General features: G+C 32.9%; 3 protein-coding genes across 3 annotated transcripts; 1 reads left to right on the forward strand and 2 right to left on the reverse strand.

Moving 5' to 3' along the window:
* Nucleotides 1-2197: 2197 nt before the first annotated feature.
* On the forward strand, nt 2198-9116 carry LOC140444782 (C-type lectin mosGCTL-7-like). The gene is made up of 4 exons (XM_072536542.1): nt 2198-2366; nt 2426-2487; nt 5104-5212; nt 8802-9116. The coding sequence occupies exons 1-4, from the start codon at nt 2294-2296 to the stop codon at nt 9035-9037; spliced, it is 480 nt and encodes a 159-aa protein (XP_072392643.1). The 5' UTR covers nt 2198-2293; the 3' UTR covers nt 9038-9116.
* A 5160-nt stretch (nt 9117-14276) lies between these two features.
* On the reverse strand, nt 14277-29217 carry LOC140444784 (lectin subunit alpha-like). The gene is made up of 4 exons (XM_072536545.1): nt 29092-29217; nt 28975-29036; nt 20925-21033; nt 14277-14610 (listed from the first exon to the last, which is right to left on the reverse strand). Exons 1-4 carry the CDS (start codon nt 29159-29161, stop codon nt 14378-14380), a joined length of 474 nt encoding a protein of 157 aa, XP_072392646.1. The 5' UTR covers nt 29162-29217; the 3' UTR covers nt 14277-14377.
* Nucleotides 29218-35196: 5979 nt separating this feature from the next.
* Nucleotides 35197-44077, reverse strand: LOC140444783 (lectin subunit alpha-like). The gene is made up of 4 exons (XM_072536543.1): nt 43939-44077; nt 43814-43875; nt 37980-38088; nt 35197-35498 (listed from the first exon to the last, which is right to left on the reverse strand). The coding sequence occupies exons 1-4, from the start codon at nt 44006-44008 to the stop codon at nt 35266-35268; spliced, it is 474 nt and encodes a 157-aa protein (XP_072392644.1). The 5' UTR covers nt 44009-44077; the 3' UTR covers nt 35197-35265.
* Between the last annotated feature and the right edge of the window lie 28012 nt (nt 44078-72089).

Consider the following 72089-nt stretch of genomic DNA (forward strand, 5'->3'; position numbering starts at 1 on the left):
TCTACCTCTATTTCTCTTGTTTATTGTCCAGTTTTCGGACCCATATGTCAGGATACTTCTTGTCAGGGTATTATATATTCTCTTTTTTGTCTTTATCGTAATGTTCTTATCCCACAACACTGAGTTTAGTTGTCTTATACAGTTTCTTGTTTGTCTCAGTCTGTTGTTTATATCTTCTTCTGTTGTTCCCTGGTTCGATATTATGGTTCCTAAATACTTGAATTTATCTGTTCCATTTATTTGTCTTCCCTCGTCTATCTCTAGGTTTCTCATATTCTTGTTTTCTGTTGTTAGGTATTCGGTTTTCTCTAAGTTTATTTCCATTCCGTTGTTTTTATATTCTTCTTCTAGTTTTCTGAGCATAAAGCTGAGATCTTCTTCATCTTGTGCGATGACTACTTGATCGTCGGCAAAACTTAAGGTGTATAGGTATTCGTCTCTTACTGGTATGCCCATTCCTTCGCACTTTCCCCTCCATGGTTTGAGTGTCTTTTCCAAGAATATTTTAAACAGAGTAGGGGACGTAGCACAGCCTTGTAGAAGTCCTTTTGTCGTCTTAAATGGATTGTAGGCTTTATTTCCACATTTAATAGCTACTTTGTTTTCTTTGTATAGTGCTTTAACTGCTTTTATTAGTGTTTGTCGGATTCCGAGATCATTCATTGCTTCCCATAATTTGACTCTAGGTATTGAGTCATATGCTTTCTTTAGATCAACAAAGGCCAGATGGACCGGTCTACCTTTTGCCATTTTTATGCACGATAGCTGCCTTTGGTAAAAGACATCTCCATGAGTCAGAGTTGGGCAATATAGAACCTGTTGAAAATCAACACAAAGTATAACGGTATCTTTGTTAACTTCACCTGTCTTTTATTAGACATTTGCTAGAGTCTCGCAAATGATCTCGCATCCTATCATGATCCCTTCTTTCCAAAAAAGGTTATTTATTGGTGAAAATTGAAAATGTGTGGAACTTAAAATAAATTCACAATATGGCACTTATAACGTTACTGCACTCACTTCATGTAAAGCAAGTTTTCCTGGCTTAGGCTTCTTCTTCTCAGTTATATAAGGTTTCCCTGCATTTCTAGAAATCTTTCGCACATTTCTAGACCAGTTAGCGATGTTAAGTTTCCTGCTTTTACTTTGATTTGACCGATTTATATGTAGACATCTTCAGGACGCTAGTCAAAGGCCTGCCAACCTCCATCACAATAACATAAAAATACCTTTCCCATGTCTGAGATGTCGTATAGAACGTTTCTGCACTTTGAAAAAAACCGATTTCAAACAATATATCGCTTAGAGCGGTACTGGCGGGAGCCATTCATATGTTATTCAATGTCTGTTGCACATTAAACAAAATTTTAGGCAGTACAATGCGCGTATGTCTATTTTCACACTTATCCCACTACAAACAACAGTAATAATATTCATCATCATCATCATTCTGGCTTTACAAGCCTGCGTAGATCTTAGCCTCCTCAAGAATTTCTCTCCAGTCGTCCCTATCCATCGCCTTCCTTCGCCAAGCATGTATTCCCATATTTTTCATGTCTTTATCGATGTTATCAAGGAACCTTGATCTAGGTCTTTTTCTTCTTCTCTTACGAATGAGTCTATTAAGGAACGTTTTTATATCTGATTAATTTTGTTCCATCCGCATTACATGCCCTATCCACCTCAGACGTCCTATCTTAATATGTTTTAAGAGACAACAGTAATCTTGAGAGGTCGTCGGTCGGTCAACAAGTTGTCCGTCTTCAGAGATTCAGAAATGGTTGAAGGTATTTAGCCATTAAGTTTTGTAACATAGTAATAGACGAAATGAAAATTCCTAATTTTTATCGATTCAAAGAAAAAATTAAGAGATAACTTATATTGAAAGCCTTTTTTTATTTAAGAAGTATTTCTCTTTCAATACATCAATTCAGAAGTATTGTTAATACACTTAGTTTTATGTTTTATATTCATATTTCAATGTATGTATTTGTTTATTACCAATAAACTCTATCATTCTATCATTATTTAACAAAAAATTTAAAACTTATCATCAAATAAACGTAAATAATATCAAATCAAATTCCAACACTTCAAGAACTTTGTTTTTAATAAATTTGTTCGCCTGCAAGCCTGATAAGATATCAAATAATATCAAGCTAAGTAACATTTGAATATTGTAATTAAAATTTTATATCTAAAGAGCAGATATTTATCTTTTGACACATTGAAAAAATATTGTCCAAAAACAGATATTAATCACATATATTATTGTTTTTACAAGGAATTAAAAATGTTCACATTTTATATACTACTTGGTTTTTTAGTATGCAATATACATGCTTTTAACTATGTTTCAAGAAATAGTGAGTAAATTGTTAAATATCATTTGTATACAAAAAAATTAGAATTTTATTTTTTTAAGGTTCCTCCCAACATTGGTTTAAAATCGAAGGAAAGGAGTATTTTGTCGAAGAAAGCTTTAAGGTAACATATTGATTATTTTAACTGTATTTTCTTTATAATTTGTGTACTAAAAAAACTATTGTCAAAATTGAATTTTCCGTGGGCATCTATAGTCACTTATTAAATTTTTAAAATAATAAACTTCTTGCATGTAAACTAAGTAAATATAAAGTATTTATGCTTTACAGTTATTAATACGTTTGTCCCCATATCAATACGTCTTTGCGATTATACAAGTAGACCCGCTGAGCTCTCTAGTTTAAAACAAGCCCACATCCAAAACGGTTACCGTAAAAATCACATCAATAGGAGCATCTACAGACATCAATCTCCTACCCAATCTTAACCTAAAGACTCAGACCCTCATCATTCGAAAGATTTTCATCCTTACATCAAAAGTTGTCACTGACAAAATCGACAAAATTTTAAAATCAAGGGGAATAAATAAAATATTTACCCCCAACAAAAACTTTTATCCCTTGTCCGATCAATCAAAGACAACATTCCAAATGAACAAAACGGAGTTTATGAAATTCCATGTGCGGACTGCCCCCGATCCTATATAGGCCAATCAAATCACAGAATCCAAAATAGGATTTATGAACATTTCATTTATGTTCGCAATTCCGACACAATTTCAGCTCTGGGTCAACACCATCTTCCATATCATACAGGTCACAAAATTGATCTTAAAAACTCCAGAACCATAGCCCCATTTGCTTCTATAAACCAAGAATTATCCGAGAAGCCATAGAAATTGAAAATAGGCTAAACTGTCTCAATCATAGAGATGATGGCATACAGTTACCTTCGACATGGAGACCTCTCATAAAGAAAATATTGTCGACTTCACCCGTCAATCAAAATCCTACTGTCAGAAATATTCGCACCAACACCTGTGTCAAACCCCGTGCCAATCCCCACGCTGGCCCCTATGCCAATCTCCACCCAAGCCACGTCACCATCGACGGTATAAATTATCCGTCCTCTATTTCCAGCACCAGTAATGCTTTGATTAGTGATCAATGTAGTAGTGTTTGGGGGCTCGGGAGACTAAGACCTTGGAAGTCCTGAAGAAAACATCGAAGAGGATTTTGAAAACTCGGAGCAATGATAATCACGCGGTTCAACCCAAGGGACTGTTAAATTTAATATTAATTCTAAATTAAAAATTTTAATTATAAATTTAAAGTTATGTATATTATGTATAAAACATTTTGATAAGGCTGTAATATTTACCGATTTAAAAGCGCTTTAGACAAAATTAATAACAATGTGATAACTGAAACCAAGGACTACAGAATCTTGGAAGTTAAAAAGAACTGTACTATACTACTATTTAAATAAATACGGGAAAGATATTAGAGTAAGTTAGATTCCTTGACAAAAGGATATCGAGAAAAATGAAACAGCTGACAAAGTATCAAAGGTAGGGGCTGAATTAAATACTCCTAAAATTAGATTAGGTAACTTGGATATCATGCCATTATTAAAAAATAAATTATGTTCTATGTATCATAATAATTAGTTTAATTCTTTTAACCTACCTATATTACTACCATTATTAGAATGAGGATTGTTCATTGCCTGACAGGAGTACATTTATATGTAAAATCAACATTCGCAATAACTCATACTGCGAATGTGGACAAATGGAAACATTAGAACACATATTTTGGGAATGCCCGATGAACAAAATAAAAGATTATGCTGTCTATCAGGAGCTGATCAAAATTAATATTCAAACCCCAATTAAGATACCAATGCTTCTATGCGATTTTAAAACTAAAATTATCAAAATTCTTCTCAGATTCCTACAAATCAACCATATAAAATTATAAAATTTATAATAACCTATGCAATATTAACATTTAAACCACTTATAAGAAAACAGAAAACGTAAATAAAATGTAGACTCATTAACAGCTCAAACCAAAGGACTGAACATAACAGGGCATGAGATATATTCTCAGACTCACGACAATGGACAGAAATTAACAAAACAAACGTACTGGTTGATTATTCAGTTGAATAAAAGCGAAAAAAAGAAGAAGAAAAGACATGACCTTGTCAAAAATTTTGGAGGTTAGATATCATTTTTAACAAAATATTAAATAAACCTTTTTTTGAGAACGATTTCCAGAGTGTAAATCGAAACGTCACATTTTTAGGTCAAATGTAATAGTTATTACCATTAATTGTGGCCTAATCCCATATAAATATGGTATTTAACTTAAAAATGCCACAAGAAAATAGTTTCACAACCTACAAGTACTGTTGCTGAAGTGCTACCAGCAAAAGGATGTTGTCCTGTGCCTTGTCGATTTCGAAAAGGCATTCGATCGCGTAAATCATAATAGATTTTTATGTTCTTGGAAAATACAAAAAATTCATAAATTAAACAAATTTTGTTTCTATTACTTGGTAAAAAACTCCTCTAATAATTTATTTTTAAGTTTCTCAGTCTTATTCATATTGACAATTTAGATATATATTATATCTAAATGTATTCTTTAAAATTATATTGCCAATATTTTTTTAAATAATTGGAGAGAAAAAATATTGCGATTTTACTTTCTAATTTCTGACATCCTATTTTGTTTAAATTTTTTATATTCATTAATTTATGTATTTTAGGGAAATTATCTGACAGCTCTACACTATTGTAATTATCATAAGATGCAATTGGTAGCTCTTGAAAGTAAAGAAGAAAATGATGCATTATTACAACAATTAAAGAGCACTTGTAAGTAATTTTTTAACCATTTTCAATGTTTACAGCTCTGTAAATATATATATAAGAAAAAAGAAGTACTTGTGACTCGTTTGGAACAAATATATAACTGTTTTGGATGGGTTGGAGTCAATAAAAGGGCTATTGGTTAACTATTTTTTTATTCTCGAGCTTTCAATTGTGTTTACAATTATTATCAAGAGCTAAAAAAGACAAAATACTTACAAGGTTGAACTAAAAAGAAAAAACAATTTTTGTTAAGTTACCAAATAAAAATTAGTTTAGTAAGTAAAAATTACCATAAAACCGTGGAGCAATAGAATTATAAATTTTTATAATTAAATAATTTAATTTTATCCACGGTTTTATGCTCTGCCAAAAATACATAAACCAACTTTATCTATGAGACCAATTGTTTCATCTTTATGCCCTCCTAATGGACCAATAGCACAGCTCCTCACTGACATCTTAACTAATGCTTATAATTTAAACAACAATTTTTACATTAAAGATTCATTTGATTTTAGTTCTTTCATTAATAATTTCCAATTACCACAAAATTATGTTTTAGTTTGTTTTGATGTAACATCTCTTTTTACTAATTTGCCTTTAGATTTAATCATAAGTAGTGTTGAAAAACATTGGAATGAGATTTCACAACACACTAATATTGACTTATTACATTTCAAAACACTTATCAACTTTGTTTTTGATTCTAATATTTTTATATTTAATGGTGTATTTTATAAACAAATTTTTGGTAGTCCTATGGGATCTAGTCTTTCACCCATTCTAAGTAGCTATGTCATGGATGATGTTATCAGTGATTGTATCAGTAATTGCACTTTTTTCATTGATTTTATTAAGAGATATGTAGATGATTTAGTTTTGGCACTTCCTAAACACAAAATTCATGAAACAGTCAACATTTTCAACAGTCATAATCAACATATACAATTTACAGTTGAGGAAGAGGTAGATAATTCTCTACCATTCCTTGACATGAGAATTGTAAGAAATACAGACAATATGTTGAAAACCAGATGGTTCAGAAAACCCATATGTAGTAATAGATTTATAAGCTATTACTCTCACCATCCAAATAAGATGAAAATGAACCTTATAACAGGATTAAAAGAACGTGTTTTAAAACTTTCTCATCCAGATTATCTACAAGAAGATCTTCAATTATTAAAAAATATTCTAATTGAAAACTCTTATCCTCCAGATATGCTACATAGGATGCTTTTTTCTAATATTGGTAATATAAATAATTTAACACCATTTTTTGCTCAATCTCAAAACATTGTATCTAACAATCAGAACATCTATTATCATTCACTACCTTTTATACCATCATTAACACCTAAATTAATACAAACACTAAAGGTTATTGACAATATAAAAATAGCAACAAAGAACATCAAAACTATTTCATCTTTATATTCTAAAACTAAATATCCTATAGACAAATTTTAAAAAACGAATTTAGTATACAGCATTAGTTGTACTCAGTGTGAGGCTGAATATGTTGGTGAGACTGGAAGAAATATTTCAAATCGCATTATTTCTCACAAAAGTGATTGCAGAATTAAAAAACCATCTTGTGCTTTGGCAGAGCATGTAATCGATAAAGACCATATTATGGATTTTGATAACATTAAAATTTTATATAGTGAAAGTAATAAATTTAAAAGGACTTTTTTGGAAATGGTTTGTATGTATTAGCAAAAGTGATAATAGTTTAAACAAAAGATCAGAAATTCAAAATTTAAGCAAAATATATAATTATATTCTTTCTTTATGATTTATATATAAAACTTGTAAAATGTCTTATTTAATTCTCCATATATCTGTTACATTCTTTCAGACATCTGTCAACGGTGAATAAATCTTCTTCTTTTTGTTACTAAACAAAAAAGAATGTTTAAACGAAATTTTACTTTTGGCAATATAATTGTCAAAAATAAAAATTTTATGTTGGCATTTATGACATTGAGGCTATTTGTAATTGGTTGCTATTTGAACTTATTTATAAATTCAATTATTTTTGTATTAAAAAAATGTTTTCAAAATTATAAAAATTTTCGGAGAAACATTTATTGGATTAAAACATTTTTGTATTAAATATTTTGAAGATGTATTAGCAGTAATTTTTACTTACTAAACTAATTTTTACTTGGTAAGTTAACAAAAATTGTTTTTTCTTTTTAGTTCAACCTTGTAAGTATTTTGTCTTTTTTAGCTCTTGATAATAATTGTAAACACAATCGAAAGCTCGAAACGAAAAAAATAGTTAACCAATAGCCCTTTTATTGACTCCAACCCATCCAAAACAGTTATATATATATATATATATATATATATATATATATATATATATATATATATATATATATAACGACATTGTTTTTTTGACCATAGGAATTAAGATTTATTGCAATCCCATCTCTAGAGTATATTTATTATAATGCTTTAAAACTAATTTTTTGGTTATTTTTTAGCCTTAATAGCAATACAAATAAATAAGTAAGTAAATAAGTAATATGCTTTATAGTCACTGAAAATTGTACAAATTTTATGGACAAAGCTTATAACAATAAAACAAGAAAGAAGAAAAAAAAACCGAAGAGTTGTGAGCCGAACACCCATCCTGTTGGAAATAAACCTCCTGAAAATTAACGGGAAGTCGTCGAACTGCCGGAAAGATCTCATTCTGTAAAAGTTGTAAATATTTGGGTCCGTTTAGGTTTCCATCAATAAAAAATGGACCGACAATACGGTCACCTAACATCCCAGTCCAAACATTTAACTTTTACGGATACTACGTTCGCACTGCAACACTGAGGTGCTTATTTTTCCGGGAATAACACCTTGCAACGGATGGATTGTGTTTTTCATGTAATAAAAATAAAAATTCGTCAGAAAATAAAATATTTTTTAAAAAAGTGTACATTTTCATTCTATTTATCTAACATAAATTTGCAAACTCCATCCGCCTAAGGTTATCTGCCGGAAACAGTTCTTGTGTTGGTTGTATCTTAAAACAATGATACCCATTCCTTTTGAGAACTCGCTGGACTGTTAACGAGCATTCACGTTAACTTCCCTAGCAATTTGTACACTATTGCAGGGTTCACTAGCTTCCACAAAAGCAAAAATATCAATATCCCTGTTTTGACGCTCCTCATCGATAGGTCTAGCATGTGGTTCATTACCTTCATGACACTTTTTACAACTGTTTACACATCCAGAAGTTTGAAAATGTTTAATGGTATTTTTAACTGTTGTAACACTTTGTGGGGGTCTATTTTCGAAGGCAACAATAAATAAATCAATTACTTCGCGTATCGAATGACCCTAAAAGTACCATGTTCAAACTTCGTTTGAAATTTTTAATGTCAATGTGACAAGTACGACAATTCGTACCTTTTGTGAAATGAATATAGAGGTGGAAACGTGTAACATGTCACAGCGATTGCCATTGTGTTGTATGGTCAATAAAACAATGTCGTGCTCTGTATAAGCAATATTTCTTGTTGTACACTTGCTCTTTATTATCGTTTTTCTAGCAATGTGTCACTATAATCTTTTCTTGTAGTATCCAGTTATGCTGAATTTTGGTCAGCCGGTAGCAGACAGGCAAACGAACGTGACTGGGTCTGGATGTCAACAGGAAGACCAATTAATGTATTTGACTGGGGAACTGGAGAACCCAATAACGAAGGTGACGAAAAATGTATCTCTTTATACTATAAAAATTATTCACATGGCTGGTGGAATGATGAAAATTGTAATAATGAAATAGCAGTTATTTGTGAAACAAGAGATTGTTAATAAGTTATTATTATTCACATTACATGTATCCAAAGTTTTTGTAATAAACTATTATGATAAAATAAATTGTAGAAATATTTTGAGTTATTATAATATTAATATTATACTTTAAGCAAAAATAAGCTCACGAAAATGTAAATGTATATATAAATAATAAACGTATAATAAATATATTGTACAAAAAGTGTTGTCTTAAGGCCGTTTATATTAAATAAGTTTTAAACTATTTACAAATTTTAAGAACACAGTACAGAAACTGCTGACCTAATATATTTATGATTAATATATGTACAATTTTTCTTAGGAACCGCTAACCAAATTGATCATGTCTTGGTAGACAAACATGCCGCAACAAGCATACAAGATGTGAAAAGCCGAAGAGGAGCATGCTGTGGATCTGACCATCTCCTAGTACAGATAAAATACAGATGCAGAATTCAGAGAAACAGGAGGGAAAGACAGGAACAAAGAACAGAACAGCTAGATATACAAAAATTGAAACAATAAGATGTCAAACAGAACTATGAAAGAGAAATAACACAAACACTGACAGACCCCTCAGTCTAGGCACCGAAGAACATTGGGAAGAAATCAAAACAAAAGTTATTGACGCAGCAAGAAAAATCATAGGCAAGAAAAAGAAAAATACAAAAGGGAATGGTTCAATGACGAGTGTAATAAGGTCATACAGAAAAGAAATGAAGAACACAAGAAATATATGGAAAGAAGAACCAGAGAAAGAAGGGCAAGTTACCAAGATGCAAGACGGAGGGCAGATAAAATATGCCGAACAGAGAAAAGAAAATACATAGAAAATGGAAGAAAATCTTCAAAGCAACAATATAAGACAGGCGTATAGATATCTACGCAATAGAGAAGGATACAAACCCCGAACAAATCTATGCAGAAATCAAGAAGGGCAAATAACCAGTAATCCAAAAGAAATAAAATCAGTCTGGAAAACCTATTTCCAAACTCTTTTAGGGACACAAGAAAATGAAGAGCATATGGACATGCATCACAATGAGGGAGACACCGAAAATATAGAACCCCCAAAGATGGAAGAGGTAAAACAGCCAATACAAGCACAAAAGAACAATAAGGCTCCAGGTATTGACAACGTCCCCACTGAGCTATATAAATTAGGTGGCGATCACCTATTAGGACAAATGCATGTGCTCATGAACAAGATTTGGAATGATGAAAAGATCCCTAATGATTGAAAAACCGGGATTATATGTCCAATCTATAAAAAAGGGGATAAACTGAAATGCGAAAATTATCGCGGCATAACCCTTGTGCACGGCGTACAAAATTTTTACTTACGTACTAAACAAACGACTCCAACAACTAACTGAAAATATTGTCGGGGAATATCAAACCGGTTTCCGACAAGGAAGATCTACAACTGACCAACTATTCACAGTGAAACAAATCTTAAACAAATCGTGGGAATTCGACATTGACGTCCACAACATATTCATAGATTTCAAACAAGCCTACGACTCAATTAATAGGAACAAGTTATATCAAATGTCGCAGAGCTTTAATATCCCCCAAAAATACATCCGACTGGTAAAAACAACAATGCATTCGTCAATAGCAACTGTCAGAGTCCAAAATGAGCTCACTGAAAATTTTACGATAGCCCAAGGATTAAAGCAAGGAGACGGGCTGGCACCGACACTATTCAACCCTGACCTTGGAATATGTGATAAGACAGCTGAATATAGGAAGAGGTAATCTCCTAACAAATAAATCAATACAGATTGCCGCCTATGCCGATGATATCAGCATCATGTCTCGCAGAACAGAAGAGGCGGCAGAAATATATTCACAATTAAAATCAAAGGCAAACGAGACCGGACTAGAAATAAATATGCAAAAGACAAAAAAGTTAACACAGGCAAGAGCTAGGGGAAACAGACGCACAGTTAAATTAGAGGACGATATTGAAACGGTAGAAAGTTTCACATATTTAGGAGTTACATTAAACACGGATGGAACAGAAGAACCAGAAATCCAAAGAAGAATAGTAAAAGGAAACAAAGCTTATTTTTCACTCATTGTGTGTTTCGCTCCAAAAACACACACTGGAGATCGAAAATCAGGGTCTACAAAACTATTATCAGACCAATAGTATGTTATGGATGCGAGACATGGGTGATGACAGAAGAGACAAAATAAAAACTGGAAGTCTTCGAAAGAAAAGTCCTAAAAAAAATATTTCACCTATTAACGAAAACGGAATATGGAGATCCAGGTATAACCATGAACTCTACCAACTGTTCAAAGAGACACCGATCTCAGAATTCGTTAAACTTCAGAGACTTCGCTGGGCTAATCATGTAGTAAGAATGGAGACAGAAATATTGCCGAAAAGAGCCCCAGATAGCAAAATGCAGGGCGCAAAACCAAAAGGAAGGCCACGGAAAAGATGGGGGGATGAAGTGGCAGCGGACGCGCAAAATTTGCTAGACGTGAGAACCTGGAGAAGATCGGCGCGGGACCGACAAGGTTGGAGGCATAGTTTGGAGGAGGCCAAGGCCCGATTTGGGCTGTAGCCCCATTGGAGAGGGAGAGATATGTACAATTATAAAAACGCAAATTACTGAAATATGAGCATCATAATCCTATTAAATTGATCTTGACAAAGGTGAAAGTAAGTGTAATACTTAAACATTAAAAATTGTGAATATAATTCTGCAAAATGTTGTCTAACACATAATTTACAATAATGTTCCTGTCTTTTTTTGTTTCCTTTTTAGGGTCTTAATTAAATTATGATTTACAGGAAACAAGACTCCATTTTCTATGGTGATGTTATGAAATACTGCTGTTGCGATCATTACATTCATAGTCACTTTAAAATTTAATCTCATTTGATTTTTAAAAGTTGGGAATCATCGTTCCCATACCCTGTATTGCCTTTTCACAACATTCCTAGTTCTTATGGGAGATTCATTATAAAGATTATTCGCTTTTGTTCTAGCATCTTGTCTAGCCGTATCATCAAATATGATTTCAAACTGTAAACACACTGACCAACTATAAAAATAGTACAAACCTAACAAATTTTCCAGCTTCTAAATCTTTGTATGTCACTAATATTAAATGTTGTTTGATCATGTACAGAACTCAGCCATTTTGCAATAATAATTTTTACACTAGTCACTGAGTTCTTGGACATTTAATGCAAAACTTTTTTTTCTAAACGATATGTTACTGCATTTGTACCTTCATAAGAATCTATTCGTATTAAAGTACAAATAATTGCAGCTATGTATCTCGAAATCATTAAATGGTATAAAACTCTTCTTCAACTTGGACCATCTTATCATTTGTTTGATATATTTTTAATTCTTGAAGCTGTTGCTTTCGATATACCCATATGGTCAGCTACTGATATTTGCATTTTTCCAAAAGCAAAAAATATTAATTTTAACAATAACTGTTGAAATGGTGTAGCAGCTTCTCCCCTAAAAATATGTACTGATTAGTATTTTCTCTATATACATTAGAACGTTAGTGTTGATTGGTTTGACTTTTTAATGATTTTTTATCCACCAATGTTAATCTGTGTAATCAATATATCAGTGATGTCGTCGAACGTCAGCCAAGCTGAAATGGAATTGAGCAGGTCACACAGCCAGACTGAAAGACACAAGATGGACCAGAAAACTAATTGACTGGCGCCTACGAGAAGACAAACGCAGCAGAGGACGACCACCAACACGCTGGATGGACGACATTAGACGAATATCCAAGAAATGGCAACAAGAAGCACAGAACCGTGAAAGACAGAAGAGGTTGCATGATGATGATGAAGATAAATGTTAATCTGGTGACAAATTTTATTATACCTTAATGATATTACTTACCTCTATTTTACGAAGTTTTATTATTAAAGGTTCGATCTGTTCAAATAAGGACATACCTATATCTTTTGACACAGGAAACAATATGTGTGAAACAATGGCAGCTATGTACGCCGTTGCTCCCGCGTGGCGGCGCTAGTGTAGTTGGGGGTCAACGTCATATAATATTATTTATCTATGGTTAACGTTATGACAGTTCGTGAAGTTTGTTTATGGTGTTTTTGATTACGATTTAATAAATAATAAATTATGGCAGAAAAATACGGATCTTGGACTGTTTGTGCGTTAAAAAACGAATTAAGGAGAAGGAATGCCAAAGTTCCTGGAAAAAAGGAAGCAATTATCGAAAGGTAAACTATATTAATAATCTTCTTAATGTTTTATTTCTATAGCTCAGACCAAAATAAAAATATTTATATTCATCTGAGTTTTATAGTGAAGTATTTGTATTTGGGTTTGAGCTAATACAGTCATGTAACGTAACAGTGATGACTACTTTTGTATGTTAGTATATTAAATTAATTTATTATAAAAACATATAACAGAAGTCTTTACTTCATTTTAATATGTTATACCTATGGCATACGGCCAACTACAGGGTTTTCCCTGTTAAATTCTTATTAAATATGGCTGCAACTAAATATTACAGAAAAACATAAATATTTTAACAAGTACGTGCATTTATTGTCGGCACATATTTATCCCTTCTTATTGCTAGAATCAACTTTTTTGTCATCAGAATATCTTTGGGAAACCTGTGTCCTGATGTTCTCGATGAGCACATTGAGGCACAACACAACATTGAGGTATTTTAATTTCTCAAATTAAATTCACACAGCCAAATAAACGCAATATTTACTTACAAGTAAATTGATTTGAAGAGTTGACGTGACCTCCAACTACACAAGCGCCACCTACGTTGAGCTTTTCAGATTAGCTGCCATTGTGTGGCGTACATATATAAATTCATTTTTGGAATAATTTGAACTTGAAGAAGTTATCAGCATTATTTTAAATTAAAAAATAACATTTTAAACATAGGTACTTAAAATAAAGAAGATTGTCAGAATTTTGAGGTTATAACTCAGTTGATAGATTTCTACCATTTGGGTTAAAGTTGGGTCGTAGTAGCTAATATGAAACTGAAATTTAAATTTAAAATGGAATTTTATTCCTTTTGTTGGTTATAAACTGAAACTGAACTGAATTTTTTTCTGGTATTAAGAATTTGGACCAGATTGTAATAAAGATACGACAATCCTAAAAATAGGCCCTACATATAAGATATGAAAATTGTTCTCCGTGATTGACCACGATGGGCGATGATAGATTAATATGGCCACATAATATTTTGACAGGAGATGAAAAATTAAAGTATATTCTAATAACAGTAATAACAATTCTAATAACTATATTATTTTAATATAAATAAATATTTAACATGTGTAACAGATGCTTGGTATTATTCAGATTCACAAATAACTCCCATCTGGACGGAACAATTTATGTCATTCCATGACCCGCTAACATATGTTTTCGAAGTTATAGAAATACATTGCTCGGTTCCATTTACATCATCGGGTTCTCCAGTTCCCCAATCAAAGAAAACAATTTCAGTCCCTGTTGTCATCCATGTCCAGGTATTATTGTCTCCTAGTTTATTCCCAGAGGTCCAAAATACCTGACGACCTGTTGCTGCAACAATCAAAGAATATACAAATTTAAAAATGTTTGTACGTAAAGGCAACAAGCTTTTGTACAAGATACAATCAGGAGATAAAAACCACGATCAAAGAAAAGGTAAAGTTCCATTCTAAAAAAACGACGAAGGTTATACATTTTTACTTCTTCTCATTATTTTATCATATGCAGTGCTAGTCAAAAGTCTGATCCACCCCTCGTATCTTTTAAACGGTTATTGTTATAATAGTAAAATTTGAAGTGAGGTAATAAACAGATGTAGGCTTCTCAACTAGTCATAACATGTGACGTTATAGTGACAGATGAAGTTACAGCGCCACTGTGACAGACAATTTTAAATGGGACCTTATGGCAAATGATACCTCGTTTGAAAGGTAATATTATATTAGTAAATTTACTAATATTTGTATTTTGAGAACGATTTCCGAAGTGGAAATTGAAACGTTAATAAACGTACTTTAACCTTTAATTGTGGCTTGTTCCCATTTAAATAGTAAATAATCTAACTTGCCACAAGAAAATAGCTTCAAAACAGTTAACGGTAAGCTTTGAAAATGATAGTTTTCATATTATTACCTTTTTATTCGGTCTGTGTGCTTTGTCTATATTGTTAAAAATAAATTTTCCTGTAGAAGAGTTAACATATATGATCTGTCTATTAGAAGAAAGTTCGAGAAATTGCCTACTTTCATCCAGAACATATCACGAGCGATATTCTGAATGGAGGAAGCCAAACGCAAGAGCTTTTGAAAAATTAATGAATTGTTCTTCGCACTGGGTCAGTTGTGTATGAAAAAAAAAATGAGAGAACCAACACTGTTCTAAGTGAAGAAAAGGGATATGATGTACTGATAGCTACTACTGAAGATCCCCACATTAGACCTAGTGAAATTTCACGTCAACGTGACATTAGTCAAACTTCGGCGGCAAAAATCCTTCGTAAACATAAACTGCATCCTTACCGCCTATAGTTATGGGGTCAAATGTGTCCATATTTTTTTATGCTTTCTCAATATGACCATGGACCGAGTCACATTCTTTCATCGAATGGTCAGGTTCAAAAAAGCAGTGGTCAATTTTTGGAATCTCTAATGTCTGAACAGCGTAAAGCAACATAGCAGATACATTTAGGTTCACTGGTAGAAACATGGGAGGCACTATCTGAATATCTCACTTGTTGTGATGAGATCGGTAAATTATGACTATGTATTTTATCATCTCGTACCGATTTGTTAAGAGCTAACAAAACTAATTTCTTCCCTCTTGAATCCATTATTGTGTAATAATACAATTATAAAACAGTATTATAACGATTATTATAACAATCTCTACAACAATTAACTTAAAACTGGTTCACGTATTTACGTCTTCATAGTTGTAACACAACTGGAAATGCAACGGACCACCCTGCTAAATATAATAAACAAATTATACAACGGACCACCCTGCTAAACATAATAAATAAATTATCAAAGCCACAGTTGCTACCTGCAATTACCACAGTGATATCACTGCAATAGTGCAATAAAATTAATGCCACAAAAATGTAACTCAATATCAGCTTATTTATAGTACGAAAACATAGTATCACAGAAATGTAACAGCACTTACATTTCTGTGACACTAAAAGATTGCTAAGAAATGTAGTTACGAAAACTCCTTACTGGGGTTTTAGGTGTTCGAAGAGATACAGTTTTGTGTCACCCAATAGAACTCACTAAAGTAAGTTCAATGGTGTAGATATCTCAAAACGAGAAAAAATATAGTTACATTTTTGTGTCACTAAGCCGACGAAATGTTAACAAATGTGGCTCGACGTCGAATATCGGTTACAAACTTGTATAGACGTCGAAGGTGGACATTTTGAACATTTACTTTAGACTTATTTCCCTAATATCACATTAATTGTTACATTCATTACATATTATTAAGGTGTATATTTTTATTAGTTACTTATTGAATAAAAATAATGAAGAAAATTAAAAATATCTCGGAAATAAATGAGTTTAGGTAGTAGGAACGCTATATAAAAATGAAAGAGTATTATAAATACTATATTTTTTAAAATATAAAATACAGGGTGATCCATTAAAAAAATCCATCAAAAAAAAATTTTTAATTTCATAGGCATTTCGAAATAAAAATGGTCATAACTTATTAAATACTCTGCATAGTAATGCAAACCCCAATATTATAAAAGCAAGATTTATGAGAACAATATAACTATAGAAAAACATATAGGGTGTCCCATTTAAAAAATTGTATGTTTGCTATACCACGTAGTTATAAATTACCCTGTAAAAGTCCATATATTTTCCAAGTATGGAGAATATCATTGCCTACATTATTTCTAAATAAGTTTTTTGGATATTTTGTACCACAATGTAATTCGGCTGTCCCATGGCAAAACACAGTAATTGCATTTTTACAACAATGGAGAAAATTCGATTTTTATAAAATGTACAAACCGTAAGAAATTATGAAATAAATTCAAACACAAACTTGAGAGTGTCTTAGACAACTTTTATTCACGTTTTTTTAAATATTGTTGAAGGGAATAATCTGACTTACAAGTAGAGATCGCAAGTGAAAACTAATTTTGCATAGATTCTTAAAAAAATTAAAATCCATTTTGCCATAACAAAACACAGTAATTGCCTTTGCTAGGTTTTGTAATTAGTACATACTTAAAAAATACTCCATTTTGCAGAACAGTAAGTGCTGTTAGTGTATTTTGCAAAAATAAATTAAAACTATGATAAATCAATATTTATTTTAATAAAATACAGAATATAAAATACAAACGTACCAATGTAAAAACTGTGATTAAAAATTAGGAACTAACAAAAAAAAACAATCTGTACTTAAAACAAAAACAAATAATATTACTAAAATGACAAAAGAAACGAACTAGACAAATACATCGGTTTGGTAACAGCAGAAAACTAAACAATAGAAACGAAATAAGCAAACGAACGATAAAATTTATTTAAATATTGGAGTCTATGACATCCATTTGTTCATGCTCCACCAAGTCTAAAGATCTTTCTGAGTCTGGTAGGCTTTGCCAAAAAACTTTTGGTTTTCAGGTTTTCCAAAATGAGTGCCTTTTCATCGCTTGAGATTCCACGAATTTAAAGTTTAGGGCGTAAACGTGCTTGGACAGTGTTTTTTTTTTGTAAAAAATCTAATTCCTGATAATCGTGTCCTCAAAATTTGTTTTATATTTTATACAATTACTTTCTCGTGTAAAAAGAACTTCTACCAGATTTTGTAATAGAAAACCCTCTGGTTTCTTAGTTGTTGTTCTTTTTTATTTTGCCACAGGTGAAACTCTTTTAACTCAAGTACCTCTACATTTTTTCTGGAGTTATTCACAAGTTTAGTCTGTTCCTGAAAATCATAGATATTTCTGTTTCTTAGTATTTTTTGCTCGATGTTGCCATGATTTCCATCAGCAGACATGTGCGTATGGCCCTTTGTAAGATATCTCATAAAGATTTCCTGTGGTCCCCAAGAACGATTGACTTCAGTTATCAAGGAAGTATATGGAACCCAATTTTTATTCTGGGATGTACAGTTATCTGCCCAAAATTAAAATGAGAGACATATCTTTCTTTTCTTATTACTTCTAATAAATCGTCAACAATCGACTCACGTCCACCTAAAGCTTCGCGTCAGAGTACACAGAAGCTGTTATTTTTAGATTGTTTACTTAAAGTAGCACACCTAAGGTTAAATACAACACGTCAGCTAGTAAAAATTGCACTTTTACTTTGAGGCATAATAGGCAAAATAATCACTTTTTGTAAATCCATAGAGTATATATATATATAATGTATAAGTTTCGTTGAACTTGCTATTTGGGTAGTCTTTTTTATATTCTAGATTTGCCTTTTCTTAGTACGGTGGGAATTTAGTTGATCTTGAGTTTTATCGTCTTCTTTATTTTCCAACGTATTCTTTTGCACTCTTCACAGACATCCCATTTGGGTTGGCAAGGTAAAATATTAATTTCCTTTAAAACTTGACGGTATACTTCGATTTTACAAACAGAGGGATGTTTTGTTACAAAATCATCAAACATTTTCTTATATGTCAACTCTCTCGGTAAATACCTAACATTAGGGGCATTGTTCTCTTCCTAAAAATTATTTAATTTAATTTAATTGTACCTATACATCATTTTAATGTCCAAAACCACAATACTCAAAACCCTTACTTACCTGACATGACTCCTGAACTGGCTTTTCTTGGTATTCAATTTTCTTTGCTTTGCCTTAATTTTAATTTCGTCCTCATTTTCGCTATCGCTAGAAGATGATTGTGGTGTGGGACAGTAATAATTCTTATCTTTTTCACTGTCATCGGCTGGGCTTTCTATGCGATTATATTTTAAATATTTTATTTCCCGTGCCAAATCGTCTGAAGAGTAAAAGGTTTGTAACCTTTTTAAATATGTTTCCTTTTGATTTTCACTTTCATATTTGGACAAAAAAAAATGAAAATGTTTCAAAATTTACTTTTGGAAAAAGCGGAAGCTCATCGATATTCTAAAAACATAAAGATTGATTGCCGATTCAATAATAATTATAATATGTGTTGCGTTCTGCACATACGATGACCTCAATATAACAATTTTGGTCATCCTGAAGGGGGAGAGAAGATATTCTGTTCAATCTAGAACTCGCTGGTTTCCCCCTTTCGGATTGGGTATGTATATTCAAATAAAGAAAAGAAATGAAAACCAGTGGACTGTATAAAACTCTATTTTAAACAAGAAGGTGAAATTAAACATAAATACACATAACCCAATATACAACTATAAATAAGGAAGAATATATTACTTAAAAGAAGAAGAATATATGTAGTACAAACTTAAATATTAATCAATACGTAACGACACACAAAAAGAGAACCATAAACAAACCATAGATAGAAATAATATTATACAAAAAAGAAATAAAAATATGAATATATATGTCATATAAAAAAATTGATATTAAACGTGAAAGAGTGAAAAATATACGCACATATTATAATATACTTAATTCGTAATAAAATGAATAAACCTCGTTAATACAGTTACACAAAATGCAATCAAAAATATCATATATGAATTATATCAAACTCAACTCAAATTATATATTCAAATACAAATATTTAAACTCAATTCAAATTATAATCTGGAATGACATATTACAAAAAATAAGAATAGAGTAAATACTACACAAAACAAAAGCAAAATGTCCAATTGACAACGTTTAATGTTCTGAATAAAGTTCAAAAGTTTAAAATCGCGACACAATATGTAATAATTGGGCACCAAATAAACGTACTTAGCCCATGCAGCAACAAAATTATGGTATTGTTCCTTACCCAATGAGAAGATGGCACTCCGGCCACCGCAAAAAATATGTCTTCACCGACGAATAACAGGAACCACAAAATTCCTAATGTAACTTTTCTGCATCAAAACGACTTCCTCGGTCAAAGAACCGATGCTAAGTGTCTTAAGGTACTCTTAACCCAAACGCACACACATGTGTGTGGTTTGAGAGATAAAACTCGACTCGGATTGTGTAGATGCATCGCTTATCTCAAATACACATCTGTGTCATTTTGCAGATTGCCCGTCTCGTAGCATGTAGTTTTTAACCCAGATGCACCCTTGTACATGAAATCTTGATATACGGGGAGAATCAAAACTACCAGAAAAGTCTTAATATTTAATAAATGTTTATTAACTGTTGCGAAACTGCAACAATATGATGTATTAGAAATATTTTAAGTTACCTTCTTTAAACACGAACGTGCCAAAGAAACTATATTTTTAGTTCGCGTTCGCGTAGGAGATCAGCATCCTATGGCTTTGGTAAGTAGATTCGAACCGCTTGAAAAACACGCTGTGTTTACAGTTACATGGTTACAGAGTATGTAGGAGGGGTTGGACTTTCCGCATAAATTGAAGATGATTTCTCAAATCAAAACACAGTAACTACAAAAACCATTACAAAACCCAGTAACTTCTTAGCAGTGACTTGGTTTTGATATGGGTTTTGTTAATTACTGTGTTTTGCGTATGCTGTATTTTCCTTATATATAGTCCGATATTTGTTTTAAAACTATCAGAAGGTAGAGCAAAACGCAGCAACCTCAAATTTATAAAAAACTCGATTTTGACAAAAATGACGGTTACTGTGTTTTGCAATGAGACTAATTATCGACCGATGGCGTACTAAAAACTCACCCTGTATATATTGGTTTATTGAAACTATCAATTATTATAATTTTATATATTAACTTACTATGTTTCTCCACTATTGACAAAACTGCATCATTCTCGGCTTGCGTTTCCAAAGTTACCAACTTCATTCTATTTAAAGCGCAAAATTCAAAAGCTGCCCAAAAGTTTGCCTGGAAGATTAAACAATTTTATGAAAAATATACGCGATTTTATTCATTATAAATACGTAAATTATAGAAAACGGTTAATAAAATAGGACGTAACAAACATTTTTACGCAACAGTAAATTGGAAACGTTGAAATATCAGAAACACAGTAAGATAATTTTTAGCAGCTAATGACATGTATTATATCCATATTCTTCTACTTCGTCTTCTTTCAGTACCCTGTGCGATTATCGAACGTTGGCGATCATATTGGCAATAATAACTTTGTTTACGGCGGCTCTAAATAAATTAGCGGTGGTCTCTTGATACCATTCCCGGAGATTTCGGAGCCAGGATGTTCTTCGTCGGCCTGGGCCTCTCCTTCCGGCGATCTTACTCTGTATTATGAGGTGTAGAAGGTTATACCTCTTTGGATGTCTCATTACATGACCGAAATATTGTAACTTTCGAATTTTTATCGTTTTTGTTATTTCTGTGCTCTTTTTCATTCGATGTAAAACTATTTCATTTCTTACCCAACTTATCTGCAATACTCGTCGATAAATCCACATCTCAAAGGCCTCTAATTTTTTCATTAATGTCTCTGTTTTCTTCAATAGACTTTACTTTATCATCCATATATTTTCTTTTCCGCGCCCTTTGAAATTTCTTTAATTCTTTTCGTTATTCAGCATACCTTTCTAGGTCTTGTTTTTGCGATCACAAACTTTTTAATCTCAAAACTAATCTTTTTTTTACTTTGTTCTACATTCGTCTGGAAACCAGTGTTTTTTTCTAAACTTTTTGTTTTTGGTATGTTCTACAAAATAAAAAACAAAGATGAAAACATTACTACGGATAGAACCAAAATCCTTAAGGTCGCCGAATCCTTTTATCGCGAAATGTATGAAAACACCGACGAAAGGCAAGATCAACCTTTGCCCAAAATCACAAACCAGGGATTATAATTATTGCCGGAAATAACTCCATCCGAAATCAAAATGGCACTTTTAGAAATGAATAATAACAAATCTCCTGGCGATGACGGAGTAGTGATCGAAGCGATTAAACTAGGTGGAAATAAAATTATCCATATATAAACTTTCACAAAAATTATCAAAAAAAAGCGTGAACGCTAAATTAGACATCTATCAGCCTAAAGAACAAGCTGGATTTTGATCGGGATACCGCACTAACGACCACTTACTAGGGATAAAAAATGTGATAAAGAAGTCTGCAGAATATAACAAACCATTGGCACTAATATTTGTCGACCACGAGAAAACATTCGATACCGTAAGCCATTATAAAATTTTAACATTGACAGAATGCCGAATAGACCATCGCTACCCTAACATAATCAAATATATTTACCAAAATGCCACATCTAGCGTAAGACTATCTGAACAAGAAACAAATAAATTCGAGGAGTACGGCAGGGAGACACCGTCCCTCCAAAGCTATTCACGACGCTTTTAGAACATGCTTGTAAGCAGACACATCTGAACGAGCATGGTATCAACGTAAATGGAGAGAAGCTCAGTCATTTGAGATTTGCAGATGACATCGTCCTTATAGCTGATCGTGTGAATGATGCAATAATAGTGTACGTTCACACAGACTACTATGGCACGATCAGCGATGCGATGCTTCGCTATGCGATGATATCAAACACTTGTATCTTAAGTGCCTTGTTCAGATAGCGCGCGATTTAGTGCGATGCGATACGATGCTAATAGCGGCTAGTATGCGCTTCGGTTTGGTTTCCAAGAATATTTGATTCCATCGCCAGCAGTCCACGTCTAGCGAGCGATATGGACTAGGAAAAATTAATAAACAATAATAATTAAATTATGGGTTGAGGTTGCAGTGAAAGTTAGAAGTGACAAGTAAATTTAATATTAATTAATGTTTATTAATAATTAGGTTACTACATATGCTCTTGCTTATTTGAGGTGTTTGTAATTGGAAAAACATTCTGTCCGAAAATAAAAACTTCATCAAAAAGATTAGTTTAGTATGGGTTATCAAAACCGTGTACAGAACTCTGAATAATATATGAAAATGTTAACGAATGTTGTTAATACATAATAATTATTTTTCCACTATCAAAATACCCAAATAATCAAGACAATAAAAGTTAAATGCTGCTGATACTATTAATAAACAATTCCTATAAATACACACTTGGGCATATTATAAAAGTTTAATTTTCTTAAAAGATTTAATGGCATGTCGCAACATGACTGGTAATCTACCATCAACCGTAAATGATATGATGTCTGAGAATGTTCACAGCGATTCACTTAATGGTGAGTATGACCTGTTATCACAAGATAATGGGATTCTAACTGAAAAATATTCTGGGTAATACGGAAACTTCTAACGATAATACTTCATTTGGTAACGAAGAACTCCAACCTAATACGTCATCCCAGATGATTTGGATATCGCTCGATTCATACCTTTGGAAGAAAAAAAATTAGAGTTACTAGACTCTGCAACTAACTCAAAACATAATAATGATGAAGATTATAATTTTTTAATGAGTTTCTACCTACCTTTAAAAAGAATGCGTAAGGACACTAAAATGTGGTTCCGTTGGAAGATGCAAGAGCTTCTGTATAATTGTACTGTTCACAACCAACAACAACAACACGAACAATCCAATATGAGTACAGTTGCAGGGATTTCTTTTGGTTCACGTACTTCAGATTCCACCTTATCTGATTTACAACTATAAGATTTGTACGTATATTAATAAAACGGTTCTCTATTATTCTTGTGTATTTTTTATACGGATTATAATAGTGTTGCACCATTGAGAGACCATATTGGATAAACACCCCACTATTTATATTTCCCAAGGAAATCTAATTAGTTCTATGTAAGTTTTTAACTCTGAAGTGTGAGCGTGTGTGAACGGGACTCCCTGTATTTTTTGGTAGATTTATGAAAATATTTGATATAGGGGAGAGGGGGGCAAGTTGTTACATAATTGATTCTATTATTTATTTGGGCAATAGTAGATCTTTTATATGAAAACTAAAATCGGATTAAGGTAGTTGATACATTTACACAAATAATGTTAATTTTAATTTATTTAAAAAATCATATTTAACATTTTGTTATTATCAATTTAACTCAACTTGTAAATTGTAACAACATACCCCACTATGAGGCAAATTGTTACAGTCCATGGGGTAAGATGTTACAATAGAAAAAAAAATTCTAAAAACTTCCCACATTATTTAGTGGTCACAGAAAGAACCCTTGCTTAGCTACAAAAAATATTATAAACATAACACAAAATGAAATAAAATAAAAAATGAAAATCTGAACAAACCTGTTTACAAGAATGTTAAACTAGTCACTATCGGACGAGCAGTAAATACAAATATAAAAATCATCGTCTTTTCCACAAGCAATATGTGCCCACTTTTGACACACAAAGCACCGAATCCATTCTTCGTTTTTGGACTTTGAAAATGGAGCTAAACATACCAGACACGTCGATTCCTCATCCTCTTCCGAGCTTTCAGAACCTAATTTTTTGAAGGTGTTTTAGGTAATGACAGTCCGTTTCTTATATTTTTTAACAGTAGTTTTTACCTTGTTTCTTGATTCACCTGATATGTTTCTTTTGGTTGCCCCCACATTTTTTTTTCTTTGTCTTGCCTTTTCTTCCTCCTCCAAAGCTGATTTAATGGGAGTATCAGTCAAAACAGCGGAAGTTCTTTTCTTCCGACCCCCTTTGGATTTCCTTGGCATTGCTTTTGGATAAGGCTTCAACTCCTGGGGCGTTATATCATATATATATATATGATATGTTATACCTATATATAGTAGGTGAATCGACAGGTTCATTTATCGCCAAGTTAAAATCTGTGCTTGTAGAAGGTTGCTGTTGGGAAGGAGTTCTATGTGTTTCGATGCCAATAGGTGCCGGATCTATGACTACTGTTGCGTTTATATTTTCTGTTATTGGCCTATTTGTTACCTCTGCAGGCAAGAATTCATCATCTTGAAAAATTTCTCTGTTGTATGGCCAAATTCCTGTCACACTAAATCCTTTTTGTATATTGAGAGGTGTAACAGCAAGAGGAAATGAATCTTTAAGAACGATAGGTATATCGTAAATGTTCATTACTTTACCGGGATTAGATCTTAACCATGCATCTGCAGCACTATTAAAATATCTTTTAAGTGGGCCAAATACCGTCCTATCAAGCGGCTGCAACTTGTGTGATGTATGTGGCGGGAAACTTAAAAGAACCACTCCATTTTCTTTGCAAAAATTCAACACCGGAATAGACAAATGAGACTCGTGATTATCTAATACCATCAAAACGGGTTTCTCTTTGCTACATCGTACAAACTGGACGATATGTTTCATAAACAACAAAAAGTTATCACATGTCATCCATCCAGAGGAATGAGACGCACCTACACAACCAGGAGGTCCATTGGCTACCATAACATCTTTGAATTTCTTTCTCGGAAATATTAAAAATGGAGGTACAAAATTTCCAGTTGGGTTGACAGCTAATGCCAAGGTAACAAGTTGACCTCTTTCTCCAGATGTCATAGCACCTACCTGCTTAGTTCCCCTTTTTGCAATGATTTTTGTAGGCCTTTGGACAGTTGTAAGTCCAGTTTCGTCCATATTGTACACTTCTTGGAGCTCAAATTTATATTTATCATAAACTTCGCCGAGATTGTTAAAAAACTGTGACACATTATGACGATTAAACGCGGTAGCTCGACCCATACTAGTAGCTTCAGGTGTCCGGACTGATAAAGTTCGATGCCTCTTCAAAAATCCATATAGCCAGTCTCTGGAAGCTATTTCATTAACCTTCCAATATTCCGGAACAGATATTTGGTTGGCTGTTGCATATTGAAATGCAAATTTTTGCAAATCAGAAGTTGTAAGACCGTAATAAATTTTAGCAGAATGCTCAGTATATTCGGCAAGTTCCTCTTCTTCAGCATTGTTAAATATTTTTCTGGCCGTAGCGTAGCCGACCAAGTTCTTGTTACTGTTTTCAGCACCTAAGTTTGATTTTCTTTTCATATAGCGGTGCAATGTCATAAAATTAACTCCATAGCAAGTAGCAGCATCCCTAATTGACAAGTGTTCTTGTAAAACCGATTGCGCCGCCCTTTCAAATTGTTCGGTTGGAATAATACCCCTTGTGGTTTTCTTGGTATACGTTCGCACCATGTTAAGCTATCTGAAAACAACCAAAACAATTTCATGATAGAAAAATTTAATAAAACCTAATCTGTGTTTCTAACATGCTTTGCGAAAATAAATGTAGGTAGGTATGCTATTCATTACAAACAAATTACTATCTACAAAATATGTCTGATCATAATATTGGATTTTTAGTGAAATCATAAATTATGGTAACCATATTGTAACCATTGTAGGTATTTCGATATATTCTTACATTAACGTGTTCGGGGCAAGTTGTTACAGTAACAACCTGGCCCCAGATTATTGTAACAACTGGCCCCACGTGTACGAAATGAGGTTAACTCAACGTTTTTTGGTAAATATTGAGAATCAATTACTAACAATAGCATGCCAATAACGAGAAATATTATACGCTTCAAAACTATATAATACACATATTTATACTACTTACCAATTTCTCACAAATAAAAACAAAAGCCACCTGACAACGGTACAGTTTTAGACCCGAAACCACATTCTAAGCAATAACACTATGATGGATGTCTGACTTGAGTATCAATATCCGTTCACAGATGACGGGTCGGTTGACCCAACTTTCCATAAAATATCGGCAACTCATGATACTTGCTGCGTTTTAAAATAATTGTGTAACAACTTCCCCTTGTAACAACTTGCCCCCCTCTCCCTTACTATTTTAATATTGAAACTTACCTTAAAGTAATTGTAAGCCATTCTTTAATGCCTATTGGTTTTCTCCAGTTTGTGTGGATTTTCTCTACGTAAGAAGTTATACCTCTCTGAATGTAGTCGAATGTTTCAAAATACATCCGAAAATATTCTCGAAATTTATCAGGATGCATAATTAGTTTGGCAAGTAAATGATAAAACTCTCCAAATGTCGCCTTCTCTCTATTAATTTTATGAACCCATTTACGTTTTCTATTTAAACACTTATTTGTATAATAAATATTGTACTTTAACAATAAATTTTTCCGCCAATATTTATTTTAGATTTCTTTCCATCGTCACGTTCGACACAGAAAAGACTACGGTGGCGACTAGCTCACAAGCATATCATTTTATTGAAACACTCACAGATAATAGCTTGCTATGTAACGCATAGCATAGCATCGCTGATCGCGACATAGCAGTCTGTGTGAACGTACACAATGTTTGAAAAATTATATCACGCTTCCTTGGAAGTCGGACTAAAGAATAATATAAACAAGACGCAAATAATGACTAATCTGGTACTAAATCGAAATATTGCTGTTAATGGAAGGAATATTGTGCAGACTACATCGTTTAAGTACTTATGACATGAAGTTCGGTTGCGCACAGATAACCCGACATGTAACCTCCCACGTCGCATAGGATTACCTGGGCAATATTTGGTAAATTGAACTATGTATTTAAATCAGATCTGCCCATATGCCTCAAAAGGAAAATCTTTGACGAATGTGTATTACCTGTACTCACTTATGGAGCTAAAACATTAACACTCACAAAAAAGGTAGTGACTAAGATTCGCTTGACTCAGAGGGTTCTGGAGCGCCAGATGTTGGGTATCTCTCTTAGTGAACGAAAAACAACAAAACCCATCGAAAAAATCTCGTCACTAAAGTGGAATTAGGTACGATACGTCGCCATATTATCAGACAACCGATGGACAAGGACCGAGACCAAGATAAGAAGCAATATGGAGCAGAGGACGCAAACCTAGTAGATGGACTGATGACCTGAAGCGTATTAGCAATAACTGGATGCAAGCCGCACAAGACAGAGACAGATTTAAAGAGCTGAAGGAGACTTATGTTCAGCAGTGGGCGCATACAGATTGATGATGATATTTTTCGACGTTACTTTCTTTGTAACGTTAAATATTTACTTAATTAAATTTTTACTCTAGGGTCAAATTAGGTTCATGGAATGCAGCAATATTTTTAAATACCGCATGACAAGAATGAAGTAGTTCAAAGAAGACAAGCAATATAAAACAGCTTCTTTTATATCGCTATTATGCATTAAAATATCTAACAACGCCTACCTCAGGTGCCTACCTAACCCGAAATATAAACACCGTAATATAGGTCTTATAGTAAAGTACTAAATTATTAGAGTTCTCCCTGCATTGTCAAGTGAGAATGAGTTATGTAATTTTTAAATTTTTTTATGGATTTAATAGACATATTTTCATTTAGAATACAATTTTTTTGGAATTAAGTACAATTATCACAAGGATTTCAGGCGTCCAATCAATTAAATAAGTTAAGTAAAAGACCGAATGTATTGAACATGTTTTAGATATTACTGATACCATTACCAACGTGATAATTACTAGTTTCCTAAACTGCTGATTAGCTATGAAAATACTAATAGATACTATTGTAAAATTATATTGATACCGAAAGTAAATATGAATGAATGTATTCAGAAATCAGGAGGGAAACTAAATAAGCACTTACATATCTTTATTTAAAGTAGGATAGATTAACTTTATCAATGTGGTACCACTGTTTAAAAAAGAAGTGGTACTTACTCCGAATCACAGATTAAAATTTTAACACACAGTAAAAATTTAATGTTACACCGGTTTTACTTTAATTTCACCGGAAAAAAAAACGTTTTGAGATGTGGTGGCTTCTGTTTACATAAAGTAATCCATAATAGGTAAAAGATAAAGGTAATCCATAATATTTGGATGCTAAATCACAGCAAATCATTAATTAGATAAGCCTCTATTTATAAATTTTCTCACTTACTTTAATATTTGTTTCAAGAATATATTCCTTTTCTTGAATCTTAAACCTATGTTGAGTCGATGCTACAACATAATATTTGTTAGAAATACTTACACAATATTTAAAGATCGATCTTACCATTTTTTGTAATTTTAAAAGATTGTACAGACAGAACTAAAGCAGCCAATATTAGATATACTGAATTCATTTTTATTGTCTTTTTTGTATTTTGAATCAAAACATCAAAATGACTGGTTTTGATAAAAGTGAATCAAATTTTTATATGCATCCTGTCAGATAAGACACTTATCTAGAAATATCGTTTGCATATCTACAAGTGTTTTGCTGGTTAATAATTTTTTTTTAAATATACATGTTGCAAAACCATTTGGAAATAATAATAAAATACAGTAGTAAAGATTGATATTTCTCTTCTCCTTCGTCTTTACTACGTAAAGTAAAATTGTTCAGTTGCTTTTTGTAGATTCTCAAATGCTTACATTTTACAGCTTTAACAATATATACAATTTATTCTCTTAGAGAGTCCTTCGGACAAAAAGCATTAAATGTCCAAAAGTCTTTTTACGGCATAATAATTTTCTCAAGTAAAACAACTTATACTGAAATGCTGGCATCTACTAGAGCAAAACTTTTATTCTGCCCTTATAAAGTTTGGATTTGAGTGTTGCAATTATATATTCGAACGAATGTATAATTTCTTCTAAAATTTAATAAAGGGATAGAATAAACATCCAATGTTTAAAAAAGGTAAAAGAAATAATAAATTAGACTTACTCACAATCAATTTAATTTAACTAATCAGACGACCGGTTTCGCTTTCTACAATATACAAAGTATCTTCAGGTCACGATACAAAGTTAAATAAATGCTGAAAATAATAATCCCATATTAGGGTGTTGTCTAATAAAGATAAAACAAAGATAGGTGATATAAATTATATAAATTACAGTAAATATGCCAATATTACATGTCTGTGGTACAAATGAATAAAATGTTTAAGCAGACAAGGTAAGACCCACAAATTGGTTAAATAGTCTATTAAACTGTAATGAATTAATAAATAAACAAATAAATAAAACATTACTTACATGCCGGTACTCTATTAATTGATGGTTGAAAGAACATGGTTCAAACTATCTTGTATTGTTGATTGGAGAACTCAGGTCAACTATTGTAATTGTTTAACAGTAAACGGGGAAGTTCTTGAGGAGACAGATTTTATCCAATGAAGTAGAGATAGGTGAAATGTAATTGTTTGTTTGATGAAAGTAATGTTCTATACCATTAAGTTCTTTAAAGTTATTTATATTTATTCTGGAGATATATTTATGAAATGTGTGTTATTTATTGAGATTTTTATGTTTTGTTTTGGAAGGTGACAGTTGTAAGACAATGAATAAGAATAGATGTACAAATTGTGTGGGTGTGCAATTATATCAGCTTGTAATTATCAAATTTCTTTGATAAAGTTATGTTGCAATATGTGGCAAATTGTTTTAAAGTCCAATATATACAGTTAAAATTAAAATTGAGACACTTTAATACACACAGAAAACATTTAAAAAGGGGGGAGGATTTTAAAAAGAACTACATATCTTACTTGGAGACAATGAGTTTTTTATGTTATATATCAGATTTTAGAGGTAAACTTGACAAATGTAGGTTAAAGTGTGACAGTTCTTCTTCTATTTTAAATGCTGTAAGTTAAGTTATCTAGTTTATGAAATAAGCTGATATTAATAAATGTCTAAAATTTTTAAAAAATTTTTAATTTTAGATATCAAAGTTATTTGATGTGTTAATATTGGCATACTTTAACAAACTTTAAATAATTAGATTTCAATGTAACAATATAAATAATTGTAATACATCTTCTATGATAACTAACTCAGCTTAGTCAAAGTTATAGAACAAACTTAAGTGATTATTTGTTAATTAAATTATTCTTATACTTATTATATACTTATTCATATACAATTATATACTTATTCATTGTCTTAAAACTGTCACCTTCCAAAACAAAACAAAAAAATCTCAATAAATAATACACATTTCATAAATATATCTCCAGAATAAATATAAATAACTTTAAAGAACTTAATGGTATAGAACATTACTTTCATCAAACAAACAATTACATTTCACCTATCTCTACTTCATTGGATAAAATCTGTCTCCTCAAGAACTTCCCCGTTTACTGTTAAACAATTACAATAGTTGACCTGAGTTCTCCAATCAACAATACAAGATAGTTTGAACCATGTTCTTTCAACCATCAATTAATAGAGTACCGGCATGTAAGTATTGTTTTATTTATTTGTTTATTTATTAATTCATTACAGTTTAATAGACTATTTTACCAATTTGTGGGTCTTACCTTGTCTGCTTAAACATTTTATTCATTTGTAAAACCACAGATATGTAATATTGGCATAATTACTGTAATTTATATAATTTATATCACCTATCTTTGTTTTATCTTTATTAGACAACACCCTAATATGGGATTATTATTTTCAGCATTTATTTAACTTTGTATCGTGACCTGAAGATGCTTTGCATATTGTAGAAAGCGAAACCGGTCGTTTGATTAGTTAAATTAAATTGATTGTGAGTAAGTCTAATTTACTATTTCTTTTACCTTTTGAAATGGACTCACACAAGCAACACATTCATGATCCAATGTTTAGTTATCACAAATTATCTTTTATTGAGTTTCCAATTAAGATCAGGTGAGAATGACCCGTTAAGTGAAACACTCTTAGCCTGTAGATTTTTTACTGCTTGATTTACTGTGATTGAGTTGATGTATGAATTAGACGCAGAGACAAATTTTTGGTTCGGTCCTGCTTGAGTTCTTGGGGATCAAATATGATCCGCTAAATCTTTCCATTTTAGTTCTAATCATATTCCTAATAAAATCTTAAAATGGCCCTCTCTATCTAATAGTAAATTATGCAAAAAGTGAAGAAAGATACTTGTTAAAATTCAAAGATGGTTTTGTGAATTAATCGACATATTTCTCCTTCCTGTAATTCTTCGAATCCTATAGCTTCGCCCAGAGAATAGAGCATGGCGGTCGAGAGCATGAGCAAAGATAATTCGCTTGTTCGTGGTTTCGTAAAATAGTGTAAAAAATTACCATTGAAGTTACTGGTAAGTCCCGAGTTTAACCTTAACCTATACATTGTTTTGATTTTTTATTGCAATCATTTAAAATTTGATGATTATTTGCACCTATGAGTTAAAATTCGTTTACCTCACTAGGGCCATTGAAGGAAATATAGTTAATATTAATTGAAATATTAATAGTTATGTCGTAATAGACCATTGATTGTTTAATTCGCCACATTGGTCCTTCGGGCCAGACGTGAACTCATTTGTTAAAAAATATTTATTATATTTTAATTTGAATGATTGGTTTCGTTGCATTTTATTGTATTGTAGGTTAACAAAAACCGGATTAACTGATTTGCGTCTGTTGTCGAAAACTTCGAGGCTCGAGGTTATCGATCAGAGCATGAGATAATACTTTTATGTGCGTTTTGAAGTCAAGATTTATGTGCGTTTTGAAGTCGAGATTGTCATTTTAATAAAGTATCAAATATCACTTTTTTATTTCCGTTTCAAATCCAACTTGTTGATTTTGGAGTTTTAAGCACATTTCTTGTACATTACGTGAGTAAAAGTTAAACTTGAAGAAAAAAATGAAAACAAGTTTTTGAGAGAGACAGCTATAAATAACATTCAGTTGATTCTCGATTTAGCAAATCGGGCTTTGTCATCTTCATCTATATGGGGTTTATTTAAAATTAAAGTACAATAATTAGATTCAAATCGTGAAGAATTCTTAAAACATCACAATTGTTAATAATCTTTCTGTACCAGACGCGGATACGAGTTCATCAGAATCGTGGAGATCGGTTGAAGTTCAACAATCTAAAATTCGCTAGCCTAAAATAAAGCTGCCTAAATTTAAGGCCAATTTTAAAGAACTTTGTTGATAATAATTTATTTGTTATTAATTATCTCGTAACAGACCATTGTTTGTTTAATTCGCCACATTACTAATATCTGTTTTGTTACAAACATAGATACGATGAAGCATTTGATAGATTTATCACTATGAGATACAAAGTGCAAGGAAGAAGGTTCGAAAGCTCAAATATGATTATTGAAAATGTATATAGGGCCACCTTTAATACCAAAAAATAAAAAAATAGATCTTATGTCTCTTTGCCAGTCACGAATTATAGGTACCTGAGATCAGAATCTTAAAGCAGAAAATTCTGACAAAAATCATGAAATAAGACCGAAAATTGACTACTTTTATTATTTTTTAGTAATATAATACATTAATAAATAATCAATAGATAAATTTGCTTGCCATCTGCTGGCCCTCTACTATTAAGATTTCGTTAGTATTATGGTTGTTTTTACAAATTTTTATAAACTTTGTCTTTTTGATATTGAGCGAGAGTCCGTACTCCCTACTACACATTACTATTTTACTTATGAGTCTTTCCAGGTCTTTTAAACTATCGGCTATTATTACTGTATCATCTGCATATCTGATGTTGTTAACTAAGACTCCATTTACTCTTATGCCGACTGTTTCATCTTCCAGAGTTTCTCGAATTACCTCCTTAGAATAAGCGTTAAATAATAGAGGTGATATTATGCACCCTTGCCTTACTCCTCTCTTTATTTCCATTTCTTCAGATGTCTCTTTTTCAATTCATACTATTGCTCGCTGATTGTAATAAAGGTTTGTTACTAGCCTTAAATCTCTTTCATCTAGGTTTTTATTTTTTAGAATATCCATGAGTCGTTCATGTTTTACTTTATCAAACGCTTTATTGTAGTCTATAAATTAGACGTAAAGAGGTCGGCTAACATCCAAACATTTCTGCGTCAGCACGTTGAAGGATAATAGTGCCTCTCTGGTACCCATACCATTGCGGAACCCATATTGTGTGTCACTAATATCCAGTTCCAGTTTAGAGTGAATTCTGGCGTGAATAATTTTCAACAGAATTTTCAAGGTATGTGACATTAAACTTATGGTTCGATAGTCTACTATTATGTCCACGTTTTTCTCGTTGACCAACTTTAATAGCTCGCTTGGTAATTCATCTGGATCAACAGATTTATTGGTTTTCATTGAGTTTAATGCCTGACTAACCTCTGATTTGGTTATCTCTGGGTCTACATCTCCCGTTTTGCTATCTACGAGTGTACTAGCTTCTCTCTGGTCATGAAATAATTCCTCGATGTACTCTTTCTATCGTTGTAATTTTTGTTCTGTCTCCAATATAATATTTCCACTTTTGTCGAGCAATATATTCGAGGTTCTTCTACTTCCCACTCCGGCTAGTTCTTTGACTTTTTTATGTAGATTAAAGTTGTCATATCTGTTTTGCAGTTCTTCTATTTCTTTACATTTTTCAGAGAAGTAGGTTTCTTTAGCCTCCCTAATTTTTCTTCTTATTTGGTTATGAAGCTGTTTATAGCGGATCGTATTGATGGTTTTGTTTTCTCCTTTTATTCATCAACTCTAGAATTTCCTCGGTCATCCACTCTTTTTTCTTATATTACGTTTTCTTACGTCATACAATTGATATTGATAAATATATATCATCATCATCATCATCATTCTCAGCATATTCTACCGATTATGGTGTAGCCTCCCTTACATATTCATTCTTCATATCTGCCCACTATTATCTAAAATTCGCTTTTCTGTGCTATATTGTACCGACTTGTTTTCTTATGTCATAGTCCCATCTTAAATTTGGACGTCTTCTTGGTTTCTTGACGCCTCTTGGATACCACAGTGTAATTCTAGTGGATCACCTATTGTTAGTTCTTCTCGCTAAATGTCCCGCCCATTGTCATTTTAAAGATTTATTTCCATAGGTTACACCAATAACCTTGGGTTTTCTGTCTGACCCATTCTATTTTTTTTTTGATCTCTGTTATACCTAGCATGCATCGCTCTTATCTCGTTAGTTTAATTAAATGAAACGATTTCGTTAAAAATGAGCCGTCCATTATGCGCCAAAGATAAAGGGTTTAAAAACCAAACAATTTTACAATTTCAGAAACTAAATTCATAAATTAAAATTTCTAAAAGTTGCAATATATCCGATTCTAATCAACGAAAATTATTATCTTTTAACTTGTGATACGTTGTGGCATACATTATAAAACTGCATTGAGTTACTTTGTGAATTATTTATTCTACATCACACTGCACTACATTACATAATAAACTATTCTAAAATTTTTCTATTGTTCACAAATAATTGCATATTCGTTAGTACATGGACGAGCTATCCACCAGCCACTTTCATCTTTTGGAGACCATAAAGATAAGCATAGATCTAGTAGTTCCTGAGTATTAGGTTCTCCAGTTCTCCAACCATTAATGTTAATTGCTTTTCCTGTTGACATCCATATCCAGGTTGATTGATCACTTCCTAGAAGACTACCCGAAGACCAAAACATGAAGGAACTCTTTACTATAACATAAAATTATGAAAAAATTAAAACTATATATATATATATATATATATATATATATATATATATATATATATATATATATATATATATAAAAATATACAATAATTAGCAAATATCGTCAACTACTTTATTGATTTATTCGAATACATTTCGCTTTTATTTTTAAAAGCATCATCAGTTCACTACAAATAAATTTATTTATTCAAGTGAAATCCAGGTAACTTTTGTTTAAAATTTAAAGTAAAGACAGACATTTTTTTAATAATAATAATTTGCTTTCATAACATAAAGGATTTGTAATAATTAATAAATTGTAAAATTTTAGGGTTTGACTTTAGCTGTCAATTTATTGGTTCAATTTTTTTTTTAAATTTAATGTTAACTTATGACAGCTCGTTTTATTATTTTTAATGTTCACTTTTTTTTGTTTTAAAAAAAAGTTAACCTCCATGTAATAAAAGTTTTTGTAGCATTTCCCCATTGTAAACAGATAGGACACATGTAAGTTTTTCTTTATATTTTGTACTTGGTAACTATGCATATAGTAATTTTGTATTGTCTTATTTTTATAACTGTTTGTGGTAAGACACAATAAAGGTAAAATTTTTTACTTAACATTTTGTTTATTTTTTTAACTAACCATTTTTTGAGTTTCATTTGAAAAAGATATGTTTTGCATTTCTAATAATTATTTCGATAGTTACAACTAGCTGTTGTAATAGTTTTAATTAGGTATCTCGAAATGGCGTCCTTTTTAAATTACTAGAGGTGTTACCTGTTTCCTATTTCTTTTTGTTTTGTTTGTCCCAAGAGATTCATGACCTTTTGTTTCATTTTTTTGTAGTTGTCCCAATCCAATTCCCTTGTCATTTACTTATCCACGACCCCAGCTCTCCTAACAAACCTTGAGTGCAGTTCGCACAAGTAACGATTATTTTGCTTGCCCTATCTCCACCCCCATAAATTTCTGTCCCAATTTTCCACCCCTTATAATCTTACCCTATGGTAGGCAAAATATTTTAGTTACACAGTGCAAAATAAAAAAGGCATGCCCCAAGATTACTGAATTAAGCATCCCAAATTAAGGTCCTTGGAAATTTTGCAATAGAGCCATACTGGATCAACACGTGAAGTATCTGCAATGACAGGACTTGAACATGAGTCGGTTAGAAAGATGTTGAAATTACATAAGTTTCACCCGTACAAACACAAATTCTTCAAGAACTAGGCGATGATTATCCAGACCGACGAATCGAGTTTCGTAAACTCGTGACTGAAAGAATTCGCGTTGAACCAAGAATGTTAAGAATTATTTGTTTCACTAATGAATGTACTTTTATGTTGAATGGTAATGTAAATAAACAAAATTGTCCGTACTGGAGTGATGCGAAGCCGCATCGATTCAGAGAAGATCTCACTGAATATCCCGAAAAACGGGTTTGGGCAGGGATATTAGCCAACGCGATAATTGGCCCCTTGTTTATACCAGGCAATTTAAGTAGCGACATTTATCTCGATATGTTGGAAAACACCGTCGAACCTTTAATTGTGCATGAATTAAAAAACCAAAAGGACGCTCTAGCTCTAGACAAAGATTTGCTGCACTTCCAATAAGATGTAGCATCTCCTTACTACGCAGCTCAGTTAGACACTGGTTGGATACTAATTATCCGAACAAATAGATTGGAAGAGGTCCTATTGAGTGGGCACCGAAGTTACCAGACTTACCGCCACCTGACTTTTTTCTATGGGGATACCTCAAGTTCGTGCAGAATTTGAAAATAGGCTGTATTATTGTTTACAAAACAACGAAACCCACTTTGTACATTTACTGAATTGACATTTTTAGCAACTTTGTAGTTCAACAAAAAAATCTCATTAAATTTTCCATTTTACCCAAAGTGTCACAATTATTGCTTCACCCTGTATAAATATTATTTATTCCATTGGATAGCATTTTTTATAATAATGTATCACAAGGGGTTTGCAATTTAAACTTTTTTGGTTGTGGTGGGTGGGGCCTAGGGGGTTGATGGGGGTTCGTTCTCTTTAATGTCATTTTGGTTCCCACTTACTATCCCAGAAACGTTTTCAAGCATTTTTCGATATCAGCTTTTGTTCTTGAGATATAGCCCATTCTAAGTTTTAAAATTGACACACTGTATGACTATAAACAAAAAGAAAAATCAACCGAACCTAATTGTCGCTTATATCAAAGTCACAACATAGTCACAACTTATCATCAAAGTATATGGTATTTAATCTGCTTATCATTCAGTATAAACATGATTTTTTAAACCACCATAGAAACCAGGAATCATAACCAATCTCATATGATATTGTCATTTGATACATCGTGTAGTGTAAAAATCCGACACTAAGATTTATGAAATAATATGAGTGAAAAAATTCGGGTGCAATGGTTTTTGCACTCCCTTCTATTACATTTAAGATTGGGTATTAATTACATAACTTACCTATATTTGATACTTGCGTATAAAGTTCTGAATTTTCTTCCAGAGTATCCACAGAGACTAGTTGCATATTATTGAAATTGCAATACTGTATAGCAGAAAAGAAATTTGCCTAAAATGTTTTAATCACGTTTATAGTCATAGCCGAATAACATTTATTATAAGAAATTAATTTTTATATTGGACTAACAGGATCCTTTTTATTTAATAAAATAATAACCGATCTTTTAGACCTTTGTCAAATACAGCTATATACATATTATGCACTTTGTCAGCAGAAAGTTTATAATATACAACAGGCTTCTCAGAATCAACTAGAACTGTTTAATGAGTTAAAATGAAACATTAAAAAGAACATAAAATAAAAGGACCATTTCAAAGGACCTGACAGGATTCTTAAATGTCACCCACATACATACACACGCATACGGACATACACAAACACACACACACACACACACACACACACACACACACACACACATGTTCAATAAGGTTGTTCCTTGGATCAATAAGAACCAGGTTACTATATTTTAAAACTCTATTTTTTTTTCTTTATACGTTGTAGCAGTCAGATAGAGAAACACACGGATAGACAAATTGCTAGACAGACAGACAATACGAAGAAACTGCAACAGGTACATCCAAGAATTCTATAGTTTTCATCAATATCTTTCTGTTTCTGCAAGGTTTTTAACCTTCTTCTTCTCATGGCGCCGTCTCCTCTCAAAGGTTGGCGATCCAAATGGCAATTGTAGTTTTGGAAACTGCTGCGCAAAATATTTCTGCGGATGAGCGGTCGAACCATTTCTTCAGGTCTTTTAGCCACGAGTTCTGGCGTCTTCCTACTGATCTTTTGCCCTGTACTTTTCCTTCCAGTATAATTTAAAGTAATTCGTATCTTTTGCCTCTCAACACATGACCCAAGTATTGCATTTTCCTCTCTTTGATTATTCTTTGCAACTCTTTTTCTTTACACATGCGACGAAGTACCTCAACATTAGTAACTCTTTGTAGTCATGGAATCCTCAACATTCGTCTGTATATATACATACATCTCAAAAGGCATCCATTCTTTTTCCTATTTCAGAGTCCATTGTCCAACTTTCACGGCCATGCAATAAGACTGAAAAACGTAACAACTGATCATTTGGATTCTAAGCTGCAGACTAAGGTTTGATCTTATAAAAAATGTTTTCATGCTCATGAATGCTTTCCTTGCTTGTTCGATTCTTGATAGGATTTCTTTTTTTGGATTACACTGACTATTGATTGCTCCCAAATATTTTATGGAATTTACCTGTTCTATTATTTGACCCTTGGCATACACATGTACGTTTATTGGTGTCTTTGAAAATACTAAAGTTTTAGTTTTGGAAACGTTTAGATGTAAACCGAACATTTCGCTGTGATGAACTACCGCATTTATTATATTTTATAGTTCTGGTGAGTTGCTTGCTATTAAGACGGTATCATCAGTATATTTGATGTTGTCTATGCTGATTCCGTTAATCTTAATTCCGCCTTGGACCTCGTCTAATGCTTCTCTGAATATAGACTCTGAATACAAATTAAACAGTAGTGGTGATAAGACGCAACCCTGTCCCACTCCTCGTCGGATTTGTATATCTTCGGATGTTGTGTGCTCTATTTCAATTGTTGCCGTTTGGTGCCAGTATAGTTCTGAGATAATTCGCAGGTTTTGTTCGTCAACTCCAGTTGTTATCAAAATTTCGATTTTTTTTATGGTTAACGCAGTCAAATGCTTTTCGATAGTCAATAAAACATGCATATACATCTACATAGTTCTGAGATAATTCGCAGGTTTTGTTCGTCAACTTCAGTTGTTATCAAAATTTCGATTTCTTTTTTTATGGTTAACGCAGTCAAATGCTTTTCGATAGTCAATAAAACATGCATATACATCTACATTCATGTCTCTGCATCGTTGCGTTAACACATTTAAAGCAAAAAACACCTCTCGTGTTCCCAACCCGTTTCGAAATCGGAATTGAGTGTTACTCATCTGGAACTCACACTTCTTGTAAATTCGTATATGGATGATTCTGAGAAAAGTTTTAAAGACATAAGACATCAAGCTTAATATTCGATAATCATTACATTGTGAGGAATTCGATTTTTTTGGTAATGCTACGAATGTTGATTTTAGCCAGTCTGTTGGTATTTTACCTGTGTCATATATCTTATTGAATAGTGCTGTTATTAAGTCTAGGCTTTTACTTTCGTTATCTGCAATTAGTTTCAGTATTTCGACATTGATATTGCCTGGACCGGTGGCTTTTCCATCTTTCTGAGATTTTACTGCGTGGATCACTTCTTCTTTGATTATTTCTGGTCGGATTTTTCCTTAAGTTGTTCGATTTCTAGGCATTTTGTTCACATCCAGTTTTCTTTCGCCTCCTTGCACTTTTTTCTAATGATTTTTTTGATTCCCTCGTATTCTATTGGTCTTGTTTTATGTTTTCGTCTTACGTTTATGAGGTCTATGATCTCTTGCGTTATCTATTCTTATTTTTTGTTGTGTTTTATGAACCAGATGTCTTTTTCTTGTATCTTTGTTATTTTTGTTTTTAGAGCAGTCCATGTTACTTTAATGTCTATCTGTACCAAATTTTCGATCGTGTTTATTTGTTCCTCAAGCTTGATAATTATTTCTTTTTTCTGTTTGAGGTTCTTCAGTTGTGAGATGTCTATTTTTCTTGTCACTGTTTTCTTTTTGACTTTGAGAAATCTTTTTAATCTAAAATCCATTATAACTGGATTGTGATCGCTATGTATATAAGCTCCAGGGTATGTTTCCGTAGATTGTATGTACTTTTTAAAGGTGTTATGGCGCAAAATGAAGTCAATTTGATTTCTAACAATTCTGTCTTTTCTGTCTGCAGGTGATTTCCATGTGTATAGCCTTCTAGGATGTTGTTTGAAGAAGTTATTGGCTATGACCAGATTGTTTTCTACGCAGAATTGTACAAGTCTATCCCCTCTATTATTCCTGGTACCTAGACCGTATGCTCCTATGTGGTCTCCTTCAGCACCAGGACCAATTTTAGCGTTAAAATCACCCATGATCATCGTTATCTCACCTCTTTTTGTCAGTCCCATTATTTCATCTATGTTGTTATAAAATTTTTCAATTTCTTCGTCTGACTTGTCACTTGTTGGAGCATAGACTTGAATAATATTTAGTTTTCTGTGAGTTGTTTGTAATTTCAACATTGTTACTCTATCATTTAGAGGGATAAAGTATGTGACTGATTGAGCAATTTTGTTAGAGACTAATATAGCAGTTCCATATTGATGTTCTGGGTCGGTTCCATCTGAATAGTATATGTATCCATGTTTTGTTTTTTGTAATCCTGATCCAGGCCATCTTACTTCACTCATCCCCAAGATGTCTATTTTCAGTCTTACCATCTCGGAGAGATAGGAAGTAGGAAATTAGATTTTGGAAGAATAGAGGAATGGGACATGATTTCTCTCAGTAAGAAATTGAGAGCAAAGCATGGCTCGCGTGGACAGGGACGCTTCCCTGAAGTAGACCTATTTTCCACCAGGATCGTAGAAAAGTGTCTACCTGCTACGCTTTTTAACCTTCGAGTTTTAGTACTTATTAGTTCTTTGGGAAGTCTCTTTATTTCATTCTAGCTGCCTTTACGATCCATAATAATCGTTGAATAAGTAATGCAATTTTTTATTATCTATATAATTGGATTTATTCGTTATTGGTTTTTCTGTTCCAGATATGCTTCTCTTTTAAATATCATTATATTCTTCTATGTAGATTTTGCTCCCATCTATCAAATTTTGGCACCACATATTTACTAAGTATGCAAGTCTTGTTTATCTAAAGCACAGTAGATGGAATAATAGGATTTTTCCCTCATCTCCATGTATTTTGCTTTTTTCCTAATTTATTTCTATTCCATACCTAGCATTCCTCTGTGATTAATTAAAATTTTTAGAAGCGAAGCTTCTATACTGACGTTGTATTACTTATTTTTCTCTACAGTAATATGGTGAGGTGAGCGTCACGAAACTAGTGCCACAAGACGACGTCGCCACGGGTAGCGTCACAGAATAACGTCTGTTACTAAAAGATTGGAATCGTAACAATTGCCAAAATTTAAAAGTCATAAATGTCATATTTAATCATAAATCGATATTAAATTTTTATAATAATTCTCGTTATAAAATCGTTTCATATAAATACAATTATTATTTTTAAATAATAAACAGGAAAAATCTACAAAAGCATAAAAATCAAAACAGCTAAGCAAATGTATTTGATGAAGTAAAGTAAAGAGATAGAAAAATTAGAAACAAAATGTGATATGAGAAATATGCACAAAAAATAAGAGAATGGGTCAAAAAAGACAGCAAGTACACATAACAGACAAGAAAACAGTACTGCTAATAGGTTTACTTAAGAAATTAAGAAGATGAGAGGAGTGCGCTAGAGAACTTTTCCAAGATGAAAGAGGTGAAATGCAGGAGATACAAGAATTAAATCCTTTAAAGAGACCGAGGATCACGTAGAAATACGTGTAGAACTGATAAAACTAGTAAAAGAGGATAAATTGGAAATATTGGCAAATTTATTCAACACGGTGTATGATACGAAAATAATACCGCAAGAGTGGCTGAAGTCAGCGTTTATAACCATTCCTAAAAACAAGCAACAAAAGAGTGCTTTGACTCTTACTGAGTCAGAACACGAAGACTTAGAATCATACTTTAAAAGTACTGTTAAAGACAAAACATAAGATAATCTATGAGAAGTTGTAGGAGGAGATTAGTAAGACGCAGTTCGGGTTCCGAAATGAAACAAGTACTCGAGAAGGGCTATTTGCCATCATCATACTGATTTCACGATGTCGGGATGTAAACGTTGACCTACAGTTGTGTTTTGTTGACTACGAAAAAACTTTTGATAGAATAAGACAAGGAAAAACTATATCGATACTTATGGATAAGCACATTGACAGTAAAATCATAAAGATAATCTATATTGAAACCAAAGTGTCATAGTTCACTTGATATATTAATGTCATTATTGATGGGCAACAGTTGGAAGAAATGAAGAATAAATAAAGCACAAAATTTCATACATTCCTCATGTCACAAACAACATAATCTAAAATATGACAAAGATTCTGAAAGTTATACGTACTGTGAAAATTAGAAAGTTGTCATACTTGTGGCGTATGATTCACAATAAGGAGTACTAACTAATTCAGTTGACTTTGTAAGATAGAAGGCATAGTTGCTAAAGGGTATCAAAGAGTAGGGATGGCGGTTTTTGACAAAACACCGGTTTTCGGTTATCCCGGTTTTTTTTGCTTACGGTTTAACCTGGCGGTTATAACCGGACAAAAAAACCGGTTTTCGGTTTTTTAATCCAATAAGTTACAATTTTGCACTTTCAGTTTGCTTCTGTACTTACAAAATAAAATAAAATTTGAATTGTGGTTTTGTTTGGAATAATTACTTGAGAATAATAATTATGATTGGGATCCAAAATAATACTTAACCTAATCCTAATTACAAATCGCCCTATCAAAGAGTGGGCGGGAATGACGACTATGAAAATTTTCAGAGGAGCTATCAACAAAGTTATGTAGACGATAGTTATTGCCAATATTCACAAAAGATAATAGAAAAAAATTAGAAATTAATTTAATTATTATTAAATTAATTATAGAAAATATAATTAATTAATTATATTTAATAGAAATTTAATAGAAAATTAATTAATAGAAAATTAATAGAAAAAAAGGGATAAAATGTAGAATATTATAATGTAAATTTGCACTTACTTTAACATTTAGTTCAATTACATAACTTGTTTCATTTATCTTAAATCTGTGTTGTGTCGATGCTAAAAATTAATATATTAGTTACATGTATATAATACACTGTATCTATTAATCTTAAATCTTACCGTTATTTGGTACATTAAAAGCTTGTACAGATATTAGCAAAATCGTCACTATCAAACACTCTTTATTCATTTTTGGTTTGTACTACGGTTTTAATCTAAAAGGAAAACTGGTGTAGGATTTATAGCAAGTCAAATTTATTTATACATCTTTCTCGATAAGAATCCTATCTATTTAGATTTTCATGATTATTAATTAGTTAACGACATCTCTAATCTAACTAGAAATCTTAAAGGTTTAAATTCTGATACTTATAAACAAAAATAATCACTATTATATTTGGTAAAAGCCTTCTTTAAATAACTAGATCACAAATTAGAAGAATCTTGAGAAGAAAAACAGAACAAACTGACAACAAGAATGTAACAATTTAAGACTTAACTTTTTTGTGTCTGGATCCGACTACAGTTTTTCTGCCCAATATCGGGCTACGTCTACACCCTTTGTATTTGTGAGCCATAAATCATCGAGGGTGCACTGTGATGGGCAAAGTCTGCATATTCTCAGGTGCTCCACGTTCTGTATTTCCCCACATTCACAAAGTGCTTTGCTGTCTGTCTTGATGCCCCATTTAATAAGGTTCTGTTTAACAGGGGCAACACCTGTGCGTATGCGATTGAGTGTCCGCCAGGTTCTCCATTAGGTCGTTCTGGATGTAGGAGGAACAGTTCGGGTGGTTCGTTTAAGTCGGCTTATTCCTGGCGGTTCGTCAAACATGTATAATTGGTGCCTTTCATCGAAAGTTTGCCTAAACTTCTCCACATATTGTGAAGCGCATCTACGGTCGTCTGGTGATGCGAATCCAGCTACCCGGTACATTAGGGGTAGGGGGGTAGGCTTCATGCAACCGGTAATTATTCGACATGTTTCATTTAACGCCGTGGTGACTTGTTGGGCGTGCCTAGATCTACCTGAGACGGGACAAGCATATTCCCCTGTTGAGTTAAGGCCTCAGCTGTTGTCTTCAAGACCTAGGGGTTTTCACCCCACTTGCTCCCTACAAGTTTCCGGAGAAGGTTGTTTCTAGCAGAAACCTTTTGTCTTGTGCTCTGACAGAGGAATTTATACGTTAGTGACCGGTCTAGTATTACTCCAAGATATTTGGGCCTATCAGTATGTTTTAAGCGTTGTCCCTACCAAGAAACATTCAGTTTTACATGCGCCAGTTGATTGTTAAGATGGAATGCACATACTTGGGTTTTAGTAGGGTTTGGCTTTAATGAGTTTTGTTTAAAGTAACTTGACATCATGTTTAAATTATCTTCTATTGTCGTCTGTACTTGTGTGAGTGTTTTCGCCTTTACGGCTATACCAAGGTCGTGAGAGTAGATAAAACTCTAAGTCTGAGGGTGCATTGGTTGGTCGTTGGTGTAGATATTAAATAAGGACGGCTCCAGCTTCTTTGAGGTAGGCAATTTTTTTGGGTTCTCCATCTGCTCTTCTTTGCATTTAGCACAACGTAGAAACATTTATTACACAACAGTGATCTAATGATATTTACCAGGTCATAGTTAAGCACAGTGTTATAGATCTCAGTTAGCAAGGTTCTGTGGTTTATCGTATCATAGGCCGCTGTGAGGTATATCAAGGCTACTCCCACTATCTCTTTCTGTTCAAATCCCTCGTCAAACAGTTTAAGAATAACCATAGAACAACGCATTCTAGACAGTTTTATAACGAATTTAACACCCTTAAAGGATCAAAGTAGGCGATATCTTATCCACACTCTTCACTCCACAAGCTAGAGTGCCCCAGGGCTCAATTCTTGTCCCAATATTATACATAATCTACAAGAGTAACATCCCCCGCCCACAGCATACGGGATCACGTTGGGATCACACAGAGAGCGTGGACAATTGTCTGTATTCGAAAGAGTGCAAAACTATCTAGACAGAGTCATTAGGTGGTGCAATAAATGGAGGATGACCATAAATCCCTCCAAAACACAACTAATTTTATTTAAATCTTCAAATTGTCGCGATATCCGGGGCCGAATAGCTCTGTTAGAGGGGGACTTTATTCTCATAAACTCGGTTTTCTAATGGGGAATCCATTTTACAAGGACTCTCAACTGGAAAACCGACATTTAAGGTACCCTTGACAGGGTGAGAAGGAGGTTTAAACTCCCGGCAAATTGGGCAAAATGTCATCTAAAACTTTATTGCACACCTATAAAATTTTCATTAGACCTATCATCGAATACAAGACATGCATCTACACCTCTCTTAAGACCTACAAAATCAATGCCATCATGACTATCGAAAGAAAAATCCTCAGATTCTGCATGAAGCGGAGCAGGCTATACCCATCAGTACACATACACACACTGGCAAACATAACACCTATTAAGGACAGAATCCTATCCCTCATCAGGAGGTATGTCCTTCGAACCATCACAGGCTCGAATAACCAAGCAAAGCAAATATTAAAGACACCTTGCAATCGATGAGGGCAAATACTCACCAGGCTTCCTCAAAGAAAAGTTCCGTTCCCTCCAGCTAAACATCTCCACAACACTGGACATGAACTCCCTAATGAGTATTTTGAGATCTTAGAATTAACCCCCACCAGCTAACTACTGCACGCCAAAAATGCTGATTAAGAGCCGTTCCTATTATATGGCTGGTTATCCCTGAAGTACCTCCTTTGACATGTTTGGCACAAATCAATTAAATTCCTCTTATGCTCTTTTTAACACATCTTCCACACAAACACGCCACCTTCTGAACCCCAGCTCCCACATCATTCATCACGTTTTATTATATGTACTTCCATTACTCCGAAAAAAAAGGAGTGTCCCTTCCTTGAAGAAACGAAAACCTTAAACAATGTTAAAACTCTGAAACCGACAATGAAAGGAGAAAAGGTAACTCTACCACGAGTTCTCAAAAAATTTATGTTGGATAATCTATGTAAGGGATAACGTAACTCCTGCAACAAAACACGAATAAAACCAGTACCAGTTAGTTGAGCTTAAAATATCTTTGCCAATGTTAATGGGAGAAAGGGCAGGACCATTGTTACTAAAAAAGCCTCAGGCTCAGTTAATGTCCACGCAGAACTACTAAATAAAGGTGGAGAATCATTTCATAACAAGGAGTAATGTCCTTAAAAACTTTTCGTAGTCAAAATATCCTATTATCTTCTCCTCCCCTGTGTTTTACCCTTCACAATGATATGATGACTTTATGGTATCATATCTGACCATGAAAGTGGCGATCTTTCTCAATTGCTTCCACTATCTACTTTTTCTTCAACTATAGTTGTGTCTCTAATTACGTTGTCAGATTTTTTGAATGTGAAATGTGGCATTTGGTTTTTTGCAGAAATAGTAAGATGATGACTTCATTAATAACTGACGCATCCTCCCTCTCAAATAGGTTGGGAACATGATTAAAAAAAATTTAAGTAAAAATCCTTTATACAAGGTATATATAAATTAAAAACCCAAACGGGCTATGTGATGCAGACAAAACGTTTTCGGAAACCATGTTCCATCATCAGTGACCTAAAAAGTATATAACCACTTTAATTAAAAAGAACATGAAGTTAAAATTATGACCAAGGTTAAAACAAAATGTGGTTAATACTTACTAGGTGTACATGTTTTAAGCCACTAAATATAAGGGTAAAAACCCGTTAAAATTTATCTATTACAATTTGGATTACATTATTTGGTATTATATTTTATGATGTTAGAGTTACCAGTGGATATGGTAACATGGCGACGTATGACTCTATATGAGGTTGCTGGTCCTGAGAGGAAGTGTCTACGAGGACTTGATGATAGCAACTGATTTGAATGACAAAATTGACATGTTAGGTCGGAAGTTCGAACAGAGCAGTCATCGTAAGTTAATGTCTGTGTTTAAATATGACAGAAGCCATAAATATTTAAAAATTTGAATAAGTTAAAGTTAAAATAATTTAACAGTAGCAACCATCATTGTTGTAGTATTAAATTGTGAATTTGTGCTGATTTTTTCAGGACAAATTCACAATTTATTACTACACAATTTTTAAGTACACCATAAATACAGCTAACGGATATTTTTGTTAAACTGCTACAAATGTCGACCGCTTGGCTATCATTTAATGCCATTTTTCTGCCGACAATTCCTTCATAAACGTTTCGTATCATTACCTTCTCTTCGCACGTTAACATTTTCTGTCTCTTTTGCGGCTTTTCATTTTTGGAATCAACATTAGTACTTTGCTGTCTTCTCTTGGAACAACTCGGTTTTTCGTCCAACTCCAATAAAACTCAAACCAAATAATTACAGAATATAACTAAAAATTTACTAATAACGACAAACTATAACACTCGTATTATCAATAACACGTTTTATCAATAACACAAACTTATCGCATAAAATATATTCACAAAATGCAACACATGCACTACCCTCAGAAACGCCAATGTAAATGAACGATTGTTGATGGGCACTTGCTCGGTAAAAACCAGTTTTACGGCTTTCTGTGGGTCGGAATTGGAACGGAGTTCCGTCGCTAATTCCAAAGTTGCCAAACAATTGAAAAATAATGATTTAAAATATCGATTTTTATTTTATAAATTTAAATATGTAACGAAACGGAACATATAAATAAAATTTATTTAATTACGTGCTTAATTTTGTGCTTAATTTTTACTATTGAAAAAATCATGTTTTTTAGTATTTTTATGACGGTAATAATCGCTGCGTGGACGAATACAGGTTTTGTATGACCATAATTACTACTTGTGAACAAGAATTGGCTACACTGTACGACAACTCCTGGTCAATTTTTCTATAGAGAAGCACAAATAAATATACTACTTATATATTGTGTAATTTCTTATGAGAAAACGTAAATTGCAATTAAAAAAAGGGTAGTTTTCGAGGGCCGCTGTGTACATTTAATTTTGAGAATATTCAGCGTTTAAACGATGAATCACTCTTCCAAATAGTGGAATTGTAGTCTAATGCATTACTTATTTAAAGCTTTTTTTTTGTTTTCCTATTTCATTGCACAGTGATATCTATCGATAGGAAGATGAAACAAATTCCAAAGATATAAGAAAAAACCTGTAAGAAAATAATTATTAAGATTTTAATTATCAATAATTACATAAACAACAGTTTTATTATCTTAGATGGAAACTGCGGCACTTGAGAAACTACTTATTCCTTGAGATGGAATTTGGAACAATTATTATCTTTGACTTTTTTTTAATATATACTAATCTATCTATTGTTTTAATCAAACATTTACTTTAACTTTTTTGCACCTGTTAAAATTATGTGCAACTTATTTTATTAAAATATTTTTAATCATAGATATCATCATTATTTTTATGTGATTGATTTTATATTATTGAAATGTGTTTTAGTATTGATTATATCGTATTATTATACTATCTAAAAGTCTATCTTCATATATTTCTCAGATCAAATCCAACATCAATCCAAAGGATTGAATCTACAATTTTTTAAATTAATGGGCTATTAGATCAAAATAGCGGATTAATATTTTAAACAAATTGTAAATGAGTTTAATTTACTTATATTAATATATGAACAGGTGTTACTTTAGTTACTAATAACACCATAATATTGTGAAATTAATCTTAACTTAAATATTGTACTACAAACCTACCCACTTAATTGTAATATACACCTGTGCAAATCCTGACTGTTTGTAATTTAATTAGTTGTATATTATGTCCTCCCGCTAATAACTCCAAGTAGTTGATGCGGTTAATAAAGAAAAAAAAACCGACACAATGATGTAATAGAACGTTTACAAATTTTCAAAACTGCCCGAAAAAACTACAATCATTCGAGTCTTCCTTATATTACCAGGATAATTTTTAGAACTCCTGAATATTAGTTGGTCTTGTCCCTCTCTTTACTTGTTGCTTATTTGTTTTTTTAAGTCTTTCTTTTTTGAAAGGTATCATTATTTTCGTTGTTAAGAAGCTATGATCACTGCTTGTACTAAACTGTTTTAACACAGGTTTAATACAATTACATCTTTGAATAATTCCTTTTTGATTGTTAAGAAATAGTCGACTTCGTTCTTTGTTTTTCCATCAGAGCTTTCCCATGTCTATTTTCTGTGGTTTTTCTTTATTAAAAAAACCTGTTTACTTAATAGATTGTTTTCCAAAAGGAAAGTTACTTGCCTCCATCATTTTTGCCTTCGCTTCCAACATTTCCCATTATTATTTCTTCCTTGGTGTTTATTTTGGCGTTGAAATCGCCAAATATTATTAAGAAGCGGCTAGGAGTTTCCTTGATTGTACAGGATATATATTTGATCGTAGACTATTTGGATTTATTCGTCCGGATATTCTGTAGTAGCAGCGTATGTTTGAACCATCTTTAAGATATATCTTGTGCTTATTTCTATGTTTAAGTAGACCGTCCTTGTTGAACTTCGGTTTTGTGATACAATTCTATTGGCAATTTTTTCGTGAATAAAGAAACCGACACCTACGACTGTCGATTCTTCTTCTCCTTTGTAGTACCATAAGTTGCCTGATTGGAGTTTAATAAGACTACCTCCCTTTTTTCTTATTTCACTGATACCCACAATATCCTAATTAACTTTGAGAGTTCTTTCTTTATTTCTTCGGAATCTTTCCTCGGTAAAGACTGACCGAGCATTGTATGTGTTGCTGTTGAGGGTTACCTTTTTGACCCACTTTGGAGTAGAGTTGGTGTACAGTGGTCGGGTTTTTAGTATTTAAACACCATATATTTCTTTGAGTATTTCCTATTACCACTACATTGTCAGTAATACAGTTCCTAATAATATTGTAATATAAGAGTAAAAATTAAGAGCTATATGTATTTTTTTATGCCATACCTATCATAAAAAAATTAAAATGAAAAATTTTGTTCAAAAACTGAAAGAATAGTTGAGGCGAATCACCCTCACATCTTAGGGGTATGAAAAATAAATTACGATGTCTTCTCAGACCTATCGAATACACATATAAAAGTTCATAAAACTCGGTCAAGTCATTTAGATGGGGTATTGGAACCAACTCTGTAACATTAATATGGCTATTAAAAAATAGGAGTTAGTAATTGTGTTTCAAATTAAGGGCTGTATATATTTGCTATTGTCACATCATAAAACAATAAAAATAAAAAAAAATTGTTAAAAAAATAACAGAATAATTGGGGTGAATCACCCTTACCTCTAGAGGTATGAAAAAGAGATTACGACCTATTCTTATACCTACCGGATATATATATATATATATATATATATATATATATATATATATATATATATATATATATATACATATAGAACCGTCAAAGATCAATGAGGTCTCAATCTGTCTATTCCTCAGTGTCGAGTTATAACCGGTCTTACCATGTATAGTGTGGCATAATGACTCCAAAATGGTTCGAGTTTTATTTTCTCAATGCGGTTCTTTCCGAGAACTTAGTCATTTTCATATATATAAATATATATATATATATATATATATATATATATATATATATATATATATATATATATATATATATGTATATATATATAATCACTCCAATTCTTCTTAGATTTTTTTTTATATTTATTGTTTTATGATGTGGCATTAACAAGTATATACAGCCCTTAATTTTAAACACAATTACTAACCCCTATTTTTTAAAAGTCATATTAGTGTTACAGAGTTAGTTGCCATACCCCATCTAAATGGCTTGACCGAGTTTTTTGAACTTTTATATGTGTATTCCATAGGTCTGAGAAGAGATCGTAATTGAGTTTTCATACCCCTAAGGGATTCACACCAACTGTTCTTTCAGTTTATTAACAAAATTTTTCATTTTTATTTTTTATGATGTGGCATTAAAAAATACATACAGCTCTTAATTTTCACTCTTTTATTACTATATTATTAGGAACTATATTACTGACAATTTAATGGTATTAAAAAATACTAAAAGAGATAAACCTCAACAGCGCCACGTATAATGCTCGGTCACTCTGTATCGAGGAGAGATTAGAAGAAATAAGGAAAGAACTCTCAAAAGTTAATTAGGATATTGTGGGTATCAGTGAAGTAAGAAAGAACGGAGGTAATCTTATTACACTCCCGTCAGACCACTTATGGTACTACAATGGAGAAGAAGAATCGACAGTCGTAGGTGTCGGTTTCTTGATTAACAAAAAATTGCCAATAGAATTGTATCACTAAACCAAATTTTAACAAGGGTGGTCTACTTAAACATAAAAATAAACGCAAGAGATATTCTAAAGATCGTTTAAGCATACACTTCTACTATAGGATATTCAGACAAATAAATCCAAATACTCTACGATCAAATATATATCCTGTGCAATCAAGGAAGCTCCTGGCCACTTCTTAATAATAGGTGGCGATTTCAACACCAAAATAGACACTAAGGAAGATCTCTCTGAAATAATATTATGAAATGTTGGAAGCGAAGGCAGAAATGATGGAGGTAATCAACTGCTAACTTTCCTTTTGTAAAACAATCTCTATTAAATGAACAGCTTTTTTAAGAATAAAAACCACAGAAGATAGACATAGGAAAGGAAAGATATGAATTACTTCAAATCATATTGACGGGTAAAGTACAGGTCAAAATATTAGTTGAAAGGAGCCGGAACTCGTAGCTGAAAGAACTGAGGAGATAGCTTGACAGCTCATCCGCAGAAAGCTTTCGTAAAGCAGTTTCCAAAGGTACAATTTCCATTTGGATCGCCAACCTTCGAAAGGAGACGTCGCAATAAGAAGAAGATATAATTAATTAAAAATAGCTTCTCTTTTGGAAATATTTTCTAAAAGAGTTATAGATTTATATGTTTAGGCATAGCATGTAATCACAAAAAATCCAATCAATGTTATTTTGTTAATAAAAAAAATTCATTTTAACTGCACAGCAGTGTATATCGCAGACCTCACTTATTCAACCCCACTGACGGAATGTGGATATATTCAGCTGCAGAATTGTGTTAATTAATTGGATCGAATAAAAACAATACAAGATATATGAGAAACGTCCTTAATCTCATTAGCCAGTAGTAATAAAACCAGAAATAAATTCTGGGACGTTCGAAAAGATAAAGCAGTCGTAGAGACAAGTTTAAAAGTTGTCGAAGATTGTAATATCAGTTGTTCAGGGGGCGTTTAAGTGCTATGTTGTGTATTTATCGACAGGTGGAGGTTTCTATCCACAAGCAGAAGGAGTCCTTACCTCTTTATTCACACCTACGCAATTGTTATTAATTAATAACAGTTTTTTTAATACAAAAAAAATAATGTCTAAAGGTATCGGTGGATTCATTTAGAATTTTCAAATAACAGTATAGAATGAAAACAAGAGATAAGTTTGTTAGTTATATTCATATATGTAATATATATATTTATAATATAATATAAATTAATCAGAGCTAATCTAAGGCATTTTATTAAATATTTTTGCCTTATTATCGGTTTTTAAAGTATCCCATATAAAGTACAGGACTCTTAGTGGCGCGGGATACAGACAATATTATATTGGCTGATAGAGCAGTCTTTACAGTGGGGATCCTGGTTTGTACAAAAAAATGTAATCGGATGTAGGGTACACTTTGTCAAAACTACGAATGACTGAAAATCCTACAATCGTCACGTCCATTTGATGCGCAGCAAAATTACCGGGAATTATCTTAGAACGAGCAGATTGCAGACTTTAAGATGGACCACGTTCCAGTGGGATGAGTATTCTGAGCCAAAGTCAAAAGAGTGCAAAAATGAAACTACGACCATAATATGATATACGTATGACAAAAGACGAAACTGGGGGGTACAAGCCATGTTAAACAACCCAGAACAAGACTAGAGACGAATTGAACGAATAACAAAGATTTGACCAGATTACAGAATACAGAAATAGAAAGAAAATTTTAAAGCAGACAAATTAACCAAGAAAAAATCATTGATGACAGACGGGTCCTGAAGCTGATGGTATGAAAGAAGAAAAGTCAAAAATGACCCATAAAACGATAAATATAATAAGAAGGAACTTATTAAACTGTTTGTTTGGGCTATTAAGCCGTTGTCTTCTGAGATTAGTTCACATGTTTCGCCACGACTAAGAGTTGGCATCTTCTGGAGACGTTACTGCTTCGCTTGTAAGCTGAAACTGATGCTGCGTTGTACTACGGAGATCATATTTATATCTTCTACTCCACTGGTTTCGGCGTGAGGGGGCGAGTCGTCGTTTGTAGCTTTTCTCTTTTCGTAATTTCCGGGAAGGGTGTTTGTGGATTTTAATATCGGTATGTATGTTTTGTTAATTCTTAGTCCTTCTATCCAATTAAAATTAGTTGGATGCTTATAGATTTCCACCGCTTCCCGATATAACCGTGAAGAGTACTGTAATGTTTTATCCAGCATCTGCGTTTCTTCAAACAGTAACCGATGTTCTCCGCTTCCCAAAGCGTGTTCGGCAACGGCAGATTTGTCGATATGTCCTAAACGATAATGGCTTTTGTGTTCATTTTTCCTTGTGTTTGTGTATCTTTTTGTGGTTCCCACATATACCATTCCACATGTGCATGGTATTCGGTATACTCCACCATTGCTAATGTCTCGCGTTTGTCCTTTAACGATCTTAAACAGTCCTTGATTTTCTTTGTTGACTTGAAAATGGTCTTTATATTGGTTTTTTAAGTATTCGCCCAATTCTGTCTGTTACCCCCGATATATAGAGCAAGAACGCTTTGCTTACACATGCTGTTTCTTCGTCCTTTCTTCTAGAAACCTTGTTAATCGCATTATGTATTTCTCTTCTGGTATAACCGTTAGAGGTGAGCGCTTTTTCAATATGAAGAAGTTCACCAAATCACAAACGTGTCATCGACGTATCTAAACCGTACATCGACGTTGGCTTGTATGATGACTCCATTACCCTCTTCTCTAGATGCTCCATGAAAAGGTTGGCTACGACCGGACTTAGTGAGCTTCCCATTGCTACTCCATCTACCTGTTCATAAATTTGGTTTTCCCATGAAAAGTAGGTGGTCGTGAGGCAAATACTGTATAATTTCACCATATCGTTGGAAACTAGAATTAAATTCAGAACGTCTTCTAGGGAAACTCTTGTAAATAGGGAAACAACATCAAAGCTTACAAGAATGTCATTGTTTGATCTTCTCGATGAAATAAGTGGAGTGTTTTACAAAGTCATCGTTTTTTTTCTATGTGTGGTTGTTAAATATTGGCCAGATATTTAGCAAGGCTGTAAAACGAAGACCCTATGAAGCTCACAATAGGGCGTAGTGGTATATCGTCTTTGTGTATTTTCGGTAAGCCATACAAGCGTAGTGGGACTGCTTCGCTGTTGCATATTCTTGGCATTCTATTGTTTGAAGAAACGCAGATGCTGGATAAAACATCACAGTACTACCCACGGTTATATCGGGAAGTGGTGAAAATATATAAACATCCAAATAATTTTAATCGGATAGAAGAAGGACTAAGAATTAACAAAACATGGATACCGATATTAAAATCCACAAACACCCTTCCCGAAAATCACGAAAAAAGAAAAGCTACAAACAGCTTAGCAGTAGACAAGCAGTAACATCTCCAGAAGATGCCAACCCCTAACAGCCCGAACAAACAGTGTAACATGTTAGTCGATGGGCGTGCAAGCCTAACGCATTTTATCAATAAGAAAAATCGGAGTATCGAAAGAAAAAGAAGCAAAATTTAAAGATGAGATGGAGATAGAAAGAAAATATAACTGATTTTGATGAAAACATCATCTTGGACAAACAAAGTAAGAACATGGAAAGAATATCTTAAGAAAATTTTTTAAAGTAAGACTCTTATCTCTGCTATTTCCAGTAGTCCTTGTGTTGTGGCTGTGTCGGGTCTTGCTTCGGATGTATATTTCATTGTTGTTCTTAAACTGGCTTTATTCTTGACTTCATCTTATTGTTGTCGTATAGTCGTAGCATCCACCGGTAGCTCTGCAGTCCTCGAAGGCCCACCAAAAATTCAGAACACTTTAACAGTTCGATGCTTCTTACTTGACGGTGTGTTATTTTCTTACATGTATTAAATAGGAGTATTCTAATTGCGGTGTACGCCCCAGATTTCACAGACATGCCAGCCCTTCACGTTTCGGCGTGTGGTTGAGCACATACCTCACGAGGTGTGTAGGTACACCGTCGAAGTGGCGACTCTGAAGTTGGTGCTACGCCTCGCACGTTACCCCCCGCGGAAACAATCTTATGTCTTGTAAAGATTTTGATTATTTCCGTCAACTTCAGCTTGGCCACCGAGTGAGGAGCAATTCTAAGTCCACTTGGGACTTTTATTCACTCGTAACCGTCGGTGGTCCAGTGGAACACTGTACCAGTACGGCATGATCTGAAATAGGTATAAGGTAGACTGTCTTTCCTATCTCAAAGATCGATGCCTACCCGTGCAGGGAATGTTCACTATAAACTAATCTTTTCTTTCGTGAGGTGACAAGTTTACTATTAAAGTTTTCTTCACCTCGACAAAAGAATGACCAACAGTCGCTACTTCGGTTTGTACACCTTCTTGTGAATGCTTCGTAGTCAAATAGACTCCGTACGTTTTCACTATGAAAACGTTCGGACTCTTCTTCAAACGAAGTCTTCTCACAAGGGTTTATTCTTGGGTAATAATAATAAACGTTGGCAACAAGGTCTAGCAGGGGCTAGTGGTGTAGGACAACTAGATCCCGATCGGAAGATGTGCTGCTTTTTTATACACTTTGTATTTGTAATTTAGCAGCGATCTTCCGCCGGGAGGCCAATGACAACGCATTTAATAAAACTGTTTGTGATTGGCTGGCCAGAGTGACAATCTGCGTCGTGATTGGCTGATTCTGGCGACATTGTTAATATGTCGGTTTTTTCATATAGTGTAATTAAGGCATGATGTCAATCTATTTACTTTTTGTACTTGATCCCTCACTTCCTTGTCCATGTCTCCATAGCTGAACAGTGTAATTCCAAGGTATTTTATTTCCATTAGTTGGTCAATACTGATGCCATCAATTTTTATTTTACACCTGATTGGTTCTTTGCTGATTACTATTGTTTTAGTTTTCTGAGATGAGATTGTCACATTAAGTTCTTCTGCTCTTATGTTAAATCTGTGGTTTGGTCTTTGCAGACTATATTTATCTTAATGATTTCATCTATAACTAAATTAAAGAGCATATAGCTCAAGGAATCTTATTCCGCTGTAATGTCTATAGGTACTGTAGAAGGCAAAGATTGCATTTTGCTGATGTCGCGAATATGTGGTTAGGAATAAAGACGATCGGGGAAGTATATTATTTACGGATGAATCCAGATATGGAGAAATGAAGAAAATGTAGAGGAACTGTGGACATAATAATAATAAAAACATAATAACTGAGAAAGCAACAAAAATATTGGGGTAAACCAAACCAGTTAAAGAAAACGAATGGTTTGACAAGGAGTGCCAAGAAGCAACAGATAACAAAAACAGGGCATACCTAAAGACAAATCAAGCTGGATGCACAAGAAGAGCAAAGGAAGAATACCGGATCCTAAGAAGAGAAGAAAAAAAAGACAATTTGAGCAAAAGCAGTTGGAAAACACAGAATGGCTAAGAAATCAAAATGAAACTCGAAAGTTTTACAGAAATCTAAACAAAATGCGCAAAAAGTTTAAGCCAAGAATAAGGAGCTATAAGGATGTAGAAGGAAACATCCTAAATGATACGGCCTCAATCCTAAACAGATGGGTTGAATCTTTCGATGCAAAATTGAATGACCATCATATCGAAGAAGCAGATAACACCCTAGCAAATCGAAATGATTGGAATCCTTTCAACCCAAACGAAAGACCATCTACCATCGAAAACGTTGCCCAAGCCATTAAAAAGCTTAAAAATAATAAATCACCAGGAATTGATCAAATTTGCAGTGAGCTCTACAAGAATGGTGGCGATGCCCTACTACAGACACTGCATAAGCTTTTACTTCTTGTTTGGCATAATGAGACCATGCCTTGTGAATGGTCTCAAGGCGTGATATGCCCGTTACATAAAAAAGGTGACCAGCTCCAGTGTGACAACTATAGAGGTATAACCCTGTTAACAACTGCTTAAAAAATACTAGCAAATATTCTCTACGAAAGGCTGCAAGTTTACACAGTGGGCATAGTTGGTAAATATCAAGCTGGATTCACTCCAGAAAAATCAACAATTGACCAGATTCATTCAATAAGACAGATTCTCGAGAAAACATTAGAATTCAATATTGAAACCCATCACCTATTCGTCGATTTCAAGGCCGCATACGACAGTGTCTAGAGAACAGTGCTATACCAATCAATGCATGAGTTTGGTATACCAGAGAAACTTATCCGACTAACGAGAATGACAATGTCTAACTTAGAAGCCACTGTTAGAATACAGGGAGAGAATTCTAGATCCTTTGAGATAAAGGATGGACTCAGACAAGGGGATGCTCTGGCTTGCCTCCTATTTAATATTGTCTTAGAAAAGGCAGTCCGAGATACACGAATTAGGGACGGCGGTACTATTTACAATAGATCGATACAAGTCTTAGCATATACTGATGACATTGACATAATAGGGCGTAGCAAGCGAGATATTGAGCAATATCTCCTAGAATTGGAAACAGCAGCGAAACAGGTCGGTCTAGTCATCAACAAAGACAAAACCAATTACATGTTGGTTACAAAGGATCCGATAGCAAATGAGGAACGAGAAACAGTCTTTGAAAGTCATACCTTTGGACGTGTTGACAACCTCACATACCTTGGGTCGTTATTGACTGCTACCAATAAAACAAGCGAAGAAATCAAAAGACGAATAAATCTTACAAATAGGGCATACTATGGACTCCAAAAACATTTTCACTCAAGAAACATTCAAAGAAGAACTAAAATTATTATATACAAAACATTGCTGAGGCCGGTCCTCACATATGGAGCAGAAACATGGACTCTAACGCAGAAAGATGTGGGAATATTTGAGCGTAAAATACTCCGCAAAATATTTGGAGCTATAAACGACCAAGGACAGTGGTGCAGAAGATATAATTTTGAATTGTATCAGCTCTTTGATGAGCCAGATGTCATAACGTTCATTAAAACACAGCGATTTAGATGGGCTCGACACATAATACGAATGCCAGAAAATACGATTGCTAAAAATCTAACCACAGGAACACTTGTAGGAAGAAGAAGCAAAGGCCGACCGCGAATTAGGTGGTTAGATGGAGTTGAAACCGACTTACGGATATTAAAAATTAGAAGATGGCAACATGTTGCCAGAAACCGAACAGAATGGCGACGAATCTTAGAGCAGTCCAAAATCCACAGAGGATTGTCGAGCCAAAGATGATGATGATGATGAATCCAGATATTGTGTTTTTTCTAATGACATGCAAAATAGAGTATACAGAAGACCTAGGGAACGCTATGTGCAGTGTAACGTTGTAGATACTGTACAGTATGACGGCGGATCAGTAATGTTGTGGGGTGCGTAAGGTGGGAATAATTTCGTAGATATAGAAAGACTTATATATTAGAGAAATTTTAGAAAAACATGTTTTGCCATTTGCATCATTTATTGGCGAGAATTTCATGCTTATACATGATAATGCAAGGCCACACATTACAAGAATTGTGCAGCGATATCATCAGGAGGTTGGAAATCCTGCCATGGTTTGAACTACGAGAAACCAACAGACCTTAACCCAATAGAACATGTTTGGGATATCGTAGTGAGGCGACTACGACAACTACCGAACCCAATAAATACATTAAATCAACGGTTTTTGCGATTGGTTAAAATTTTTTATCAAATTGATTAAGATGAAATAAGAACTGTAATTCTTAGTATGAGAGATCGGTGTCAAGACATTTTGTCTATTTTTAAGTCAGTTAGTCTGTAACGTTATAAACGTCACATCTCTATTAATTTATATTTAAATAATTATTTCATTTTAATTTGTTTATTAATTTATTAATTTCTTTATCTTCAGTTTAATTTTTACTATAATAGTTGGCGCCCTTTGTTTTTTCTTTTCTTCCTCTATCTTTATTTTCTCTCTTTCTGTCCCGTGGAATAAATATTCGCCCTCTCACTTTTTGTTCGGCAGATTATTCTGTTCCGTGTTGACAGACAAGCTACTTTCGTGATATCTACAGCAACATCCTATGACATCTGTGCTAACTTCATTCAGTCTTCCACTTTCTGTCAAAACAACTTTTCTGTAGTGGGATTATTTTTTGCCTCTTTTTGAAATTTATAAAAGAAGGCAAAAATTATTGTAAGACTCATTTTTATGGTCTACAAATTCTCTTGGGGTGAGTACTTTCATTATGATATTTATTCTATAATTCTGACCGCATTTCCAATATAACCTTACTTTCTTTCGAAAGCACATTTTTTTTTGATATATGCATTAGGACTCTTTAACAGAATTTAACTAAGTACCTAGTAACATTCATATTTCATTTTATCCTTGCCATACGCTATTTGTTTAAGTGTAATTTTGTAAGATGGCAAGGAAGTTAAACCTTTCTTTTTGATGTGTTTCTAATGCAAGTTGTTCCTTATCTTTTAGTTTATTGGTTTATTGGACATTTTATTGGACATATCAAAACTTTATTGGATTTGCTGGATTTATTGGATTTATTGAATTTACTAGATTTATTGGAAATATTGGTTTATGAACAACTTAATTGACCAGATCGAATTGATTGGCCACATTTAATTTTACTAATCAGGACATACAGCCACGTGTGACTGCAGCTCTCCAGAAGCCACAAATTCTAATTGGAGGACCCAACAGCTAGAACACACAAGCAGCCCATCGAAGCAATAAGTAGCACTTATTAACTGTTAAGCTTTGGCAGGCTTAATTATTGTTTTTTTATTCTTTTAAATAAATATGTTTGGTTAAAATTTGTTTTATTTGCTATCAACTGAGAACTCAGGTTCAATCCCTAGTTTAAGAGAAGACGAACTCACCCTTGAGATACTGAGCTAGGCAAGGTATAGACGATAAGCTCCCATGGTTGATTGAGGTATTATTTTTACAATAGTACTTCAATTCTCTTTGGTAGTCTTGTCGTTACACATTGGCGCCCAACCGTACTTGTTTTATTCGAGGAATTGTGCTCTGGGTTTTTGGTTTGGTGGCAAATAAACTTTAATAAATACTTTCTTATTTATTTTTTTGTGTGTTCAAATTATCATTATTTGCAGTTAATTTTAATATTTCCATATTTTTCAGTTTCTTTTTCGTGAAAAAACAACATATTGTATTTCAGTTGTTCTAAAACTAACCTTAAAAAAATAAAGAAAAAAAAATAATTTTTTAAAGCCGAAATTAAAATTTTAAAATTATGCGTAGTGTATTATATTTATAGATATTTATTTATCGATTTATTTACACATAGATCTTTAACCCATTTAATAATAAAAAGACCAATAAAATGTTTTCTAAATATTAACTTTTACGATTGCAAGCAGTTTATTTTAAGGAGCAATGAATTTTAGAAAACCCTGTATAAACTTGACATTAGACCAAACCACATCATGTAAAGTTACACCCAATAAATTGCAGATCTGTAAATCTGTCAACTATTCTTGGTCGATAAAGATGGTTTTGTTGGCATCTAGCGTGTCATGAGTCGTTAATTTTATTGTTTTCCTATAGGGAATTGCCAACAGTAAAGTTATTTATTTTTTGTTTGGTGTTTTTTGTCAAGAAATACTTTTATTGCGAAGTAAATCATTAAGTGTGCACAGATGCGCTTTTAGCTACGTTGAAATCATAGGCGGAGACGTCATTGCGATAAAAGTTTATTACCCCTCAAAAAAAAAATTCGCTTATTAGTAAAATTTTGAAAGTGTTTCTGTGATATTTTAATGTTCATCAAATATCTTTATCGAAACAAATCGTGATTATTAAATAGCGCTTTTCTGACATTTTAGCTTCCGTAGTAAGATTTTTTAAATACAATTTTTAAAATAAAATTTGAAAACTAAAGTTGTGTTAATTTTTTTAATTTTGAAATTTTAAGGTTTAGTTTTACAAATTGTGTTTTAATAGTTATTTAACCAACAAGTGTAATAATAAGGGCGATTAACAATTGAGATATTTTAACGCGTGAGCAAAGCGAGCGCGTTAATGTTCGAGATTGTTAATCGCCATTTTAATTCACGAGTTCGTTACAAAACTTTTCCGTCGACCGTACTTTTCAGAAATAAAGATATCTTAGTTTAAATATTTATTTACTTAACGATAAACAACAATTTTTTCAGCTTTCATTGACTTTATTCAAAGTTTCCTTAGTGGTAGTTTTATTATAGTAAACATTAATATTCGAAATGGTGCAATTACTGAAATTAAAGGAAGATATTGATAAATGATTATCTGCTGTATAGCATTTTGACAAATTTATATTTAAGTCTTCTTGGACCTCTGTAAATTCTGTTATAGAAGAAGAAATTCTGGTGGAGTTAAATTAAACTCTTCGTCAATATCCATCCTTTGATTTTTCAAATACACAGAATTTTAAACAATAAAGTAAAAAATGACATACAATGACACTAATGACAGATAGTACTAACAGCGGCTACTTCATTTTAAATTCATTTTTTAGTGGGAATATAAATAGGTATATGTTTGGTTGCTTACACCACAGGTCAATGCCAATCACAGAGCGTTTAATTAATTTATGCAAGCAATGTACGAGTATGTTGTGTTGCCTATAATAAAATCGTTCATTAATAGAAAATCATTCATTAATAGGGGTCATTAATCAATGATTTTGAGGGTGTTAAAATTGATCATAAATGGACGGTCGACGGAAAAAATATAAAATAGAGGTATTTTTTAATTGAGTTTCATTCACATTTAGATATTCTTCTTCTTCGTCTCTATAAGCAATCGTGCTTGGTTATTGGCGGAATAATGCGGTTGGTGGTTTAATTTGGTACTTAATGTCTTGTTATTTTGACCAGTACTACCAGTTAATACGGATGAATTTAATACACTGAAAACTTTTATAGAAAGAAAATTAGATTTAAAAGTGAATGTAAGATACGCCGACAGATTAGGAAGTAAAACGTTACTAATAAAATTTAGTAATTGAACGGAAAAATATAAGTAAAATATAAAATTTAAGCAAATTAAAAGAAAGCAAAAGGGAAAATGTATACCTCAACGATAATTTATCCAAAAACGAAAGACACATAAGGAAAATTAAGAAGAAAGGCCCAAGTATAACGAGTAAATAGAAATAATGTAGGAGTAGGGTTCCAGAAACTTATAATACACGATACGGAATAGAGAAAGATCAAAGGGGAATACACCAAAAAAACTGAATAACAAACTGAACTAAAACAACCATACGACCCGTTGTGATGTATGGAAGCGAAACGTGGACGATAACAAAGGCAAATGAAGAGAGACTATGTGTTTGGGAAAGAAACGTCCTAAAGAAGATCTTTGGCCCTGTGCTGGATGAAGCATCAGGACAATATAGGATAAGAACTCACAAAGATCTCGAAGAACTTTACCCAGACGCCAAAATCATAAAAGAAATAAAGTCCAGAAGACTCCAATGGGCAGGACACCTCAGAAGACATTCTAACGAACGAACAGTAAGACTGGTGTGGGAGAAAGTCCCAACTGGAAGAAGATCACGCGGACGCCCTCGTCTCCGGTGGCGAGATAATATAGAAGCAGACCTAAGCAGAATGGGCTTGGAGAATTAGATGAAGGTTGCTCAAGACAGAAAACAGAGGAGGCATGTTGTCGAGTCGGCTAAAACCCACGAAGGGTTGTAATGCCACGGAGTAAGTAAGAGTAAGTAAGTAAACTGAACGAAGCGAAGTTGACGACCTGAAACGAGGTAGCATGAATGGATAAAATGCTAACATAAAAGTATAAAGAAAAATATAGAAAATAGGAAAGCAAACTAGGGAACCGAAACATTAAAATATTACACAATAAAGAGAAAGAACTAGAAATGAAGTTTGAAAAAAGTTTTGAAAAAGGCAGAAAAATTTAACTAGAAAATAGGCATTTGATGTTATACAGTGGAGTTATATAGAGGCAAGCAGCCATTTAGTGGCAATACAATAAAAAACATATATCAAGTGAATGCTAATCAGCTACAGAGACAGAAAAGCCATTCAGGTAAAAGACCAAGCTAACGGAACCTGAGCATCGAGGTCACGTACCCACAAACTTGGGCTAGGTGGCCAGACTCTTCGGACGCTCAGTCGACGAGAAGAACAAAAATTATTTTGCCAGTTCGGCGGCTGAGTGACCAAACACACAATTCGGGTGGGAAGTCAAAGACATAGGTCGGTGACTCGCTGTCCAGAGCACACATTTTGTCATGTAAATGACAGTAAACAAAGTCATGTAAATCCAGAGTCATTTATAGGCAGAAATAATAAGAGGGACAGATAATAATCTGTCCCTCTGTCCCTTGCTTTCTCTCTCCAATTTGTCACGCCTATTTCTAACAAGTCTTGCTTTACTGCTTCCAACCATTTTTTCATTGGACGTCCCCTCCTCTTTTTCCCTATTTCTCCCTCCTTCAGTACTGTTTTAATATTTCGATTCTCTGGCATTCGTATAATGACCACTCCATCTAGCTCTTTGCGCTCGTACTTTTGACGTAATTGCTGGTTTGTCATAGATTCTCATTATTTCTTTATTTGTTCGTCTTTAATTATTAGTGTCAAGTGAAATATCCTTTCCTTCAATCTCAGCTGGGATACCACTTCCTCCTGCACTTTTGTTATTTTTTAGGTGTGTTTAGTGTGTTTAAGACTATCCAACAGAGTTTTTTAATTCATTGGAATTGCCTGGACTCCCACCTAACAATTTACAATTAAAAGTAGGATCAATTGTTATTATGCTGCGTAAGAGTAATCTACCTCGATTGGGCAACGGAACGAGGCTGACTGTGAAAAGGCTAATGAATAATGTCATTACTACAACCATTATCAAGGAAAAATACCAAGGAGTATGTCTTGCTTCCGCGAATAATGATGGTTGCAACGAACGTACCATTTGATTTTAAACGTTAACAATTTCCCGTGCTTTTGGCTTCTGCAATGACAATAAACAAATCAGAAAGCCAACCGTAGGAAGTTTTGGGGAATTAATTTAGAATTTCCATGTTTCACGCATGGGCAATTATTCACGTGTCGGAAAATCGTCATCGTTGTATATTTAATTAACGCAAGAAAAATTAAAATATTTTTATCAGAAAGCATTAAATTTAAACAAGCTGAATTTTGTTGAGAATTGAGAGAGTTATTTTGGGACCCCACAAAGATGCAAAAAGTATGCTCTTTACCTTTGGGCTTCCTAATAAAATCCCCTTTAAGGGGGGGGGGGAGAACGTAAAACATTGATTTACCAAAAATCTGTATGAGGTAGAAACAAATTTTTTAAACAAAAAACGTAGATGAGAAAATTTTGAACAAAAATATTTGTTAGCACTTTTGTATCAAATGAACTGTTCTGTCAGTGACATTGCTTTTAGCGACCGGCGATTTTGATTGTCAGTTACGCACGCGAAATCAGTTTTTTATATTAAACTTGTATCAACTTGACGGTAAAAGTTCGATAACTTTTGATTGGAGTCTCCTATCAACAAATAGCAAAATGCATTTTAAAGGTAAAGAGTGTAGATTTAATACGCAATTTTTGCATTTTGTTTTCGGTAAGAACGGTTTATTCTACACAAAAAGTTTTAATAAGTATTTTGGAATAATCTCCGCTACATTTCTTGTTTGAAACATTTTTTTCTGCGGCTTACAGATACGGAGTTTTAGGGTAGTTTTAGGGAGAAACCCAAGGCACAGTATATTGCTTAAAAAGAATCAGTAGGTTCACTCTCGCATTTTCACGGTTCCAATTTTGAATCCACTCCTAGGTCCGCGCCGGTCCGTGCGCAATAGATTTGGCGAAAAATGCTGCTGTTGCAAGATTTAAAATATTCCACTAGTTTCAAAAAATATTCTAAAATTATAATATCACTGTTCCAGAAGTATAAACACATAATTGTAAAATTTTGAAAAATGACTTTATTATGTTGGAGGGGTTAAAACTGCATTTTCTATATATTTTTAAATTATCAAATTGCTTGAGTGGAGACCACGGGCTGACAAGCGAAGCCGAGGAAAACCCTCCAACGCGATGGACCGACGACCTCAAAAGAATCGTGACCAATTGGATAGCAGAGGCGCAGAACCGAAGCAGATGGAAAAGTCTAGAGGAGGCCTATGTTCAACAATGGACAACTCAGGGCTGATTGATGATGATGATGATGATGAACTGTATTTACGGAATCACCGGTCATGGCGAAATTCGTAGGTAAAATTACGACGATTTACAAATATGTTGAAAATGCAGTTTTGATCCCTCCGGCACAATAAAGTCATTTTTTTAAATTTTACGGTTATGTCATTATACTTCCGGAACAGCGATATATGCTATCACTTTTCCATCGTGGTCTGGAAGTAGAATCTGATTTTATCTTTCAAAATTATGATTTGACTGTTACTGTTCCTGTCTGTGAGTATCTTAGCTGGGTGTAACATATGTTCTACTATTTTATATTCTGCAAGAATTTGAGTATTACCTGATTTGCAGAAGCTAGTTGTACAGAGACTCACGAAGAGTTGTAGCGCCATTGATGATGATGACGATGATGATGATGATGATGATGATGATGATATATATATATATATATATATATATATATATATATATATATATATATATATATATATATAATATATATATATATATATATATATAATATATATATATATATATATATATATATATATATATGTTCGGATAAGTTATAGAATATATATATATATATATATATATATATATATATATATATATATATATATATATATATATATTCTATTTTATTCTAACTTGTATTCATAGTTCGCTACTTGTGTTTTTTATAATCCTGTTTTTACTATAACTGCTATTGTAAAATTGAAATCCTCAAAATATAATTTATGATTCGAATATATTATTATTTTTTCATCTATAGAAATTATTTTCCTCATTAGCTCTTCGTTTTATGAGATTTCTTACCAGTAACAGTGAATACAGCGTGATTTTCTAATGAATACAAAAAATTAAATATTCGATTAATCCATATAATCGATATAACTGATAGATTCAACATAATACATTTTGAAGGACAATCAGTAATCATTATTTCGGAAACTATCCATAATTGTCGAAAACGTTAAATTAAGGAAAGTATTCATTATTCCGAAAATTTCATTAAATGTTAGGTCGCCACAAGTCACACTTTTCCTATTTGTTTTCGAGCAGTGTATTAAAAATTATATTGAGCAGTGTAACAAAAATTGGAATATATCTGCGCGTGGAATTCATGCGCGTGAAAAAAATGGAACATGAAGAACAAAGGACTGGCGGCAGAGTGAACCTACTGATTTTTTTTAAGCAATATACTGTGCCCAGGGTACAGGAGTGGTAAATTTTTTCCATTTTTTTAGGGTCCCCAAATTGACAACCTCAGCAAAATTTAGCTTATTCGTATGATTTTTAGAGATTCAGTGGCATTTTCGTCTCTGACGACGTGTAATTAGTAAATGAATAAGATAAAATAATATTTTACTCAATATAATACAAAAATTATAAAATAATTTTTAGCAGTACTAGAATTAAAAAGAAATAAATATTTTTTTAGCAAAAACCCCATTTTTAAAATCTTCTCCAATAAATTGTTCCGTTTCATTTCCGTTAGACGTTTGAAAAGCGACCACGAAGGGCCTGTTACACACATAAACGTAAGTCTAATTACTGTAAAGCGTAGTCAAAACGGGCGCTAATGAATTTATAGTTATCATCATCGTTGTCTCTGCATCCGACGGGCCGGGCCGTTAGTGCATTAAGTCCCTCCGAATTGCTCTTCACGACCGTTAAGCGAATTTTCTTAATTATTATTGCACCTGCGAGACGATTAAACCGTGAACTGTGCTTTTTGAGACACAATTTATGGAGGGGAGCATCTAATTGTTTCGTATCAGAGGTTATTACAATTTTGGACTGCGGAGGTGCCGTTTATGGGTCCGTGCTCGTTAAGAGATAAAAGAGGATTTTAAATTTTCGTAATTTTCCTGTTTTATTTAATAATTTTCGTAGATACATACATAAAGACTTTGAAAATATTGTTGTAATAAACCATTTATTATACCAACGTCCGTATAAACACTTGTCTTTTGTCTCATAAGAAGATATACAGCGATAATACATGAGAAAATAGACTTATTTTACTAAATGCTAAAACAAATACTGAACTTTTCTTTAAAAGTATAGTTGTCGACGCCATTTTGATATTATTTGGACTTGCATTCCTTTGTGACCTTCAGTTTCTCATTATTTATCTCTGGACCTCAAAGCCAAAGGTATTAAGTCCTGTATTTTAAATTTTACATGAGAGCAATTTGAAGATTTTTAAAAGTTGTTTTTTTCAAATTGTAAATAGGAGTGCATGGGCTATTACTTTCCCAGTTATATTTGTTTACAGATAAACAAAGCTAATAATAAGTAACATTTTACTTTAATTTATTTAAATAGTTTTAAATTAATTATGGGAGTTAATACTCTTTGGTTCTAGCAATGGACTCAATAGGTATATTGCGACTCAATACTATAATTTGTGACTTAATACTGTTTAGCTGTTTAGATACTATTGTAAATTAAGAAACCCATATAGTCCTTTTCCATCATATTGATAGCACATTATGTATGCAAATCCTCAACAGGTCAAAAAACCATAGGCGTCACCCCATACTTGTTTTGAAATAAATGAAAAAAATTAATATTTAAAGATGCCGTCAACAATTCATTATCTTTTAAAAAATCTTCTGTAAAATAAGTGTCCACTAATCTCACTATACCTTTTTTGTGCGTAAAAAACGTCGGTATATATGCCACACGATTATTGTTAATTATACACGGGTGATTAACGAGAGAATTCAATGTTTCACGAAATAAATTAATGTAAACAGTAATTTAAAGGCGATTATTGTTTTCTATACAAGTTATCACCTGACACAAAAAGAATACCTTCTTTGAACGATTACCTGGAATTATTGATAAGGCTTCACTAATGATAGTTTAAGTAGTTTTTATGCCACATTACAGCTTATGCCAATAATATAAATTAGAAATTGTTTGCATCTTCCATTTAGTTTGTAGATGTACATTGTTCATGTCTTACCTACCTACGTTTTTGGTGTCGATATTTTGTTATTTGCATTTAAAAATGACGTCGACAACAGATTTTATCCCGGTTAAGTGTAGTTTTAAAGATGCCTTCAGTCTAAGAGAGAAAAATATAATATTAAATGTACACGATGCACTTGTACATCAACGCTCTTTAAGTAATGTTCGTGAAATCGTTAACATGTGTTCAAATATGACTGGGGTTGGAGAAGCAACAATTTATAGATTCCTAAAAGAAAGAAAAGGAGGAACTGTTTCATCTCCCAAGAAGAGTGGAGGGAGTAAACCCTTGGAAATTGAAGAAATACATAAAAACATAATAAGAGGCAGCGTCCACTCATTTTTTTTAACAAAGAAATTCCCACATTGGACAAAATCCAAACATTAATTAGAGAAAACGAAGAGTCACCAATCATAAGCAGAAGAAATTATAGGGACTATTGAGAGAGATGGGATTTCGTTGGCAAAAGAATAGAAGAAAATCCGTTTTAATTGAAAAAGCTTACATTGTATGTTGGAGACGAGAATATCTAAGAACTATTAAAAAGTACCGAGAAGAAGGGAAAACAATTTTTTATTTGGACGAGACTTGGCTAAATGAAGGTCATACTGTTCCATATCTATGGGTTGATACAAATGTGAAAGTTCCCGTCAGGCATTCATCGAAAGTGTAACTACTGGAATAAACAATATTCCCGTTGGAAAACGACGCAGACTCATAATAACCCATATTGGAAACGAATACTGTTTTGTCAATGGTGGATTATTAAGTTTTGCCTCAAAATCAACCAAAGATTACCACGAGGAAATGACTGTTGACGTTTTTGAAGAATATTTTGAGCAAATGTTGGATTTAATTCCAAAAAATTCTGTCATAGTCATGGATAATGTTACCATTCAAGACTAGCAGAAAAATTGCCAACAACGGCATGAAAAAAAGGAGAGATAATCGAATGGTTGGATAAACACGCACTTGAGTACAAGGAGAATTCGACAAAAAAGGAATTATTACCTATTGTAAGGCAACATAAAGCAGCTAATAAAAAATATATAATTGATGAAATGGCATTAAACCGTGATGTAATTATTTTACGTTTACCCCAATACCACTGTGATCTGAATCCGATAGAAAATATATGGTCTCAAGTAAAGGGTGAAGTCGGACGCAACAACAAAACTTTTAAATTAAAAGACTTACAATAATTATTAGAACATTCCTTATCAAAAGGACTCCAGAAAATTGGAAATATGCTGTTAGTCATGCTCACAAGGAAGAAAATAAAATGTGGAATTTGGATAATATGACTGATGCAATGCTGGAACCGGTAATAATTAACATTGGAGTTGAAGATTCCTTAGATTCTGAAGAAAGCAGTGAATCTGAAATGGAATTTGATTAAAATAATATTCATTTTTTTACAAATCGGCTCCTGTTACGGCCACAAATTATTTTATATATAACCAATAAAATAAACATCTTACATTTTTTGCAAATTCATTAGTACCTGTTAATCTCCATCACTCAGACACTGGCAACTTTATTTAGGGATTAGTAACCCTCAAAACTATTGTATTCTGTTCTGCTTCAACCTTTATACCTGGTGGTCATACTCAATTTAAAATTGTTTTCCTATATATTTCTGTAAACTTGTTGACAAATATCTATTTTTCATTGAGTCACCCGTATCAACAGTTTAGGGATTTGCATACATAATGTGCTACCAATATTATGGAAATGGACCATAGTAGAGCAATGCAAAGTACGAACAGCATTATATCAATTTTAATTAAATATTAAAACGTAAAAAGACAAAGAAAATATTTATTTTTTAAATAAACGAAATCAAGCCAAACTGTTACAAAGGAATAATTATAACTAACTTTAAACAAAAAATTCATAATACTTAAAGATAACTGTATTTTTTACTCGTCTTCCTTGAAATTACCATGTGGAAGATTTAATTTAATAAAGTATTCATGGAATCTTTTAGGCACTAATTTTAATAAATTCTGCAAATCGTTATATTTTTTAGTAGAAATAGGTTTAAGTGTTTCCCTTATCGGTTTCAGAATCTCCCTTTGCGTAGTAGTCTCTTGGCAGCTCTATTGAAATCAACTTGTTCAAAATTCTCTTGATTAAAATTAGTTTTAAAATGCAACACTCCAGGTGTTTCTGCTAAAAACTTCATATGCATTACTTTAGATATTAAAAAGTTTTGATTAGTTATTGTTTTTTTGTTATCTTGAAAATGAGATCCGGCTTCTTCAGATAAAAGAATAAAGTTCTTAAAGTCTATGGTTTCAATTTCCGCTACCTCTAATTTATTGTCGCAAAGTCTGAAAAGCTATTGCTAATCCCATGGAGTTATTAACGAAAATTGGCTAGAAGCCTTCTTTTGTCTTTCTATTCGTGTATGAATTGTATCCACCTCCATATGGGTGTATCCTCTTAAAAGGTACTTATGTTCAATGCATTTTATTGATGACTTTAGCTTAAGAATGGAGAGATAGCACATAATCATCTGGAGATTTCTATTTTGTGATGGACAGTTGTCACTTCAGATAACAATTCCTTTTACTGATTCTTTAATATTTAAATTAATATATTTCAGAATACATGAAGCCAGTTCATTTCCACCATGTCCGGCTATAGATTCATCCCAAGTGAAACAATATCCTAATTTATCTATTGCATCATAGACAGTATACTTGAAAGTCAATAGCTTTAAGAATAGAAGCTCTGAGCATTCGTCAGTAAAGGAGTGGGTAAACATTTTTGTAAATCCACTGAAAGTATTTTGGTGTTCGCTTCGGTTTTAGAAGTCTCT

The sequence above is a fragment of the Diabrotica undecimpunctata genome, chromosome 6, assembly GCF_040954645.1.
Source record: "Diabrotica undecimpunctata isolate CICGRU chromosome 6, icDiaUnde3, whole genome shotgun sequence".
NCBI lineage: Eukaryota > Metazoa > Arthropoda > Insecta > Coleoptera > Chrysomelidae > Diabrotica > Diabrotica undecimpunctata.

Coding starts and splice junctions, on each gene's coding strand:
- LOC140444782 (XM_072536542.1), top strand. CDS start 2,294: ATGTTCACATTTTATATACTACTTGGTTTTTTAGTATGCAATATACAT. Junction 2,367..2,425: donor TAACTATGTTTCAAGAAATA/GTGAGTAAATTG, acceptor TATTTTTTTAAG/GTTCCTCCCAACATTGGTTT. Junction 5,213..8,801: donor ACAACAATTAAAGAGCACTT/GTAAGTAATTTT, acceptor CTTTTCTTGTAG/TATCCAGTTATGCTGAATTT.
- LOC140444784 (XM_072536545.1), bottom strand. CDS start 29,161: ATGAATTCAGTATATCTAATATTGGCTGCTTTAGTTCTGTCTGTACAA. Junction 29,037..29,091: donor TTTTAAAATTACAAAAAATG/GTAAGATCGATC, acceptor ATTATGTTGTAG/CATCGACTCAACATAGGTTT. Junction 21,034..28,974: donor TTCTTGAAACAAATATTAAA/GTAAGTGAGAAA, acceptor TTAATCTTCCAG/GCAAACTTTTGGGCAGCTTT.
- LOC140444783 (XM_072536543.1), bottom strand. CDS start 44,008: ATGAATAAAGAGTGTTTGATAGTGACGATTTTGCTAATATCTGTACAA. Junction 43,876..43,938: donor TTTTAATGTACCAAATAACG/GTAAGATTTAAG, acceptor ATTAATTTTTAG/CATCGACACAACACAGATTT. Junction 38,089..43,813: donor TAATTGAACTAAATGTTAAA/GTAAGTGCAAAT, acceptor AAAACATTTTAG/GCAAATTTCTTTTCTGCTAT.